The sequence below is a fragment of the Lactuca virosa genome, chromosome 8 (genome assembly GCF_052849685.1).
Source record: "Lactuca virosa cultivar CGN04683 chromosome 8, Lactuca_virosa_CGN04683_v6, whole genome shotgun sequence".
Lineage (NCBI taxonomy): Eukaryota > Viridiplantae > Streptophyta > Magnoliopsida > Asterales > Asteraceae > Lactuca > Lactuca virosa.
Genome location: NC_136433.1, coordinates 302735924 through 302808012, shown reverse-complemented (window position 1 = coordinate 302808012; position 72089 = coordinate 302735924).

The window sequence follows — 72089 nt, the reverse complement described above, 5'->3', positions numbered from 1 at the left end:
GACAGCAAAAATTCGACTTTTTTCACTATTTTGCATCAAGTATCAAACAAACAAGCCTAGGCTCTGACACCACTGTTGGGTTTTGAGCATTCTAACACTTCCTAAGTGTACATGCAACCCTATTAAACCTTGGATCTATGTTTGTCTAAGATACATGCAAAATATTATTTTCCAAGGTTTATAACCTATCTAGCATGGCATGGGGTACTTTTAACCATAAAAGAACTAGATGAATTACATACCTTTTGTTGATTGTTGATTCCTTGGAGTTTGAGAGCCAAGCACCAATAATGTGAATGCCTCAAATGGAAATCACAAATCACCACAAACTTGGAAAATGTATGAGAGAGTATACTAACTCTTGATTTTGGCCACCACACTTACACACACATTAGGGTCTTTTTCATGCAACATAAGCTTGTTTATATAGTGTACATGGTTAGGGTGAAACCCTAATAACCCATGTCTTTTCCTCTTCCAAGGATCCATGGGTAAAAGCTCCATGGATCATCCATGGACTTCCATATAAGCTTAGCCCATTCCCAAATGAGTGTTAGCCCACACCATATAAATATAATAGCCCATGATTTAATTAGTCTTCCTTTTAATCACTAAATTAATTCATAATTAATTCAAGATTAAAACTAATTAGGTAACATGACTTTATATTAATATATTATAACTTATAATATATTAATAAATCGTAAGTATACAACTCTCAAAAAATTATCCATAACTAGTTTGGGTGAAGTGCAACCCAAATGGACCATGCCGGGTCGGGTCAAGTATATACCAAATAAGTTATGGACTTAGACATCTTATCCAACATACGCAAGGGTGGTATATAATTAAGATTCAATAGACTTAGGATGTGTGATTCCGCCCTATCTCCTGTTCCTTGTCTGGTTATGGACTTGGGGCAGAGCCACCCATCCGACCGTCTTTTCAATCTTAATTATATACGACTTGTATACACAAGGTGATGATAGATGAACCAGGTATGATTCCTACCATGAACTTCAGGACAAAACTGCCCTAGACTACAAGTGGGCATAATATTATTCAAATAAACGTAGGCAAGTAAACCAAACCCACATCTTTTCTCTAGTTCATGAGTAACCTTAGGATTCGAATTTCGGGACAAAATTCCCTCTAACGGGGGGATGATGTCACAACTCAAAATTTATGACCCAGCAAAAAGCCTAAACCCTAACCTAGTACAAGTGAAACCACATTACAATCCTTGATGCATTGTATCCTCTATCAGCTTATGGGCATGTTTATAATCTAGTAACTAAGTATAGTTTCAAACCTAACCTTATTTAAGCTAGTATAAATTAACATAAGTTAAATGCCTAAGGTTTAAACCATAAATAAACACTCCATATATGTGTTCACGGACTAGGATTTAAACATCAAGGAGTTTACAGCCAAACAAACAAGTTCAAAAGTGGTTCACGGTTGGAATTAAAAGATCAAATGGTGTTCACGGCCTTGGAATTAATTAGCATATAGTTCACGGCCAAACAATCTAAGCCTAGTGTGTTCACGGTTTGGAAATTTATGAGCAATAGAGTTCACGGCCAAGATATGACCGTGAACACAACCCAAATACCAATTGGAGTGTAAACCCAATGGTATAGAACCGTAAACCCTTCATAGATGGGAGTAAACTCATTTATTTGGGCGTAAACACTTGCAAGTGGACAGTAAACCTCTTAAATATTTTCATATCTTATCTGTAGTTCGCTGCCCAATGTGATTAGATCCGTAAACCTAACATTAGCCGCCTCATGAGTTCCTTCATACTTAAGTTACTTCATATATAAGCCTCATATAAGATCATTCTTTCATTCTACACATCCAGTAAACGAAAAAACTCACCTTTCTCTCTCAAACGTCAACCATATTCCTTTCATCCTTAAAACATCTCCTGGAGTTTTACTTCAAGTCATTTCCATTTGGAAATCATTGTAAGTCTTTATAGTCTAATGATATACAAACATGTTTATGATCCGCTCATATTATTCACACACTATTGTGTGTTTAAAATCATTAGGTTCACGACATCTCTCCCGTATTTTAGTCTGAAGATCACCGCTTTCATCTCGATATCTAGTCAAAATCGCACATAAGGTGAGTTCATACCCCCATATTTTTCCAAGCTTTTTCAATGTTTAAGGGGGGGGGGGGGGATACAAGTAAAACACAAGAAATCTTGTGTTTAAAAATATAATTTACTTATTATGTTTTCTTACCGTTAATATGTATTTAAACGTGAAATTTGTTAAAACATGGAAATAAACTTATAATCTATAATAGGTATAGTTTATGGATCATATGAACTATTTTTACAAACTTATAAACTATAATAAGTATAGTTTAGGGAACAAAGGAATTATTTTACAAAGTTACATGTTATTTACTAAAATGTTTTTCACTTTATGTAAACTAGTTAATACATGATTGTGAACCGCTTGACATACCAAATATGGTACCCATTAAAATCCTAATTATAACCAGAGTCTCCTGGAGGGAGAATGTGAGTTTGTGTATAGATCTATACGAGAGTGACAATCCCGCGCCCTGACTGTTAGCTACAATTGGAACGGAAGTTCATGGGTGACAAATGTCATTACCTTTATGACGCCTAAAGAACGTCGTGTAGGCCATTAGTCATATTAGTATGGTTATAATGAACATTCACAATAAGTATTAACTAATTATTTACGTAAAGATATACTTTTACACAGTATTAAGGGTAAATAACTCTATGATTAATTAGCACATACATCAAGGTTATATAAAATTAATGTCCGGTAGACAGTGGACTGTGTGATTTCCGCCTCATTTCCTGTTCCTTGTTTGGTTGTGGGCTTAGGGCAGATTCACCCAATCGACTGTCTATTCGATCTCGATTTTATATAACTCGTATGTACTAAGTAATTATAGGAGGGTATTAACTTCATATCTAGTTACAGTGCAAACATGTCTTCAGTTAGTTTTACTTATGAATAAAACTACATATCATTAAATTAAGTATGGCAATAATACTTGTACTTTTTGGTCTTGGAAAGTTTAAGACTACAATTCGGTTTATGGAAAATATATGATTTTCCAAGATAAACAGCATTATTTTACAAAATAACACTTTACAGTAGAACGGGTGGAACTAGGAACATATTTACAAAAGGTTCAACACTTATTTAGAAACTAGTATAACATAAAGGACCTATAATAGTTAATTCTATGATTTCCTTAGCTTATACATCAGGGCTATATATAATTAAGATCTGATTGGCAGTGGAATTTGTGATTTCCGCCTTACTTCCTGTTCCTTGTTTGGCTGTGGGCTTTGGGCAGATTCACACATTCAACTGTCCGTTCGATATTAGATTATATATAGTTAGTATAAACTAAGTGATCGTAGAACGAAATATTGTGTTCACCATTTTACTAAGAAAATATAGGATTTTCTAAAGAAAACATATTTATCATATGTAAAAGGATCATTATTGGTAATTCTATAATTCCTTAGTTTATACATCAGAGTTATATATAAATAATATCCGATAGGCGGTGGAATGTGTGGTTTCCGACTTACTTCCTGTTCCTTGTTTGGTTGTGGGCTTAGGGCAGATCTACACATTCAACTGTCCATTCGATATTAGTTTATATATTGTTGGGTCAAAGATATGGTTTATACTTTACGGCCGTGAATTGGTTCACGGCCCATGTTCCATATAAATAGATGTAAGGGTGAGGAGTGCATGTGTGAGTCTGTAAGGCTAGAAAGGAGCTTAAGTGTGTGTAATTCAAGGTGTGATAGAGAAAGAAAGTAGAGAGAAAAATAGAGTGTGTGTGAATCAAGTGTTGGATTATCATTCATATCATATAAACATCATAGATTCATCTTATTCTTCTTCTTCTCCTTCTTCTCTATTTTGATCCAATTGATTGGGATTCCGCACCATCAATTGGATCTGATTGATACATCAAGCAAATTTGGGACTTACAGTAGGTATCAGAGCTTGGATTGTATGAATCATTTTGGCCAGATCTGGAGCGTTTTTGATCTTATTTTTGAATGATTTTTGCGTTTTTGGATAGTCCTTGAAAAAATAGTCGGGGTTTGTTCTTTGCGTTTTTCATAAAAACGAGTTTCTGATCGAGTTTTGGAGCAAAAAGAGGTGAAAAATGCTTTTTTTTTTCGCGATCCGAAGAAGCTTTCACGGCCGGGAAGAAGGGTTCACGGTCCTCAGAGCTTTTACGGACCTCGGAGCTTTCACGGTCCTCGGTGGGTTCACGGTCCGTGGTTCGTATACGAGCGAGAAGCATTCACGGCTCAGCATTCTCGCATGTTCACGGTCTTCGCACGTTCACGGTCCTCGCCTCGTTCACGGCTCAGCTTCGTTTGCGGTCTTCGTTCTCGGCCAGCATCCTCGCACGCGCGCACACATTGTCCTCGCATCAGTGTTTATTCAAAAAAATGTTTGAGGGTGCCACGAATCGAACCCGGGTCCCTTGCCTCTTCAACCCTCCGCCTTACCAGTTGGACTAGCAAGCATCTTGTTTCAAGCCTTCGCATATTAACTCAAATATTAATCTTTCGCACCCAATTTCGCAATATTGACATATTTTGCCCAAAAAAAATCAATTTTTTAAAACTTAAAATTTCACTTTCAACCAAAGTTTTTTACTTTTATTTTTGACTTTTGACTTTAAAAAAATTGACTTTGACTTTTCAAGTTTGACTTTTTAAGCTTGTCTTTTAAGGTTGACGTTTGAGGTTTTAAGTCAAAGGGCAATTTTTTTTGAACAATGAGTTCCTCAAACATTCCGATCAATGAAGTTTCATGCTCTCAATCTTGTAAAACTACTACTAAATTTCTCCGAGATCAAATCGATTTATTAAAAATACAAAATGAGGACCTTAAATATGAAGGATATACCCTTAGAAAAGGCAAAAGACCTCTAAAAGAAAAATTAGAGATCAAGACTCAGGACTTTAGGAAACTTCAAGAGGAATACAACAATAAATGTGAAAATTATAATTATGTCAAGAAACAACTAGCTAAGTTGACTGCTGAACTTGACATATTGAAAAATAAGTTTGAAAATGCAAATTTTAATTTCAAAAAATTTGATGTGTCAAGTGAGGTAGTTGCGTCCATGATAGAACATAGTTTGAAATTTAAAGATAACCAGCAAAAGGGTCTAGGGTATGATAAAGATCCTCCTTCTTTTAATCACACTTATCCGTTTAACCCTTTGACCAAAGAAGAAATGGACAGAGAAGCACATCTTGAGTATGGCAAACCTGCCGTGGTTGTGCCAGAAAGTGTTGAGCTGAACGATTCTGATGCTTCTACTTCTTGTGCAGGTAAAGTAGTAGAGGATGAGGACAAGCAGAACAGAACTAATTCTAGTTCTGCAAATTCTGATGATGGTCAAACCAATGGCTGCTTGAACTCAGAATCTGTTACTTCTAACTCAGTTGCTACTAATCAACCTGCTGTTGGTAAATACTAGCCACCAAAATAAGCAAATCAGAGTGCCTGCTGCAAGTCTGCTTGTGGGAACAATAAGAGACAAGGCAAGGGCGTGCTACCAGGGACAGACAGAAACAACTTCCAAGTGAAGAAACAAACTTGCTTCCACTATGGAACGCTTGGACACATTGCCAGAAATTGTCCAAATCGCGCATATGTTCCTTACTATGCACAAGGATGGCAAAATGCGCCAAGAGGGAGATTCTCCAAAGGAAATAATTCGATATCACAATCTCGAAATGGCGAATGGAGCCCAGAAGGCCAAGAATCAAAATCCCAAGGTCAAGAAAGGAATGCCAACCAAGAAGTCCAATCCAAGAGATGCTCCAGTGAAATCAAGATCAGTCAGATCAAAGTCATCTCGAAGATCGGCTTCAAGTTCAAAATCAAGTGTCGTGGCACCTATCGGATCGAACAAGAAATGGGTTAAACCCAACTACAAATGGGTACCAGAGGTTCAATCTCCCAAATCTGCTAATGCTTCTAAAGCTTCTTCATCTTCTGTTTGTGATAAGAAGGATATGTCATTGGAGAGAGTTCCTTGCACAGATGAAAAAGGTCAACCCAGTTTCAAAATGGACTGGGTTCCAAAGACCAACTAATCCCGCTCTGTGTCGGAGCAGCTATGGAGGCATATCATTAGACTTCTGTTTGTTGATAGTGGTTGTTCCACGCACATGATAGGAGGCATCTCTCAAGTATACAACACTCATAACTTCGTTTGAGAGTATGTGTCCTTTGCGGGAAAGGAAGAAAGGAGAGGATCACACATGGGGTTTTGTGCTTAACGATGTGAAGAATTTTCGGATCTGTTATGACATTATGCATGCTGTTCTCAGACCTTCTGGATGCAAATTCAATCGGTGACTTACGGTTTGTGTTTTCTTCTCGATACTCCTGAGTTTATCTTAAACTGATTCATTTTGAAGACAATTTTTTTTATTTTCTTATAGTTTTTTGTTAGTAGGTATTATTGGGAAGTGGTATCAAGAAAGTGATAACGGCCAGTCTAAACATGTGTAAGGAACTGAATCTGAATTGTCTAGACTCTGTGTTCAATATGCTGGTAGGCACGAAGGATTTAATAGTGTGGATTTAGATAGGATTGTTTGGACTGACCATATGACGCTCGGGTAGATTGAGCAGTGAGATAAACATGAGAACCTACGAGATACATTAAATTAATATGCATCTAGAACAGTGGTTCGACTTTTCCTTGATGTACGAACTTATGTCCTTAATTCTGGTTTTGATAGGGCGACTGGGGGGTTATGATAAAGTAGGTCTGTAGGAAATTATTTTCTTGTTTTCTATCTTTCAGTCATATGTTTCTTCCTCTGCTTGATTGGAAGAGATCCGACCTGGAATGCAACATATGCAACTCTATTTCTATGCATCTTCTTTATCTGTGCAATTCTTCCTATGTGTGAGCCATATGCTGTCTCCTCTGCGTGATTGAAATGATCCGACCTGGAACACATCATATGCAACATTCTACCTCTCAATCCCTATATCCTACTTAGCCATATGTTTTCCCCTCTGCGTGATTGAAAGAGATCCGACCTGGGACACAACATATGCATCTATCTCTAAATCTGTCTTCCTCCTTAATAATTGTCTATTCACCTAAAGTAAGGAGTTCTTTGGAAGTTCTTGATAACCAGGGTATATCGGGAAGTGGGGAACATGTTCTAGTGCAACAAATATAAACCATTTAAGAGGTTGTCTGTAGATCTCGCTGCTTAATTTAAGTGGACAACAATACCCGTGGTCGTTGTCAGCTAAATGGTTTATTTAGAAAAGTTTGTTAATATTCTTCGTGTTTAAGTGGACCACAATATCGGCAATTGACTAGATCTATTCATGAAGGTGAAGGTACCGATAAACAAAGTTAAGACTGTCTCAAAACTTTGATCCCAAAATGCTTTAAATCTAGTTATTATTATTTTTTTTGTTAAATTTGTTCATAGTTTTCCTCTATGCACAAATTTAAGGTGGAGAATTAAAAAAATTCTAAAAATCAGAAAATTTAAAAATCAAACAAAAATCAGAAAATTAAAAAAAAAATCCAAAAATAGTGTTGTTTCTGTTTTAATGTTCAAAAAAATCAAAAATTAAAAAAAATTTGTGTGCTAAGTTTTCTTTTAGTTTTGTTTTGTCTTGAAAAGTGAATTCAGATGTAGATGAGACTCATAGAGACTGTATTGAGATTTTCTGAGCCAAGGCTTCATCCGTGATTATCGAAGAATTCTCATTCGAAGAAACAAGAAATGAGGACTATTCTTTCAACATTCAATCTTTCAACCCCAGAAGCAAGGTGAAGCTGCACTTCAAGATTATGTGACAGATTGCATTGAATCCTCCTCAATAAATTTGTTGCTATCTATGTACCTGCTGAAGTGATCCAAAAGTTCGTTCTCTGTTCTCTCTGAAGATTCTCAAGCTGAAAGTGTTGATTTTCAAGAATCTCTACATGAAGCCTCCAAACCTAACGTTCGTTCAAAGCTAAATTCTGAAGAAATGCCCATCCGTTCAAGATGAAGTCATTCATCTAGAAGATTTAGTTGTTCATCTTGAAGTTGTGAAGAAATTGAAGATAAACGCTGAAGCCAAGCTCCCAATGAAGATTGACAAAGAAAAGCCAGCTACATTTTTAGGGGCAATTTGTTGGTTCAATTAGAAAAGAAAGCTATAAACCAAGGGGGAGATTGTTGGGTCAAAAATATGGTTTATACTTTACTTTTCTAGGCAATTGTATTTTCGGTCATATAATATGTGTGTTCACGGCCCAAGTGGGTGTTTACGGCCGTGAACTGGTTCACGGCCCATGTTCCACATAAATAGATGTAAGGGTGAGGAGTGCATGTGTGAGTTTGTAAGGCTAGAAAGGAGCTTAAGTGTGTGTAATTCAAGGTGTGATAGAGAGAGAAAGTAGAGAGAAGAATAGAGTGTGTGTGAATCTAGTGTTGGATTATCATTCATATCATATAAACATCATAGATTCATCTTATTCTTCTTCTCCTTCTTCTCTATTTTGATCCAATTGATTGGGATTCCGCACCATCAATTCGATCTGATTGATATGTCAAGCAAATTTGGTACTTACATATATAACTAGTATAAATTAAGTAATCATAGAAGGAACTTGTATGGACACATTCTTACAAAGAAAATATAGGATTTTCTGGAGGAACAAGCGAACTTTTCCAAAGAACAAAGAATACTTATGAAGTCACCAACTTTAATGTTGACACTTTTTCAAACCACTTGTATTCTCAGGGACGTTAGTAGACAGGTACCCTCTTAGGTGTTGCGAAGACGGAGCTTTACGTCTTAACTTTTGCTATACTTTTAATGTAAATCATGCAATGTTTTGAAAACAATGTAAACTTTATATTATTAATACGATGGTTATTGTTGCCTTGATTACTATTATTCAACTGTTGTGATACTGTAGATGGCGTCCTCCACCCCCGAACGTTTCCGCCGTTCTGGTTTTGGGGGTGTGACAAATACTATTAATAGGAAACAAAGTTTTAATTTGCAAAGTTGCAGAGTTTGAAAAGTTTTTATGTTATAGAAAGAGGTTATTTGTGATTTATTAATATATTATAAGTATAATATATTAATTATGGCCTTAGACACCTAATCCAACAGTCTCCCACTTGGATAAGTCTAATAACTATTATTGCATGTACGACTTGAGGATCTAATTAGCAATCGTAGCTCTCAAAAACCGTTGTTGAACTCTGATCTTATTAGTAATGCGTCCTTTAAATAAGGGATCAAATATTCCTCCGTGATACAAGATATCCTATAGACATGAGACATGGATTATAAGCATTCTCTCTGTCCAAGTTCTGTTTCCCGATTTCTGATTTATGATGACTGACTAATTGAACAAATCAAATCAGTCCAGGCTTGGCCAAGCACCTAGGTTGTCATCACTAAATCATCGAGGGGCCCACATATATCGCTTCTATCCCATTAAGGGTAAAAGGAATGGATAAACTTCAACTCATATGCTTATACTATTTACTCATCAAATCACACATAACAATACGTTTTATAACACCAAGTTACTGGTGCGTTTATGCATTATCAATGTGCAACCGACTCGTAAACGACAACTCATATCTCTCTGTTTCAAGAATATAAGATATTATCGTCTCACAATCACTCGTGAAAAAATCCATGATGTGATTCACGTGATCGTGGGTTTAATCCAATACTCAAATTCCTATTTCAGGAGTACTCATGAACACTGCAGGAAACATTTGCTATGTCTAAGCTTCTAGACAATCCACAGACGGATTCATGACAGTCTTTCCTCATTACTTACTTCCAAAGTATAACTAGGTTATTCAAACATCCACAGTCGATCATACTTTGGAAGTAAGTAATGAGGAAAGATTGTCATGAATCCGTCTGTGGATTGTCTAGAAGCTTAGAGATAGCAAATGTTTCCTGCAGTGTTTATGAGTACTCCTGAAATAGGAATTTGAGTATTGGATTAAACCCACGATCACGTGAATCACATCATGGATTTTTTCACGAGTGATTGTGAGACGATAATATCTTATATTCTTGAAACAGAGAGATATGAGTTGTCGTTTACGAGTCGGTTGCACATTGATAATGCGTAAACGCACCAGTAACTTGGTGTTATAAAACGTATTGTTATGTGTGATTTGATGAGTAAATAGTATAAGCATATGAGTTGAAGTTTATCCGTTCCTTTTACCCTTAATGGGATAGAAGCGATATATGTGGGCCCCTCGATGATTTAGTGATGACAACCTAGGTGCTTGGCCAAGCCTGGACTGATTTGATTTGTTCAATTAGTCAGTCATCATAAATTAGAAATCGGGAAACAGAACTTGGACAGAGAGAATGCTTATAATCCATGTCTCATGTGTATAGGATATCTTGTATCACGGAGGAATATTTTATCCCTTATTTAAAGGACGCATTACTAATAAGATCAGAGTTCAACAACGGTTTTTGAGAGCTACGATTGCTAATTAGATCCTGAAGTCGTACATGCAATAATAGTTATTAGACTTATCCAAGTGGGAGACTGTTGGATTAGGTGTCTAAGGCCATAACTATAATTGGTATGGTCCTTTTGGGTTGCCTTCACCGGTGTAATTTGATAGGATGAATATTTGAGAAAGAGGTTATTTGTGATTTATTAATATATTATAAGTATAATATATTAATTGAGAAATCATATTATTTAATTGGTATTGATCAATAATTAATTTGGAATTAATTTAGTGATCAAAAGAGACTAATTAAAATAACGGGGACTGATTATGTAAATCAGTGATACATATAGTTTGGCCTATGATCCATGATTGATTAGTAATGGACTAAGCTTATGTGAGAGTCCATGAAGTGTTAGTTCAGAAGTGTTATTGGATTAAAAGCCTAAGTGAATGAATTAGGGTTTACAAGTGACCCTTGGAATTCTACACTATAAATGTAACCCCTAAGCTCCCCAAAACCAACCAACTCTTCCTAGAAGCAAACCCTAGCCGATTTTGGTTCCTCCAAGATCTCTCTCATTTTACTCCATTGTAATTGGTGTTTTTGACTTATTTGAGGCATCACATTTGAGGTGCTAAGCTCTTGTAACGCCTAATTCATTCACTTAGGCTAGTTAGGCTTCATGCTTTAGAGGTAATCATCTTACTTGTTTTTATGTTTCTATTATCAATGTTGTATGCTAGTTAGGCTTCATGCTTTAGAAAAATGAAAATTGCATGTAGAACTTGAGAAAAATTAGATCCAAAACATTAGGGTTGTATGTGGAGCACAGGGAAGTTATAGTGCTCAAAACTCATCATGCCGACCCATGGTTCATATGTTAGGATGCTAGATGTCTGTGTGACTCTTGCATGTGTTATGTGATGGTATGCTGACCGGGAAAGGCTCGATGCCAGGCATAACCTGATGAGTATACTGTGTGCTAGTTCTCAGTATTTGTTCTATGCTTACCGCGCAAGGCTCGATGTCGGGCGAGGCCCCATGACTGTATCGTATGTTATTGTTTTATGACCATTGTATGTGTTAGTATGATTATGTGGTAAATATCTATGTGTATATTGGGCGGGGCTTGATATCAGGGTGGGCCTAAGAATAACAGATCTGTATACTGAGCGGGGATCGATGCCGGGCGGGGTCCGAGGCCGAGTGGGACTCGATACTGGGCGGGGCCCGATGGAGGGTGGGGGCCTAATATGTGATTTATGTATGTATGGTATGTGGTATCTTGGGGAATTCACTAAGCTTTGTGCTAACAGTTTTCAATTTATGTGCCAGGTACTTCAGTTTTCAAATAGAAGAGCTTGGGATGATTGCATCGCACACACCACCTCGTTCTGCATTTTCTTAACTTACTCTGATATGATGTGATGATTGACACATTTGTTTTATCTGGATTTTTATGATGATGATTCTGTAATACTGGTTTTATTAATTTAAAAATGAAACTTTTGGGTCTTATTCATGGGATGTTACAAGTTGGTATTAGAGCCTTGGTTTGAGGGATTCAAAAATACTCTCTAGTGTGTCTGAACTCAAACTGAGGATTTGGTAATGTTTTTTAAAAAGAAATGTATTTTTAAGAAAAGAGTTTTATAAGACAAGAAACGGTGTGGTGCATGCAATTAGCCGAGCTCAAGTAAGTTTGTAGCAAAATACCCATACATGATATTTGACATGATCTGAGTTATGAATCTACAAATCGCATGCTAGTTAGGGCTAACGATCTACTCAGTGTTTGCATGTTAGAATGGTAGGAGAGATGCCTTGTATGCCTATTGTGTAAGCTTGTAGACTTGCATGATAGTTCTGATTAGTCAGTGATAGATTGGCCTGATATGTGTTGCCTTGTAGCCTAGGAAGCATGGGATGCTAGTTTGGGTATAATTTGTATGTATAAGGCAGGCGGCAGTAAGAGAGAAGGTTCCTAGCATGAGTTATGGTATATGAGTTTGAATGTTTGTTGGTTATTCAATGGATTGGAGTGCTACTGCACGAATGCTACTTGCTTTGTGCTTTGTGGGACTCTTAAGTGATGTGAGTTAGCTGTTAAGTGAATATGTTAAGTCACATGTAATAAAGGTTGACTAATCTCAGAGTGATGGATTTGACCCTATTGTGCAGCTCTTGTCTGAGTCTAACCTTTGTAGGGATAAGTCTTTTACTCGAAGGATTATATGAGCTTTGTTGCATGTGATTGTGTTCACGAAGTAGCTAACTGGAATTATGAGGAGTTCTTCAGTAACTGATGACATCACGGTTAGTGAGTGCTTTGAGTATTAGTTTGAGAGGGCGACTCGATGGATTCGGGATTATTCTTGAGGAAGGTATTGATAGGTGTGGAAGGTAGTATTGGGCCCGTACTACAGAAAGCACATGATCAATATTCGAATCAGGGAGAGTCTTGGAGAATCTAGAAAGCCTGTGAGATGAGGATTATTGGATATGTTCTGATCTTTTGCATGTTATTTTCGGTATGGTGTTGAGCACTCAGGAATGGGGTTCAAGTTCTAGTTCCGGCTCAGGTACAGGTACTGAGCCGATCGATGCGTGGATGCGGGAGTTCATCTTGTCGGAGATTACCCACAATATTTTGGAGCAGGCCCATATGATATTTGGTTCAGTCAAGGAACGGATTTTGGAGCTCTTGGGTGTCGGGGCCTTTCAGGGCGAGATTGTAGCGGGGCAGTTGGGGGCTCATCTGGAGCCCAAAGCTTGTGGATCCCTAGAATCCTTCGGGAAGGAGGATCCTACTGTTAGTTCTTTCAATTTCGGATCGGAGGTGGGTTATGCACGATGTCCTCAGGAGGGCCGACTCCATGATTAGATTTCCATGGAGGTTTCGAGAGCCTTACACGAGGAGTTACCCGACATATTTAGGCGCGTCATTGATAGATTGGTCGCCTGGTTCGAGGTTCGAACCTCGACTATTCAGACGGTTAATAGGATGGTCAAGGTAACCCATGAGGAGGAGGTCAGGATTCTAGTAGGTGCTTTTGCCGGTATGTTATATTTTGTTTTTTTATTGGTTATTATCAGGATTGCCTTAGAATCTTGCTTTGATTAGGGTAAGAATTATCCCTGGTTTGGTTCTTTGCTATTCTCTGAATTGTGTCGTCAAGGGTTGTCATATGCCATTTTTCATGCCAAGAATCGCTAGTAGGTCGTCTTTTGATGAGCGGGATTCAGTTGATTGGGGGAGTTGTTCCGGTTCTTTGTTGGGTTTAGTTCAGGGGTTTTGATGGAGAGATCTTTAGTCGAGTCATCAGGATTAGTTCTTCAGTGAAGTCAGAGTTTAATTGTGGTAGCATTTGTTCTAGTATGATCGACAGTTGTCCATGAACGAACCTTTGGGCTCAATCACTACCGTTGCTAGGGAAGAAACGGTAGCAAATAGATGTGGATAGAAGTCACATGAGTTTGTTTGGTCATTGGAATTGCCAGGGGATCTTTATAATCATAAGGGTGGCAGATGTTTAGAATTCAGAGACTCTTTTAAGGATGGGAGTTAGGGTGAAGATTCCCCAGTTCCGAGCAAGAGGTATGGTCTTTTGTTAACGGCATAAAGGACTTCAGGGTTTGGTGTTGTACCATGGGAATCGTTTGGGCCTATCGCGGTTGCCGGGATCTCAGGGAATATCTATTAGGATTTAAGGAGTTGGGCAATCATCGAGATTGGCTAGCAATGGAACACTAGTATTGGTAAGAGTAGGTCATAGTCAGTTCATGTTATATGAAGATACAATGAGTTGGGAATCCATCAAATTTTGTGAGATGGGAGAGTTCAACTAATCCAAGTGGGGGAGAATCGATTAGAAACTTCGGGAGTTGGATCGTGTATGGAACCAGGGTAAGTTTCACGTCCCAGCTAGGAAGAGAGACGAACCAAGTGGCCATATGGATTGAAGTTGTGTAGGTTGGGAGTTCAGGAAACTTCCAACATCTGGTCGGCATATTCTTTGTTATGCATAGTAGTCTTGTGGATGAATCTAAGTTGAGGGTTGTGGTAAAGCCTCGCTACATGTTTCTGTATGTTGAAGGCTTTGGGGTTCGAAGCATGACCCGAACACCTGATTAGATGCAGTTGGATGCGAGTTTCGACTCAGGATGAGTGGGGTTGTGATGGTTTGGGTATGGTGAGACCATGGGTGGCTAGAAGTGTTGTAAGACTGTGATGGGATCATATCATTCACTATTGGAGGTGGACAATCGTTTGAGGTGGTAATTAGTATAAAAGGAGGGAATCAGTTCGTGCCTTGGGCACGACAGACAAGATTGTTGGAGATCATTTCTCTGTTTCAGGTTGAGGACCATTGGGGTCCGAGGTGGATTCGGGCCTGGGTAGATTTAGATGGGTGGGTACAGTCGGTAAGGCCCGCTCCGTGGTATAGTTTGGGTGGGACCCGTGGGCGAGGCCCATGTGTCACAACCGTCAAATTCAAGTCAAAGTCAAAGTCAAAGTCAACAAGTTAAACCGGTCAAACTTAACTAGTACTTGTATGTTAGAAGTTATTCCTAGTAAAAATGTGCATTTGTATGTCAAAAATTCAAGTGTCTTGAAGAATCTAAGTGTTAACAATGTAAAAACCATAAAAAGGGAGTTAAATGCATCAAAACACGACTAAGGACCCTTTCGGGGACTTAAAACGGTCAGTAACGAAGCATAACGGGGTTCTCAAACCTTGCATTATGAGATTATACGATAATAATGGCTAAGGTTAAATCTCTCCCAAATCTCTCCAAGTATGTGAAATCTCTCCCAAAACTCTCCAAGTATGTGAAATCTCTCCAAGTATGTGAGATCTCTCCCAAATCTCTCCAAGTATGTGAAATCTCTCCCAAAACTCTCCAAGTATGTGAAATCTCTCCAAGTATGTGAAATCTCTCCAAGTATGTGAGATCTCTCCCAAATCTCTCCAAGTATGTGAAATCTCTCCCAAAACTCTCCAAGTATGTGAAATCTCTCCAAGTATGTGAGATCTCTCCCAAATCTCTCCAACTATGTGAAATCTCTCCCAAATCTCTCCAAGTATGTGAGATCTCTCCCAAATCTCTCCAAGTATGTGAAATTTCTCCCAAATCTCTCCAAGTACGTGAAATCTCTCCCAGTATGTGAAATCTCTCCCAAATCTCTCCCAAAATCTCCCTCAAACTTTTTATGGTCAACCGGGTCATCCCGACCCTTAACTTGGTCAAAAATCACGCAAAACGGAAAGATTTCTCGAAAAACAGCCATATAGAGCCGAAACTCCTCTTAGGAACCGAAAGTCCTCTTAGGAGCCGAAAGTGTCAGAACTGAACTTGTCAGAGGCCACCTCGGACCGAAGCCAGCAGCGAGGACCGAACCTCGGCCCCCCATGCGAGACCTCGGACCTTCGGCCTCCCCCTTCGGACCTTCGGATCTTCCCTCCTACTCTCGGTTCCCTCTCGGTTCCTAGCTCCTTAGAGCCGAACCTCGCAGGTTCGGTTCCTAAAGCTGATTTTTGACTACTTTCACCTCCTAAACCCGTTTTTGATGGGATTTTTTCACCAAATTCATATTTTTATCATTTTTAACCTCCAAAACTCATATTTTATTTATTTCTCAAAGATTTATATATTAAAAATAATTATTTTATATTAAGAGGATATTTACCCCACAAGTGTGTCAAGTGTGCCCACTTGCCTTCCATGTGTCACCCTCCCACTTGCCACCTTATCCACATCACACAAACCAATGCACACATCACTTCAAACTCACAAGTTGCTCCAGCAACCTTCCATATAAGGAAATCCCTAGAGGATTTCTTGAGTTACTTGCTCATTTCAAACATACACACACTTCTCATATCACCTCAAGAAAGTTTCTTTCTCTCTACTTTCCACCTCCCTTGTGCAAGTGTTCTTGAGTTGCTACTGCACTTTTTGGTAAGTATTCCATTTAAACTCAAGTGTCATTCCATAATTTCACAACACTCTTGGATCATTGACTCATATCTTAACACCAAAAATCGTTCTTAGGATCATCCAAACTCTCACGTGTTCATCAAGTGTTCTTGACTTGATACTCCTCGTCTTCGACCTTCCACTCTTCCAAGAATCACTAAAGGTGAGTTCATACCCCTACATTTTCTAGTTTTCTTCAGTTTTCAGGGGGGTAATACAAGTTAAAACACCAAAACATATTCAAAACTTAACTTGACAGCTTACAACAGAAAAGTTGTGACCTGTTCACGAACTGTTTTACCCAACTTAAACTTAATATTTTTCAAAACGGTATAATATGAAAGTAGATCAGGTTTGTACCTTTAAAATGACTACTTGCACATCTCCATACGATTTTTCTACAATTTATGGTGATTTTTACAAAACTGCCTATCACTGCAGCAACGAAATCAGACTAGGTTGTGAAAATGAACATTTTCACACGAGTTTGCGACCACCAAAAATTATGGAAAAATTTATGAACACAGTAGACACGTTTTCCAAATACTCAGAGTTTGCGGATTCAGTTTTCGACTTACGATGATTTTTCTATAAATACTCAAAAACAGTGACAGTTAAGGGTAAAACTGTCAAATATATATTTAAGAGTTATTCACACTTTGTAACATGTTGAGCAAGGTGTGTAAGATTTACACTTAGTATTTCCAATGCCCTTTATTTGAAATACATATACATGCGTAACCAGGTTTTAATACCATCATACAACACTTTTGATAAACTATAATAGGTATAGTTTTGAACACTTCATCTAACAAAGAAAACAATAACATTATCGATTTACAAAATGAACTTTCACTACACACTACGTGAACTCGTTAATGAATATTTGTGAGACATTCTCCTTCGGGGTACTCCAAGTACCACAGAAAAGTCCTTTAGTTATAATCAGAATCTCTTGGAATGAGAACGTGATAGTTGTGTATAGATCTATACTGGGTCCGACAAACCCGCACCTGAGCTGCTTGCAACAGCTAGACCGGCAGGTCTGTGGTGACAAGTGTCATAACTTTCCGACGCCTGAAGAACGTTGCATTCAAGGCCATCTAGTCTTTAGTATGATTATAACATCTCGCATGGAATATTAACACAGCATAAAATTCACGGAAATTCTAAGGCTTTATACAAAGGAGTTTTATTTAAATATAAAACACACACATAAGTATGACGATTTACTTACACATACTAGGCCTTGTTTCAATTCAGTTTACAACAAATCTTTTAGAAAATATTGGATTTTCTGGAAACAAACTTATAACAAACGTTAAGGAAACAACATTTATTTTTATAAAATACTTGTGAACTCACCAGCTTTATGCTGACACTCTCTTTTCAAAACAACTTGTATTCTCAGGTAATCAGTAATACAGGTAACCGCAAGATTTCTGAAGTCAAGACGCTAAGGCGTAGATTATTTTGCTACATTTTATCATCATATGTAATTTAATTGAAAACATGTATTTTTGGAACATGTATTTTGGGAACAATGTAATCTTTTAAATTATATCTATGATGGTTGTGTGTTACTTTCTTCACTATGGTTATGATACTGAGCATGACGTCATCCGCCCCCGAACGTTTCTGCCGTTCTGGTTTGGGGGTGTGACAGATTGGTATCAGTGCTTTGTTTATAGTGAACTAAGTATATCGAACCACGTAAGATATACAAACTATAAATACAACGGGACCAAATTTCTCTGACGTAACTTTTCAAAAATGCTTTAAAATAAAATTTTATATTTTTATAAAAGTATTCGCACAATCGCACATACTAATTCAGTATCATAATGGCAATAACATAAAAGTATCAAGACCAGTTGAACACCATGATTCAGCTTCGGGGTATGTAGTCAGATCTTGAATGAATATAGCCTGATCAACTATATTCAGCCAAGGTAGGACCAATGTATGCCGAAGAAGGATCATAGTGAGCAACAAGTCTGCAGCTTACCAAAAATTTCAAGAATCAAAATTAAAAATACTATAGGAGTATTTTAACACAAAAAGCCGTAGTCACAACTTCGACAACTAACTTCTTGTTCCCAAAGTTTTTCTCGCGACATTCCTTTTTATCCCCATTCTCGTACAGGTACGATGGCAGGATTCCACTTACCAGGTGATCCCTACTTTCCCAACCAAGGGAATGCCGGTTGGATTGTGGAAGACCCAGAGGAAGATCCCGAAGAAGAACCCATGGAAGATGAGGAGCCCATGGAAGAAGAAGAATCAGTAGACGGTGAAGAAGAAGAAGAAGAAGAAGACTCAGATGGAACCAACTCCGAACCCGAAGTTTACAATCCACACCCTGCCCCCATTCCTCCACAACACTACCAGGGCTCGACGTCCCAATGGGCCGAAACTATACATCGATGGAGCCGAGAGCAAGGTCAACGACCTACCTATGGCATGCAACGAGGTTTCTACGATCTCAGCAGAGGAGGGTCAGCCGGCCGAGCCCTCCCTTTCATAGTTCACCGTGTCACACGCCACGAAGAGCAAACAAGAGTTAACACCCGACATCTCATGGAGGTTGGTGCCACCAGCCAAGTCAATTCCGTTCGCATTCGCCGGCTGGATGATGAACACGATCGGAATCGAGACCGCACCGAGCTTCTTCGACGGGAGATGACTGCGACCCGAGCTGAAGTGCAAGAACTCCGAGAACACCGAGCCACTTTTGAAGGACGCCTGGCTGAAGCAGAGCGCCAAGTGGCGGAATCCCGAGCTGAAATGAGGAACTTCATGTCTACACTTCGTGTTCCTCAGAACTTTAAACACCGCAAGTAGTATTGCACTGCCCGCTCCAGTTTAATCTAGTTTGCGGATAAATATTACTATTATTTTCTAGTATTCTAGGTCCGATCTCGCGATTTAAGTGTTTACACTTCCGGGATCTGTTAGGCGGTCAAATTTTCCGTACATTGATGTAGCATGGACCCCTAGTAGGGTTAATCTTTTTCAAAGTACTGTATACCAAGTTATATCAATGATATTGACACGCCATTTGTTTTATTGAGAACACTACATCAGACTCATAACATAAACTATTTTCAGATAAAAATTTACTGGTGCTCAACCTATGATCACCTAAGGTATAAACCAAAGTTATATATAATTGAGACCATGTCGACCTAGAAATGGTGGTTCCGCCTTGGATCCTGTTCCTTTTTTGGTTGTGGGCCCAGGGCAGAACCATTAGATTCAAAAGTTTATTTAATCTTAATTACATGTAAATATTATACATCAAGTGATTATTGGTTGGACCCGGTATGGATACTATTGCAGACATTTCATGAGAATCAATACTATCGAAATTCATAAAGTCTATATTTCATTGTTTATCGACTTCTAGTATGAATGAATTCTTACAACTTTTTTACAAGTCGGTATCATGATGTATATAAAGAACTAAAAATGTTTAGTTTAACACTCGACTTGTATCAAAGACTTATTGTCTTTTCATTCTTGTAAAATGGCAGAAAATGCCACCTCATAGAAATCCTAGACGCGGCAAAGTAGCTGGGACTGCACCACCCCCACCACCACCTCCTCAGTTCGCCCCAACCATGTTCTAGGTTGCGATAGCGGCCGCAGTGGCAGCCGTGATAGCCCAAATCAACCCCAGTAATTCGGGAGGTGCAGGCAGTGGTGCCTCGAATTCTAATAACGGGGACGGCCAGGGACGCTCGAGAGAGTGTACCTACAAAGACTTTACTAACGCCAAGCCCAAAACCTTCAACGGAAGCGGATGTGTCATAGCGTTGCTACAATGGTTCGAGAAAACCGAGACCATCTTCGAAATATACGCATGCCCTGAAGCAAGCAAGGTCAAATTTGCTTCATGCACATTCTCCGAAAGAGCCCTCACCTGGTGGAAGGGCCACGTCAAGGCACTGACGCTTCTGGTGGCTAATGCGATAACATGGGAAGATCTGAAAACCATGTTAATGAAGGAGTACTGCCCCAGGGGTGAGATACAGAAGCTGGAGGAAGAATTTTGGGGCTTAAAATGAAAGGCTCTGACATCCTGTCGTACACCTCGAGGTTCAGCGATCTAGCCATGCTGTGTCCCGGGATGGTTCCTACTGAAAGCAAGAAGGTGGAAAGATATGTGTGGGGATTATCTCAACAACTTCAAGGACACGTATTGGCCTCAAAGCCAACTACCTTCGACAGTGCCAAGGAACTGGCACAAAAACTCATCGACCATAACGCCAGCCATGGCACTGTAACGACCACCTCTGAGCAAGCAAAAGGGGGAAACAACAAAAGAAAATTCTGGAACAAGAAAAAGGACCAGTCTACTCAAGACCCTGCCAAGAAACAACAATTGGTTGCAGTGCACGCCGCCACAACCACTGCCAACCCCACTCCGATAAGGCAATACGCCGGGAACCTACCTAAGTGCAACAAATGCAGCTACCACCATAATGGTGCATGTCGTGAAATGCATTGCACCAACTGTAACAAAAAGAGGCACACCGCCCGATTCTGTAGAACTCCAGCCCAACCGAACGCACAAGCTGCCAACGCCGGAGCAAGCCGAACCTGCTATGGATATGGAGAAGCAGGACACCTCAAACGTAACTGCCCGAAGGCAAGGAACCCCAACCCCGGCGAAGTGGGCAGAGTTCTGGCGATAGGTCATGAGGAAGCCGTCGCAGACCCAACTGTGGTTACCGGTACGTTTCCCCTCAACAATACCTACGCATGCATTCTTTTCGATAGTGGCGCGGAGAAAAGCTTCGTGAGCCACCAATTTAAACGCTTGCTTAATCAAACACCACAAACACTAAAAGACACATTCACTGTAGAAATGGCTAACGGAAACACAGAGAACACTAACAATATTTACACCGGGTGTACCCTCACCTTAAATAACCACTCTTTCCAAATCGACCTTATGCCGGTCACCATAAAAAGTTTTGACGTTATCATTGGCATGGATTGGTTATGCCCTCACCATGCGGAAATCCTATGTCACGAAAAGGCCGTTTGCCTTAATCTGCCGAGTGGCGAAGCCCTCGTCGTTTATGGCGACAAGCCTAGCACAAACTTTCAGATCATCTCTTGTATCATGGCTCAAAAGTATATCCGCAAGGAGTACCACGCCTTCCTAACCCACGTCGTAGATAAGGGTCAAGGAATGAAAGACATCAAGGACATTCCGGAGGTATACAATTTCCCCGATGTATTCCCGGAAGACCTTCCAGGAGTGCCCCCTGCTCGACAAGTCGAATTCCGAATCGACTTAATTCCCGGAGCTACCCCCGTAGCCAAATCGCCATACCGTCTAGCTCCAGCCGAGATGCAGGAACTGTCCAGTCAACTGAATGAACTACTGAGCAAAGGCTTCATTAGACCAAGCTTCTCGCCTTGGGGAGCACCAGTTTTGTTCGTTAAGAAGAAGGACGGATCGTTCCGTATGTGCATTGACTGCCGCGAATTAAACAAACTCACCATCAAAAACCGATACCCTTTGCCTCGAATCGATGACCTCTTCGACCAACTACAAGGAGCGAGTTTCTTCTCGAAGATTGACCTTAGATCTGGATACCATCAACTACAAGTTCAAGAGGAGGATATTCCCAAGACAGCGTTCAGAACGCGCTATGGTCACTACGAATTTGTAGTGATGCCTTTTGGTTTAACAAATACACCCGCAGCGTTTATGGACCTGATGAATCGGGTGTGTCGACCTTACTTAGACAAGTTCGTAATTGTTTTCATCGATGATATACTAGTCTACTCCCGAAGTAAGGGAGAACACAGCCAGCATTTACGTCGAGTCCTGGAGACGCTGAGGGCAGAGAAATTGTACGCCATGTTTTCAAAGTGTGAGTTCTGGTTTCGAGAGGTGAATTTCCTCGGGCACGTAGTCAGCAAGGAAGGAATCCACGTGGACCCATCAAAGATCAAGGCGATTGAAAGTTGGGCAGCACCAAGAACACCCACGGAGATCCGACAATTTTTAGGACTCGCCGGCTACTACCGAAGGTTCATCCAAAACTTCTCCAAAATCGCAAAACCACTCACCACCCTAACTCAAGAAGGGGTGACATTCGTCTGGGGAGATAAGCAAGTGACTGCATTCCAAACACTAAAACGAACTCTATGCAGTGCTCCGATCTTGTCCCTACCAGATGGAACCGAAGACTTTGTGGTTTACTGCGATGCATCAAACCAAGGTCTGGGGTGTGTGTTAATGAAACGAGGAAAATTCATTGCCTACGCCTCAAGACAACTGAAGACGCATGAGGTAAACTATACGACGCACGACCTTGAATTAGGAGCCGTAGTTTTCGCCCTAAAAATCTGGAGGCATTACCTTTACGGCACCAAGTGCACCATCTTCATCGATCACAAAAGCCTCCAGCATATCCTCAATCAGAAGGAACTCAACATGAGACAAAGGCGATGGGTGGAATTACTAAACGATTATGAATGCGAGATTCGTTATCACCCCGGAAAGGCCAACGTGGTTGCAGACGCTTTAAGCAGAAAGGAGTACTCGGGCCGCCGAGTAAAGGCATTAACCATGACCATCCACTCACACCTGTCCGCACAAATCAAGGAAGCTCAGGAAGAAGCCTTGAAGCCAGAGAACGTGACAGGTGAAGCATTGAGAGGAATGGACAAAAATCTTGAAGTCAGGGATGACGGAGTTCGTTGTCTCATGAACCGAATCTGGACACCAAAATTTGGTGGATTCAGGGACGTTGTCATGGACGAAGCTCATAAAACTCGCTACTCCGTGCATCCGGCTCAGACAAGATGTACTTAGACCTCAAGAAGATGTATTGGTGGCCGAACATGAAAGCTGAAATGGCTACCTTTGTGGGCAAGTGCCTGACTTGCGCCAAAGATAAGGTAGAATATCAAAAGCCCTCGGGACTACTTCAACAACCAGAGGTACCCGAGTGGAAGTGGGAGTGGATTACGATGGATATCGTTACCAAGTTACCTAAGACCGCGGGGGGACTTGACACCATTTAGGTAATCGTCGACAGATTGACCAAATCCGCACACTTCCTACCAATAAAGGAAACAGCCAAAATGGAAAAGCTGACAAGGATCTACATTAGAGAAATAGTGCGCCTTCACGGAGTACCGATATCCATTATCTCCGACAGAGATAGTAGGTTCACGTCACGATTCTGGCACTCACTACAAAAAGCTATGGGAACTAGGCTGGACATGAGTACAGCCTACCACCCACAGACTGACGGTCAGAGTGAAAGAACCATTCAGACGTTAGAGGACATGCTAAGGGCTTGTGTGATAGAATTTGGTAAATCTTGGGATACTTATTTACCTCTTATTGAGTTTTCCTACCATAATAGTTATCACACTAGCATCAAAGTTGCTCCGTTCGAAGCCCTCTACGGCCGTAAGTGCAGATCACCCCTGTGTTGGGCCGAGGTGGGCGATACGCAACTAGCAAAAGGGAAGTCCCTAACAGCGCACTCACTGGACCGGAGATCATAAGGGAAACAACCGAGAAGATCGTTCAAATTCGAGAGCGAATGAAGGCTTCCCAAGACCGACAAAAAAGCTACGCGGATAAGAGACAAAAACCTTTGGAGTTCCAAGTGGGAGATCGAGTACTTCTGAAGGTATCACCTTGGAAGGGATTAATACGTTTTGGGAAACGTGGTAAATTAAATCCAAGGTATATCGGGCCATTCGAAATCCTCGCCGGGATTGGCCCGGTGGCATACAAGCTACGATTACCACAGGAACTCAACCACGTCCATCCTACCTTTCATGTGTCAAACCTGAAGAAATGTTTGTCTGATGAGACCCTCGTCATTCCGTTGGAAGAAATTGAGATCAACGAGAACCTCCACTTCGTAGAGGAACCAGTTGAAATCATGGACCGAGAGGTCAAATCGACGAAACAAAGCCGCATTCCCATCGTAAAGGTTCGGTGGAACGCCAAGCGAGGACCCGAGTTTACTTGGGAAAGTGAGGACCAAATGAAGCAAAAATACCCACATCTATTCCCCGACCCTTGAAGTCCCACTCAAAATGCAAATTTCGGGACGAAATTCCTTCTAACAGGGGGATAATGTGACAACCGTCAAATTCAAGTCAAAGTCAAAGTCAAAGTCAACAAGTCAAACCGGTCAAACTTAACTAGTACTTGTATGTTAGAAGTTATTCCTTGTAAAAATGTGCATTTGTATGTCAAAAATTCAAGTGTCTTGAAGAATCTAAGTGTTAACAATGTAAAAACCATAAAAAGGGAGTTAAACGCATCAAAACACGACTAAGGACCCTATTGGGGACTTAAAACGGTCATTAACGAAGCATAACGGGGTTCACTAACCTTGCATTACGAGATTATACGATAATAATGGCTAAGGTTAAATCTCTCCCAAATCTCTCCAAGCATGTGAAATCTCTCCCAAAACTCTCCAAGTATGTGAAATCTCTCCAAGTATGTGAGATCTCTCCCAAATCTCTCCAAGTATGTGAAATCTCTCCCAAAACTCTCCAAGTATGTGAAATCTCTCCAAGTATGTGAGATCTCTCCCAAATCTCTCAAAGTATGTGAAATCTCTCCCAAAACTCTCCAAGTATGTGAAATCTCTCCAAGTATGTGAGATCTCTCCCAAATCTCTCCAAGTATGTGAAATCTCTCCCAAATCTCTCCAAGTATGTGAGATCTCTCCCAAATCTGTCCAAGTATGTGAAATTTCTCCCAAATCTCTCCAAGTATGTGAAATCTCTCTCAGTATGTGAAATCTCTCCCAAATCTCTCCCAAAATCTCTCTCAAACTTTTTATGGTCAACCGGGTCATCCCGAACCTTAACTTGGTCAAAAATCACGCAAAACGGAAAGATTTCTCGAAAAACAGCCATATAGAGCCGAAACTCTTCTTAGGAACCGAAAGTCCTCTTAGGAGCCGGAAGTGTCAGAACTGAACTTGTCAGAGGCCACCTCGGACCGAAGGCAGCAGCGAGGACCGAACCTCGGCCCCCCATGCGAGACCTCGGACCTTCGGCCTCCCCCTTCGGACCTTCGGATCTTCCCTCCTACTCTCGGTTCCCTCTCGGTTCCTAGCTCCTTAGAGCCGAACCTCGCAGGTTCGGTTCCTAAAGCTGATTTTTGACTACTTTCGCCTCCTAAACCCGTTTTTGATGGGATTTTTTCACCAAATTCATATTTTTACCATTTTTAACCCCCAAAACTCGTATTTTATTTATTTCTCAAGGATTTATTTATTAAAAATTATTATTTTATATTAAGAGGATATTTACCCCACAAGTGTGTCAAGTGTGCCCACTTGCCTTCCATGTGTCACCCTCCCACTTGCCACCTTATCCACATCACACAAACCAATGCACACATCACTTCAAACTCACAAGTTGCTCCAGCAACCTTCCATATAAGGAAATCCCTAGAGGATTTCTTGAGTTACTTGCTCATTTCAAACATACACACACTTCTCATATCACCTCAAGAAAGTTTCTTTCTCTCTACTTTCCACCTCCCTTGTGCAAGTGTTCTTGAGTTGCTACTGCACTTTTTGGTAAGTATTCCATTTAAACTCAAGTGTCATTCCATAATTTCACAACACTCTTGGATCATTGACTCATATCTTAACACCAAAAATCGTTCTTAGGATCATCCAAACTCTCACGTGTTCATCAAGTGTTCTTGACTTGATACTCCTCGTCTTCGACCTTCCACTCTTCCAAGAATCACTAAAGGTGAGTTCATACCCCTACATTTTCTAGTTTTCTTCAGTTTTCAGGGGGGGAATACAAGTTAAAACACCAAAACATATTCAAAACTTAACTTGACAGCTTACAACAGAAAAGTTGTGACCTGTTCACGAACTGTTTTACCCAACTTAAACTTAATATTTTTCAAAACGGTATAATATGAAAGTAGATCAGGTTTGTACCTTTAAAATGACTACTTGCACATCTCCATACGATTTTTCTACAATTTATGGTGATTTTTACAAAACTGCCTATCACTGCAGCAACGAAATCAGACTAGGTTGTGAAAATGAACATTTTCACACGAGTTTGCGACCACCAAAAATTATGGAAAAATTTATGAACACAGTAGACACGTTTTCCAAATACTCAGAGTTTGCGGATTCAGTTTTCGACTTACGATGATTTTTCTATAAATACTCAAAAACAGTGACAGTTAAGGGTAAAACTGTCAAATATATATTTAAGAGTTATTCACACTTTGTAACATGTTGAGCAAGGTGTTTAAGATTTACACTTAGTATTTCCAATGCCTTTTATTTGAAATACATATACATGCGTAACCAGGTTTTAATACCATCATACAACACTTTTGATAAACTATAATAGGTATAGTTTTGAACACTTCATCTAACAAAGAAAACAATAACATTATCGATTTACAAAATGAACTTTCACTACACACTACGTGAACTCGTTAATGAATATTTGTGAGACATTCTCCTTCGGGGTACTCCAAGTACCACAGAAAAGTCCTTTAGTTATAATCAGAATCTCTTGGAATGAGAACGTGATAGTTGTGTATAGATTTATACTGGGTCCGACAAACCCGCACCTGAGCTGCTTGCAACAGCTAGACCGGCAGGTCTGTGGTGACAAGTGTCATAACTTTCCGACGCCTGAAGAACGTTGCATTCAAGGCCATCTAGTCTTTAGTATGATTATAACATCTCGCATGGAATATTAACACAGCATAAAATTCACGGAAATTCTAAGGCTTTATACAAAGGAGTTTTATTTAAATATAAAACACACACATAAGTATGACGATTTACTTACACATACTAGGCCTTGTTTCAATTCAGTTTACAACAAATCTTTTAGAAAATATTGGATTTTCTGGAAACAAACTTATAACAAACGTTAAGGAAACAACATTTATTTTTATAAAATACTTGTGAACTCACCAGCTTTATGCTGACACTCTCTTTTCAAAACAACTTGTATTCTCAGGTAATCAGTAATACAGGTAACCGCAAGATTTCTGAAGTCAAGACGCTAAGGCGTAGATTATTTTGCTACATTTTATCATCATATGTAATTTAATTGAAAACATGTATTTTTGGAACATGTATTTTGGGAACAATGTAATCTTTTAAATTATATCTATGATGGTTGTGTGTTACTTTCTTCACTATGGTTATGATACTGAGCATGACGTCATCCGCCCCCGAACGTTTCCGCCGTTCTGGTTTGGGGGTGTGACGCCGTGTGTATATGGAAATACAGGTGGGACCTGGTAGAGACCGTTGGGTCAAGGTACTGGATCTTGGGTTACAGGATTGAGTGTGTGGTCAATGAGTGGTGCAGAGGGATGTTTAGGCTGGGTAGCCTTGTCATTAGAACTCTTGGGAACGTGGTGGCTGGACCAGGTGCGAGACTGGTAGTCTCGGATTATGAGTTACGTACCAAGTTGGTTATTGGTGGGAACTCGCATTGGGAATCACGGGTGCTCTGTGTGAGGTCTTCATTTCAGTAGGATTTGAATTAAGGAATATGTATTCCAAGGGTATTAGTTGAAGGGTTTAGGGTTAAAGGATGATTTCAGTTTTGATGGCAGATCAGATTCTTGTGATTGTGTTTTGGTTTGGTTATATCTGTGTGGAGGGTCAGGCAAGTATGGGGTTTCGAAATTTCAGCAGCGGTATGTTGGTTCATATTTAAAGGAAGCAGTGTCTTGTTCAACATTAGAAGGTTTATCTCCCAGTCTGTCTCGCGTTGTTCATTATATTCATGGAAATTGTTATCATCAGGAGGAGCCTTCCCTCTAAGGAATATTTGTCCCTTTTTGGTCAAATGGAAGATTGTCGGCAGCAACGTATGGTATATAATTATGTCTTCTAGTGGTAACCTTAGTTTATCAGAAGTTGAGTAGTCAGTTTGGGGGATAAGTGGAATGGAATTACCAATGGTTCAGTATGGGTGGTCTGTCAGGGAGTCCGATCAAATTGAGAATTCGGATTTCAGGTTGAGTAGATGTGATTATTCTGTGTGGGATTCTTTTAGGATGAGAAGGGATTCGTTCATCTTCGGGTTGGGATAACTCTACTTGGGTTGGTTTTGTCGTCTTAGGGAAGGTTATGGTATGATCGGGGTTGTGTCCATGTGGCTCAAGATGTGTGGCGTGCCTGGGATAGTAAGGAATGATTTCTAGGACGAAATCTAATTTAAGTGGGGGAGAGTTGTAACGACATGTTCTAAATTGTTTCCTGTTTCAGGGTAGTGATCAAAGATCGGGTATTAACAGGCTTAGGGCCTTTGAGGAATTGAGATCTGGACTCATTTGGAGGTGAGTGATGTAATTTTGATGATCCGGGTGTTCGATTTGTGTTATGGAACCAAAGGGTATTTTGGTAAAGTGTCAGCTCGAGTTTTTATGGAAATTGGACTTTTTGTTCAGGAAATTGTAAGGCAAGTATGAGTTGATAAAATCATAGAGCTCCTCGTTACCTTTTCATGGATATAAGGATCGTCGAAATCGGATTTATAAAGAGGAAGTTATGGCCTTCAGAGTATATTAGGGTTTAAGGGTAACTCTAGTACGCAGGGCGTACCTTGGGAGTACGCATAGCATACTGGTGCGAGGGTTGGTGAGCGAGGCATACACTGGTGTACGCTTAGCGTACTAGGAGGGGGTGATCGTGGATGCGAGACCTTGTACGCTGGGTGTACTAGGGTTACGCGGGGCGTACGATGAGTTAATGGAAACCCTATTTTAGGGTGTTGCACCCTATATAAAGACCTTAAGTCCCTATTAATGGCCTCTTTACCATCCTCCAAACCACCTAAACCCTAAATCTCGAACCTTAGCCTCCATGGTTGTGTTTTTGAACCCGTGAGAGGAAGTTGGTGCTCATTTTGCTCATTTTGAAGGAATTGAAGAAAAGTGAAGTTGCATTGCTTGGTGTGAAGTTCTTAGATCTAGAATCACCCCTCATTTTGCAAGCCTCTTGAGGTATCAAGTTCATACCTTGGCTTTTGAATGCTTAGATCTCTTTATGTATTGGTTTTTATGCTTTTGGTCCCTTTTGGGTTGGTTTGATGAGTTAAGATGTTTGTGGGGCTTGTCCTTTTAGATCTGAGCATGTTTTGAGGTTCTTAAGCATAAAGATACAAGTTTATGGGGTTTATGGTCGCATTCATGCACTAAGTCATCTATTTAGTCCTTTTGAGCTTTAAGAGCTTCATTAATTCATGCATTCACGTAAAGTTAGCAACTTTACATGAAAAATCAGTCCAAGGAAGTCAGATATAGGTTTTGGAGTAAAGTCTTAATGTAATAAGAGTTGAATATGGAACATGGCTGAATACGAGGGTACGCTGGGTGTACAAGAAGGTTTGCTTAGCGTACAAGCCCTAAGGAAAGTATGTTGCGTGTACGTGCTGAGTACGCCCCGCGTACTCAACAGAGTGGGCCTCAAATCTTTTAGTCTTCGAGTTGGGGCATGATTTGGGCTTAGGTGTTTAGGGATTTGTTGGGGCATCTGAATTCTGGTGTTTTGGGCTGGGAATATTATTGGGCCTTGAGTTAAGGCCATGGAAGGGATTTGGGCCGAATTTGGAAAATGGGCCATGTTTGGGTCGTAGATGATTTTTTTGTCTTTGGGCCTTTTGGATTGTAGGTTTGGACCTTAGTCTTGGACCAAACTAGGTAAGCGGTAAAATGGCCTTTTTACCCTAGCTTTGGACTAATGGTTATGGATTGGAATTCAATTATTAATTGGATGTAATTTGATATTGATAGCTCACGGATTTGTGGGACCAACAGCCAAGGATTTATCAGTGTGATTCAGCAGTTCGAGCTGAGTCTCCTCACTGAGTTTAGAGGGCTGAAGGCACCAATGCCGACCCAAGGTTCATATGTTTGGATGCTAGATGTTTGCATGACTTATGCATGTGTTATGTGATGGTATGCTTACTGTGCAAGGCTCGATGCCAGGCGGGGCCTGATCAGTATATTGTGTGCTAGTTATTAGTATGTGTTCTATGCTTACCGGGCAAGGCCCGATGCCAGGCGAGGCCCGATTAGTATATTGTGTGCTAGTTATCAGTATGTGTTCTATACTTACCAGGCAAGGCCCGATGCCAGGTGAGGCCCAATGACTGTATTGTATGCTATTGTTTTATAACCATTATATGTGTTAGTATGATTATGTGGTATATATCTATGTGCATAGTGGACGGGGACCGATGTCAGGCGGGGCCTAAGAATAACAGATTTGTATACCGAGCGGGGCTCGATGCCGGGTGGGGCCCGATGCAGGGCGGGGGCCCTTTATGTGATTTATGTATGTATGGAATATGGTAGCTTTGGGAACTCACTAGGCTTTGTGCTTACGGTTTTCATTTTATGTTTTAGGTACTTCCGTTTTCAAATAAAAGAGCTCGGGATGATTGCAGAGCTTGCACCACCGCGTTCCGGATTTTCTTAACTTACTCTGATATGATGTGATGATTGACACATTTGTTTTATCTGGATTTTTATGATGATGATTCTGGAATACTGGTTTTATTAATTTAAAAATGAAACTTTTGGGTCTTATTCATGGGATGTTACACTCATGCTGATTTATTTCTGGTAGAAGATGTGTTGAAGGCTATTGTGATCTATGAAGATAGAACACTTTGTACCGTAGAGGTAGTGTATCCAAATCTTCAAGGAAAAAACTATAGCTCCCAGTTCCAGATCATGGGTAGTGTAGTTGTGCTTATGCGCCTTGAGTTATCGAGAGACATAAGCAATATCCTTGTCCCTTTGCATCAATAAACAACCTGATCATTGATGTGACACGTCACAGTATACAATGAAGTCATTTGTTCCTTCTGGAAGGGATAGGATTGGTGCGCTATATAATATTTTTTTCAGCTTTTGGAACACAACCTCTTTTTTGTCTTCCCAATTGAACTTTATGTCTCTTTGTGTTAATATTTTGAGGGGTTTGGCTATCTTAGACAAGTTCTCAATGAATTTCCGATAATAGCCTGCAAGGCCTAAGAATTAGCGCACTTATATTAGTGTCTTTGGTGCTCCTAATTCTTGATTGCTTTTATCTTTTCTTTGTCGATGTGAATCCCTTTGTTGCTGACCAAATGCCCTAGAAAGTTACTTCTCTATTCTAGAACTCACATTTAGAGAATTTGGCAGACAACTCTTCTTACCTTAGCAATTCCAGGATTAGTTGTAGGTGTTGACCGTGTTCTTCTTTGGATCGTGAGTATATCAATATGTCATCGGTGAATACGATCACAAATGTGTCTAAGTAGGGTTTGCTAACACATTTCATCAGATCCATGAAGACTGTATGGGCATTGGTTAGTCCGAATGGCATAACCAGGAACTCGTAATGACAGTAGCGAGTTCTGAATTCCGTATTCAGAATGTATTCCTCTTGGTCTCGAAGTTGATGACACCCTGATATCAGGTTGATCTTCAAGTAGTAGCTGGATCTTTGTAGGTGGTCGAATAAATCATCGATTTTTTGGAGTGGGTATCGGTTCTTGATGGTCAGCTTGTTTAGCTCCTAATAATCGATGCACATCCGGAAGGATCCATCATTCTTCTTGACGAACAACACAAGTACTCACAAGGTGAGAAGCTTGGTATAATAAAACCCTCATCAAAAGGTTCTTGTAGTTGGCTAGATAGTTCCTGCATTTCGAACAGTGCCAACCTGTAAGGGGATTTGGCTACTGTTGCTCTTGGGATCAAGTCGATTCGAAACTCGACTTGTCTGACTGAAGGTAATTCAGGTTGGTCTTCTGGAAATATTTCCATAGATTTGCACACTTGTGGTATGTCTTTGATCATCTGTTCCTTGCCCTTTTTATCTACAAGAAGAATCAAGACAGCACAGTGCTTCTTGTGTAGATATTTCTAAGCCTTTGTGCAAGAGATGATTTTGAGGTTTTTCCATGATTTGTCTCTATAATGATTAGGGCTTTTTGGTTGGGTAAGGGTAGTCGTATAGACTTTTCATAGCACATGGTTTCAGCTTGATGAAGGGATAGCCAATCCATGCCGATTATAATGTTGAAGCTTCTGATAGTAATTGGCATAAGATTTACATGGAAGGCGTGATTTATTAAAGTTAGTACACAATTTTCTAATACTTCTTGGGTGCTTCCAGACTGATCGTTAGCCAATTCTACCACATAATTTTAGATTAATGACTTAGTAGCTGCCTAAACTTAGGGGTAATAAATCTTCTATCAGCACCTTAATCAAATAGTATAGTTGCATACAAGTTGTAAACAAGGAACCTACCAATAACCACTGACGGATCCTGGATCGTGTCCCTTGCCCCAATCATGAATGACCTACCCTTGGCGTTCCTTCCTTATTGATTTAGCTTTGGGAAATCTCTCCTGAGGTGCCTAGCTTCACCACATTCAAAACAAGCTTGAATTCCAGTCGTAACTGTTCCTGGGTTCACCAAGGGTGCTGTTGTAGGTGTCGGGCTACTGCAGAACTTTGCAGTGTGGCCTTTCTTTTAAAGGTCATGCAGACACCTAGATGATGTTAGTTTCACCTATTTCAATTTGGGTGCTTCCCAACATATGATTTCGGTTGAGTGGGCGTTGTTGTTGTAGTTGATGTTTTTGTTGTAGTTGCATACGTCCGTACAGTCTCTTATTTCTTCCCATGAGATTTCCTCAATTTTCCCCGAAGCTCACCACCATAATTTCATTTATTGTTTCCAGACTTAGGGCCAGCCTTCAGAACTATGATTCCTTGACGGATCCCTTGGTTGGTTAATTGGAAGGCTATGCATTTGGCACTGTCGTAGGTTGTAGGCCTTGAAGCATCGACCATTCCTTTTATTTGTGAGACCAAACCCCATATGTACCATTCGGCCTTCATGTATTATGGGGTCACCATTCCTAGACATAGGGTGGCAAGGTCATTGAACTGAGTGGTGTATGTTAATATTTCAAAATGCTTCATGGTGAGGTTCCAAAGTTCCTACTCCAGCTTTTGTATTTCATCCCTAGGGTAGTACTCCTCAATCAGCATCAACTTCATCTCCTCCATGTTAGGGCTGTGTCTCCAAATGTGCAAGCGACGAACAAGACCTTGCAATCCTACATACATAAACTTATTTGGAAGACGGATTCCATTTTGTCGATCCATCTAGATAGACCGACCACCTTGTTTATGTAGAAGGATTTGGGTTTGCAATTCATAAACTCCTTGTAGGTACAGGTTTTGGAGTTTCCTCAATTGTCTCCTTGAGAACTGCTTCTACCTCCTCCTCTATTGCCACCTTGTATGGATCCAATGTTTCTATTAGATTCATAGTTTGAGAGTGCATCTGCAACGTGTTGTATAACCAACAATTCAATTGTTGTTGAATCCATTGGTGGTGGATCTAGTATAGGTGTCGATGTCATTCCAGGGTTACGTCGGATAACTCGTCTTGGAGGCATGTTTCGGTCCTATTATAGTTAGTGTAAGGAGAGTGTAATTGGTTTGTACAATCATGTTAGTCAAAACTATGTATATGTGTTTGATTGTATATGTCGAAATGTTAACTTAAATATCCCCTAAATCCCTAAGGATTCCCACTTTGTAATGTTTGAATATTCAAATGCACAATATTCAAATAACACGTTCTTTTAGTAGTATTAAACAAATGATTCATTTATATATTTCTTTTTACAATTACATCATTTCAAAAAGTTTACATCCATGTCCAAAACAACAAAAGATCTAGAGGGGTTAGGGCTATAGACGTTAAATATGTTGTTACCCCAAAGACTAAGCTCAAAAAAGATAGCAAGGATCTATACACTTGCATATATTGACTTTTCCCTATAACCCTAAGCCAATCCTTAGGGCGCATTCCGCCCTGGTTGGTATACCATAAACAAAAAATAGAACCTAGTATAGTAACCAGGTTCGTGAGTTGTTGTTGTGTGGAGTGAGCCCTGTGCTCAGCTGCATCCTCCGTAGCCACTGTAATGGTTTCTCGATGGCTCGCTACCTAGGCTAAGATCTCTAGTATTGTAATCTTAGCCTCAAGCGTCATAGTATGCATCTATACGACATCCAGACGGTGGAATGTTGTCTAGATCTCTTCCTCGTCAAGGTTATGATCCTCTTCCAAACTATACACCATGTTAGTTAGGTAAATGGTGTTTCCCTCGATGATGTGCAGTTTGTCACTAACAAACCAAATATTATGTCCCAGACATGTAGTGCGGTTTACCAGAACTGGCATCGAGTTGTCGGTAGGTTTCTCGGTAGTAGGGATAGGCGGTGGAGCATGTAAAATCTCACAGACCTTGAACCGGGATGGTATGTCATCATATTCACGCCATTCTGGATTTGTGTCATCCAAGATGGAGTGAGTTGTGGCTTGTATGGAGCCACAAGAGATGCTGGTGGGGGAGTCCTTTGCTTTAGGCTGCGAAGAGCAACAGTCTTCTGTGGAGTGTGCATCATGAGTGGTCCTCTTAGGACAAGGCATAAAAGTCCTTCTGATGGTGGAGGCAGTGGAGTCTCATCCTCGGTAATGGGATCTGACTCCTCCTCTTCTAGCTCCTCCTCAGAATAATTATCGACCTCCTCTTCAGATTAATCAATCCCCTGTTCAGTATGGTCGGTCTCAACCTCTGTATGCTCGATCTCCTCCTCTACAGGATAACCCTCCACTGATGAATCTGATGGATCCTCAGATGGTTTCTATGATGACTCGGAGGTTTCCTTAGATGGCTCTAAGGACTCTTCATCCCATGATGGATCCTTATAGGAGTTCAGAGGGGAGAGTGTTATTAGAACCTCGAGTGAGTGGGGATCTTCCTTCTCCGGTGAGTGAGGCATTATTAGATGCATTTTATATGCATCTTTTATCATGGTTTTATCAGTGTTTTCTTATAATTTGCTAACATTCTCCCTTGTATTGTTATAAAATGCGATGCTGTCATTATATTCTTAGGATGCCCCGTACTGCTCACTTTTTTATGATTTTCATGGTAACATAGAGCGAAATGAGAATACCACACTTTGAGGATGCGTTCGATGAGGCATTAGAGCTTAACTGGAGCTGAAAATTGATGATTGATGATAAGGACTGATCGGAAACCTCTTTAATCAGAGAATAACGTTTAGTCTGCGTGAAATTAAGAAAATACGATTCTGTTTTCTCCAAAAGCATGATTGTGTAAGTTCTTTGATGTTTTATTTAGACATTTTATGCAATCTGAAGATTTGAGGAAAACACGATTGTGGAATTCCCAAAAGCACGATCGTGTGAATGCAAAAAAGCCCATAAATAGAAACGTACTTCATTAAACTGGCTTTGGACGTGCGTTGAAGAAAAACACGATCGTGTTTCCCAAAAACACGATTGTAGAATTGCCCGATTTCTGATTGCACATATAAATAGCACTTGATTACCTTTCTATCGCCCTAACTTGGTTCCATACGACTTTTTGGCGAGTTTTTGAGGGTTTCTAGTGAACAACGAAGATTTGAAGAACGCAATTCATTATATTACTTCTGTTTAGTAACATTTATATTTTGTTACTTCTATCATTTGTAATCCTTTTTAGCCATGTCTGGCTAAAACGCCTAGATTTCAGTTTCGCATCGACTCGACTTTTTGTGCAAGTAATCATTAGGCTTGATTTTTGGTTGTGATTTATATCTAGTTTGATCAGTTTCGTGTTTAGATGAATGTATGATTTTAATTCAGTTTTTTTGGCCAATTGAATTGATATTAATTCATTCTAGTTAACTGGTTGTTAGAATCCGTAATTGTTTTAACTAACTGGTGTTAAGTAACCAAGATTAGATTGGTTATGTGCTAGGATTTAACTCTAATATAAACTGGTTGAACAAGTTTTTATGCTTCCGTGCCTATGAGAAGTATTGGACTTTGTTGGGAATTTTTAAAATGAGTAATTTTACTTTTCTAAATTAAGAAAATACGATTATGTTTTCTCCAAAAGCATGATTGTGTAAGTTCTTTGATGTTTTATTTAGACATTTTATGCAATCTGAAGATTTAAGGAAAACACGATTGTGGAATTCCCAAAAGCACGATCGTGTGAATGCGAAAAAACCCATAAATAGAAACGTACTTCATTAAACTGGCTTTGGACGTTCGTTGAAGAAAAACACGATCGTGTTTCCCAAAAACACGATTGTAGAATTGCCCGATTTCTGATTGCACATATAAATAGCACTTGATTACCTTTCTGTCGCCCTAACTTGGTTCCATACGACTTTTTGGCGAGTTTTTGAGGGTTTCTAGTGAACAATGAAGATCTGAAGAACGCAATTCATTCTATTACTTCTGTTTAGTGACATTTATATTTTGTTACTTCTATCATTTGTAATCCTTTTTTGCCATGTCTGGCTAAAACCCCTAGATTTCAGTTTCGCATCGACTCGACTTTTTGTGCAAGTAATCATTAGGCTTGATTTTTGGTTGTGATTTATATCTGGTTTGATCAGTTTCGTGTTTAGATGAATGTATGATTTTAATTCAGTTTTTTTGCCCAATTGAATTGATATTAATTCATTCTAGTTAACTGGTTGTTAGAATCCGTAATTGTTAACTAACTGGTGTTAAGTAACCAAGATTAGATTGGTTATGTGCTAGGATTTAACTCTAATATAAACTGGTTGAACAAGTTTTTATGCTTCCGTGCCTATGAGAAGTATTGGACTTTGTTGGGAATTTTTAAACTGAGTAATTTTACTTTTCTAAATTAATTCAGATCCTGTTTGATTAACTTAGTAAAAAGTAAGGTTTAATTCAAAGAACGTATTTTGGTTAAAAAAATGGTTAAAGAAGATTTTTAGAGCTTGTTAATGACTTTTAGTACCAATTTAGATAGTGCATAATTCAAACAATCAAGTTGAAGGTCATTTGAATGATTACGAGACTCATCACGGAAATGAAATTGCTTTTAATTATCTGAATTTTCATAAGTTACTAGTTGCATTTTTATATGTTTTTATTTAATATTAGTTTTAATCGTCACCCCCACCCCCCAATTTAATTTACTATCAGAGTAGTGCATTCCCCTTAGGGAAACCAAGTAGTATTTTTATACTTATTTATTATTTGTTTATGCGCTTATTACATGCTTTAACAAATTGGCGCTGTTATCGGGGACACGACAATACTAATTAATTTATGCCAAGATCTTTACGTATATTTGATTAGTCTTTGACCCAGAAATTTAGAAGACTGCGAGATAGCTAAAGAAGCACACAAAGCTTTAGAAGGAACAAGCGGGTCTCTCAATTCCATCATCTTCTTTACCATTAGAAATCACCACAACATAAGGCAGTCCCTTCTGGAACAAACCCAAAACTACATATTCATCGTTCCTTAAAGCATGACCATCTTCCCCTAACCATAATGCCAAGAAACCATATCCTCCACCATCCGAAAAATCTAATGACATTGAACCTCCTGACTCATAACTAGAAATGATATTAGGAGAGACAAGTATAATTTATTAGATTATTATATGATTAATAAACTAATTGGAAATTATGGAAAAATGATTTGTTAATATCTTATGTGATTAATATATTAATTGGAAATAGACAGTTTATTTGCTGATTTATTATGTGATTAAAAAATTAATATGAGATCAATTGTTAAATAATTGATTTTTAAATTTATATAATTAATAAATTAATGTGAAATCAATTGGAATTGAGTAATTATTAATCAGAATTAATCTGGAATTAATTCGAGATTAATTGGAATTAGTTAAAGGTGCAAGGGGGGAATTGTAATTGTTCAATAGTTGAACAAAAGAGGCAATTGTAGAAGCATCCATCTCATGGACGATTTTGTGGAGTTCCTTAGGGTCTCTAGAAGCATCCTGGTTGCATAAAAGGAAAGGATTTGAAATAGGGTTAAATCTATTATTTAATTAATTCAGATCTTGTTTTGTCTGCAAGTTACCTAAACTATAAATAGGACCGCTTGGCTTGCAATTTTGGTTGACCACATTACCTAGAGTGTAATATCCATAAAAATCAAGCCAATTTAAAACTTTTTCAACCATTCAAAAACCATTAATCATTACAAAGTGTCTTCAAAATAGTTTAAACATCAGAGTATCCCAGAAATCAAAATCATATAATATGAGGAGGTGCACGATCACGCCTTCGCCTACCCGCGATCATCTGAAGTACCTGAAACAAAATCAACAACTGTAAGCCCGAAGCTTAGTGAGTTCCCCCAAAATACCAACACCATACAAACCATAACAATATCATTCAAACAACATGCATATATAGAGTCTACAGTACGACTGGTACGCCTACACCGTGCCATCAGTCTACCTGGTACACTCTCAGAGTCTACAGTATGACTGGAATGCCCTCACCGGTCCATCAGTCTATATGGCCTACTCTCAGAACCTTCAGCATGTCTGGTCCACCCTTCCGGGCCTTCAGCCTGTCTAGACCGTTCTCCGGGCCTTCGGCCTGACTAGTACGCCCTACCGGGTCTGCAGTCTATCCGGGCCGCCCTTCCGGGCCTTCATCCTGTATGGACCGTTCTCCGGGCCTTCGTCCTGACTAGTACGCCATACCGGGTCTGCATTCTATCTGGGCCGCCCTACGTATGTTGGCCTAGAGCACAAAGCAGGACCGCCTCAACCCAACCCCCAATCACACAATCAACACATAAATATCATACGCTAGCTAGCATGTACAGCTAGTCATACATATCCAACAGATCACTAATCATAGCATCATCCTATATACCAGGATACCGATCTAACAGATCACTAGCATTGCAACATCCTATAACCAGGATACAGATCTAATAGATCACTAACATAGTATAATCCTATAACCATGATACAAACCATAAGGAGTCGGCCTTGGTGTCGTAGACCCTGTTGATATAGTGAGAAGAACACACCTTACAAGTACTGCAGAACTGGACTGAAAGTCTCCGATCGCTGTCTCACCAAAAATCCTGAACTATCCAAAATAATGAATACTAAGTCAACAATTGGTATATCAATCTTGACCAAGGGTCCCATAAGGGTAATTGTCAATTATTGCCTTTTCTCTAATTTGGGACAAGGCCCAATACCAAATCCATGATCTAAAAGTCCACAGATACAAGGCCCATCATTGGCCTAATTTTTTCCAATTGGGCCTAACTCCCTAATTGGGCCTCATTTTAAGATCCATTACCAAAACTGGACCAAAAAACATTTATTCAGAAAGTCCAGCAAGGCCCATGACAAACTGGCCCAAAAGTAGCCCAACCTTGAAGCCCAAATCGCTAAAAGCCCAACAGAGGGCGTACGTGGGGCGTACTCCTCTGGTACGCTGGGCGTACTCCGCCTTGCTTTTACCACCATCGGGGTGGTTGATCCAGTATGCTGGGCGTACAGAATTTACACGGGGCATACGCAAACTTTACCAAAACTCTAATAAGTGCTTAATGGCTTAAGCACTTAAGCCCAAATTCCAGATCCATCGACCAAATGTGTCTTAGAACCATAAAGTCTAAAACTTTAAGACTTTGGACGTCCATAAAGTTCTTAATACCTAGTCTTAACCCATTAAGACCTTTCTACTACATGCGTGGGCAACTTTTAGCCATTCAGACGTTGTTTTTATCACTTAGGACCCCTTCTAGCGTCTGAAAGGACATCTTATTGCGTTCAAAACATAGCATGCACCAACGTGGGACTTTTGGGACAAGAAATGGTTTCATAAAGTTACTATGACTAGATCTACATCATACAAGAATAAAGGTTGGAGCTTCTGGAGCACAAAGTAACCTCAGATCTACAAGCTTGACTTCCTTCTCCAACTTCTTGATACAATACCTTCTTCTCGAACTACTCAAAACACACAGTTTTAGCTAACACACTCAAGAGAGAGGTTAGGGTTTGGGGAAAATGGCTCAAAGCTATGGAGGTTGAGGGGATGGAGGGTTTTGAGCTCATCAGGACATTTATATAGCACCGAAACCCTAAATATTAAGGTTTCCATCTGTCGTGAGTATGCCCAGCGTACACAAGTGTACAGCCAGCGTACTAGGGCGCGCCTAGTACGCTCAGCGTACCTTATGTACGCTTAGCATACTCTCTTGATCCCAAAGTTGCAACTTTGGCCCTTAGGCTTCTAATGGATTCACTCTTCCAACCCCATGGACTACAAATGAGAAAATAATAATAAAAGAGAGGATTTAGAAATACCTGTAAATCTCGGGCTGCGACAACTCTCCCCCACTTGACCTAGACTTCGTCTGAGTATGCTGCGGTGAACAACTCCGGATAGTGCTCCCGCATCTCGGCCTCCGGCTCCCAAGTCCACTCAGATTGTTTCCTATGCTGCCACTATACCTTTACCAAAGGTATTTCCTTGTTCCTCAAAACCTTCACGTTACTCTCCAATATAGCTATGGGTCTCTCGACATAGTTCAGGCACTCGTCCACATGAATGTCATCCAACGACATGACCGCATCCTTATCTAATATGCACTTTCGCAACTGTGAAACGTGGATAATGCTGTGAATCTGAATGAGCTCCTCCGAAAGATCCAGTCTATATGCCACCTTGCCAACCCTAACAATAATCCTGAATGACCCGATGTATTAGGGACCCAACTTCCCCATCTTCCTGAAGCGAATCACACCCTTCCAGGGTGAGACTTTCAGTAGTACCATGTCACCAACATGAAACTCCAATTCAGATCGGCGCCGGTCGGCGTAACTCTTCTACCGACTCTGAGCAGTCTGTAGTTGCTGCATAATCTGTTGTATCATCTCGGTAGTCTGCAAGACTACCTCGGTCCGACCCATCACCCTGTGACCATACAACAGCTCATAAGGTGGAGCACTAATGTTGGAGTGATAGTTGTTGTTGTAGTAGAACTCTGTAAGGGCTAGGTAGGAGTCCCAACTCCCACTAAAGTCAATAACATATGCCTTCAACATATCCTCGAGGGTATGAATGGTCCGCTTGCTCTGGCCGTCTGTCTGCGGATGGTATGCGGTACTGAAATGCAGCCGCATGCCCAGTTCCTCGTGGAACTTCTGTCAGAAACGGGAGGTGAAACGCACATCACGGGATGATACAATAGAGTCCGGCACCCCATGGCGAGCAACGATCTCGCGGATATATACATCGGCCAACTTCTCGGCCGAGGAATTCCCACGAATGGCCAGGAAATAGGCGTTCTTGGTCCGTCAATCCAAGATGACCCATATAACATCATATCCCTTCACCGTCCTTGGCAACTTGGTGATAAAGTCCATCGTGATCTGCTCCCATTTCCACATGGGAACCTCGAGAGGCTGCAACTTGCCATGCAGCCTCTGGTGCTCGGCCTTCACCATCCTGCAGGTCAAGCACCTCTCGATGTACCAAGCGATCTATCGCATCATGCACGGCCACCAGTAAGTCAAAATCAGATCCTGGTACATTTTGGTGGCCTCCAGGTGAATAGAGAAGCGAGACTTGTGAGCCTCCTCCAGTACAATCTGTCTGAACCCACCAGACATTAGAACCCAGACCCGACCACAACGGGTCAACAATCCCCAACTATCCTGCACGAATCTGGTGTCTCGCCCATAATCTTGTCAAGCTTCTAGTTCTCCTGTCGTACACCCTCAACCTGAGCTTCCCTAATCAAGCTCACAAATGGAGTATCCATTGATATCCTCATACATGTCGTTGGAATAGAAGATCCAGCCGACTTGCGGATCAGAGCGTCCGCCACAACGTTCGCTTTACCCGGATGGTAACGGATCTCGCAGTCATAATTCTTGACTACGTTCAGCCACCTGCGCTGCCTCATCTTTAGGTTCGCCTGATCCATGATATGTCTCAAACTCTTATGGTCCGTGTATATGGTACATCGGACCCCGTAGAGATAATGTCTCCAAATCATGAGAGCGAATGCCACCGCTCCCAACTCCAAATCGTGCATGGGGTATCTCGTCTCATGCGGCTTCAACTGTAGCGACGCGTAGGCTATCACTCGTCCTTTTTGCATGAGGACCGCTCCCAGTCCTGTGATGGATGCATCACAGAACACTAAAAAATCCTCAACTCCCTCCGGGAGAGTCAAGACTGGAGCCTCGCAAAGTCACTGTCTGAGGGTCTCAAATGCCCTCTGCTGCTCAGGGCCCCACCAGAAATCCACCCCCTTCCTCGTCAGACGAGTGAGGGGTACTGCACTCTTGGAGAAATCCTGTATGAATCTTCGGTAGTACCCTGCCAATCCCAAGAAGCTCCTGATATCCGAGGGAGATTTTGGAACCTCCCACTGCATAACCGACTTGATCTTGGCCGGATCAACCAAAATCCCCTCCTGGTTAACGAGATGTCCAAGGAATTAAACCTCTCGTAACCAAAACTCGCACTTCGAGAACTTGGCGTAAAGCCGTTCTCGCCTCAAGACTCCATATAGTTCCCGAAGATGCTCCTCATGCTACTCTCTGGTCTTGGAATACACCAAGATGTCATCTATAAACACAATGACTGAGCGGTCGAGCATCGGTCTGCATACATGATTCATGAGGTCCATATATATAGATGGCGCATTGGTGAGCCCAAGCGGCATCACCACAAACTTGTAATGTCCATAACGAGTCCGGAACGCGGTCTTCTCCACGTCCTCCTCCCTCACTCTGACCTGATGGTACCCGGATCTCAAATATTTCTTGGAGAGCCAAGATGCTCCCTGTAGCTGATCAAAGAGATCATCGATCTATGGTAGTGGATAACGGTTCTTCACTGTCAACTTGTTCAACTCCTGTTTGTCAATGCATATCCGGTGTGAACCATCATTCTTCTTCACGAAGAGAATCGGCGCTCCCCACGGAAAACTGCTCGGACGAATGAACTGTTTGTCTAGCAGCTCCGGTAGCTGAGATGACTGCTCCTGCATCTCAGGTGGTGCAAAATGGTACGGCGCCTTGAAGATAGGGGCCGCACCTGGCACAAAGTCGATCCTGAACTCAACATGCCTCGTCGGAGGCACTCCAGGTAACTCTTCCAGAAACACGTCAGCGAACTCCCTGACGACTGGAATCTCTGAAACCGAGACCTGATCCCTAACCCGCGTATCTACCACATACGCTAAATAACCTGCACACTCATGCTGAATATACTTCCAAGCCCTGGATGCTTAACAAAATCCTGAACCCAACCTGGTGCCCTCGCCGTAGATAACCAGTTCTCCCCCACTTGGGGTTCGAACTACCACACGCAGACCCTCACAGTCGATCATGGCACTGAATCGACTCAGCCAGTCCATACCCACTATTATACAAACATCCCCATGGGAATCGAAATGAAATTAATCGGGAAGGACACCCCGAAGATCTCCAGAACGCTACCCCGTTAAAATGAAGAAGCAGAAGTCCCATGTTCGTTGGACACTCTAGCTCTCCTAAAGGCAAACACTCTAGCTCTCCTAAAGGCAAACCTTACTCCGTACTAAAAGATTGTGAGAAAAAAGACCGACTCGCCCGTGAGTCAAACAATACGAAAGCAGGTAAGGAGTTCACTAAGAACGTACCTAACATAGGTACAACACATATAAGCAAAAAATAAATATAATCAACAAGATGAGAGATAGAAAACATACCAGCAACCACATCTGGTGCTGCTCAAGCTTCCTTGGTTGTAAGCTGGAAGGTGCGTCCTTGAGCCCTCTGGGGCCTTGCTCTACCCTGACTCCCGTCAGTAATCCTCAGTGTAGCCGGTGCGGGAGTCTTCACATGACCAACCTGATTGCAGTGGTAGAAAATCCTCATATCCTGAACCGGGGCTAACTGGTGGCAATCCCTCGCAAAGTGCCCCTCCTCGCCACACTTGCGGCACCCACTACCCGATCGACAAACCCCCGAATGACCCTTCCCGCACTTCCCACAAGTGCGGCCACGCTGGCCTCCAGAACTAGAATCAGCGGTCTTAGACCGCTTTGGTGCCAGCTGTGACTGCACCGGGGCCTGCCGCTGCTCTCTAAACTGTAGCTTAATCTCAATCTCACGCCGCCTACCGGCATCCTGTAACTCCAAAAGTGTAGCACAACGCTGGGTAGCAACAAACTGTCAGATGTCAGCCTTGAGCATGCTCAGATAACGTGTCATATGAGCCTGCTCGGAAGCAAACTCCGGGCAAAACATCACCCTCTCAGTGAACATACGGGTGATCTCCGTCACCGACTTCGCATCTTGTCTCAACTCCAAAAACTCATGAGCCAACCGCTCTCGCTCGACCCGAAAAATGTAGCAGGAGCGGAACATCTCCATGAACTGATCCCATGTCACTGCAGCTCTCTACTCATCAGTATACGACCCTGCCATCAACCTCTAGCAGTCCTTTGCCCCGGACCTCAGCAGGTTCATGGCACATCTGACATTTTGGTCAGTAGGACATGAGCATGTGAAGAAACATCCCTCCACGTTAGATAGCCACCTCATGGCTATGATCGGGTCCTGAATCGCATCAAAAGTCAGGGGCTATGTGTTATCAAAAGTCAGGGGACATCAAAAGCCCGACTGGCCCTACTGCCTGCAGCTGCAACGGATGCGGAAGCTGCAACGGCAGCTGTCTCGGAAATGGCTACATAGCGCTCATCAAATTACTCCACCATGGCGGTCTTGATAGACCCAAAATATCCAGCAACTGAGCCCGGAACAACGTAGCAACCTCATCATGCAGGATCTCCCGAATCCTAGCGTCCAACTCATCTGGCCTCACCTGGCTGATAGTCTCGGGCACTCCTGGTGCACCCTGACTGCCCTGTCCTGATCCCGATCTGGATTCGATCATGAATCTCCTCGTAACCACCTTACTAAAAATATACCAGGAAGATATCAGATACTCCATATAACAATCCGGGAACCAACTCCTAATAAAGCCCTAGGGGTTGTGACCTCCTTGCTACGAGTATGGGTCCTGTGCTTTTAGTAGTACGGGCCCATACTACCTTCCACACCTACACATATTTGTCGCAAGTATCATCACAATGCCCTAACAATACACTTAATCATAGGCAAGTGCTCAATCCTTACTTCCTAGAGGAATGATAAATATCTCATAACTGGCCGACTGACCCCGCATAACTTATCCATGAAACTTCCACCAACCCTGCAACACTCGTGTATGCTAGCCATACATAACGTTGGACCCTATAGACATTCGAATACCTGATCCTACCCTAAACCCTTCATCAAACAAGAACAGGAAATAAGGCCACACCAAACATTCTCAGGCTATAAGATCTTTGTTATATATGACCGTGATGCATACACTAAGTAACTACAGTAATGATGTCAATTTCATATAAGGAAAAACCCTAGGCATCATATAATCAGGCAATTCTATCATGCAATTCCTGAAGATCCCTAGCCTAGTACTAGCATGCTGTTCTAACATATCACAAAATTAAATAATCCGTAAGGTATTTTGGGGTCTACTTACTGGCTCCGACTGATCGTACACTTGCATCCTCCTTTAGTATTTTGAAAACCATTTGAAAATCAGTTTGAAAGTCTTGTCCTTATTTTGATACTGGATTCATACGAGCGTTCCTCCACTTCACTCAAACCAAGGCTCTGATACCAACTTGTAACATCCATAAAAATCAAGTCAATTTAAAACTTTTTCAACAATTCAAAACCATTAATCATTACAAAGTGTTTTCAAAATAGTTTAATCATCAGAGTATCCCAAAAATCAAAATCATATAAAATGAGGAGGTGCACGATCACGCCTTCGCCTTCCCGCGATCATCTGAAGTACCTGAAACAAAATCAACAATTGTAAGCTTGAATCTTAGTGAGTTCCCCCAGAATACCAACGCCATACAAACCATAACAATATCATACAAACAACATGCATATATAGAGTCTACAGTACGACTGGTCTTCCCATACCGGGCCATCAGTCTACCTGGTCCACTCTCAGAGTCTATAGTATGACTGGACCGCCCTCACCGGGCTATCAGTCTATCTGGACCACTCTCAGAACCTTCAGCATGTCTGGTCCGCCCTTCCGGGCCTTCAGCCTGTCTGGACCGTTCTCCGGGCCTTCGGCCTGACTAGTACTCCTTACCAGGTCTGCAATCTATCTGGGTCGCCCTGGGTATGTTGGCCTAGAGCACAAAGCAGGACTGCCTCAACCCGACCCCCAATCACACAATCAACACATCAATATCATACACTAGCTAGCATGTACAAATAGTCATACAGATCCAACATATCACTAATCTTAGCATCATCCTATATACCAGGATACCAATCTAACAGATCAGTAACATAGCATCATCCTATAACCAGTATACAGATCTGACAGATCACTAAAATAACATAATCCTATAAAAAGGATACAAACCATAAAGGGTCGGCCTTGGTGTCGTATACCCTGTTGATATAGTGAGAAGAACTCACCTCACAAGTAGTGCATAACTGGACTAAAAGTCTCCGACTGTTGTCTCACCAAAAATCCCGAACTATCAAAAATAACGAATACTAGGTCAACAATTGGTATATCAATCTTGACCAAGGGTCCCACAAGGGTAATTGTCCATTATTTCCTTTTCTCTAATTTGGGCGAAGGCCCAATACCAAATCCATGATCTAAAAGTCCACATATACAAGGCCCATCATTGGCCCAATTTTTCCCAATTGTGCCTAACTCCCTAATTGGGCCTCATTTTAAGATTCATTACCAAAACAGGCCCAAAACACATTTATTCAAAAAGTCCAGCTAGGCCCATGACAAACTAGCCCAAAAGTTGCCCACCCTGAAGCTCAAATCACTAAAAGCCCAACAAAGGGCATACGCGGAGCGTACTCCTCTGGTACGCTGGGCGTACTCCGCCTTACGTTGACCACCATCGGGGTGGTTGTCCCAGTATGCTGGGCGTACAAAATTTACATGGGGCGTACGCAAACTTTACCAAAACTCTAATAAGTGCTTAATGGCTTAAGCACTCAAGCCCAAATTCCAGATCCATCGACCAAATGTGTCTTAGAACCATAAAGTCTCAAACTTTAAGACTTTGATGATGATCGGAAACTTCATGATAATAAGAAAAGGGCTGATCTTAAATCGAACAAACAGGTTTTCTCTAAACCAGCCACAGGTACTTTGCCGAAATTGACTGTGGCTGAGCCAAGGTCAATTTCGTCAAAGGGTGCGTCTGGATCTTCGACTAATTGTAGCCGAAAATCTAAACGCTCTAACAAAAGGAAAAATGTTTCTAATACACCTGTGAATACTTTAAAACCTAACTACCAATGGGTGCCCAAATCTAAAATTGTCCAATTATCTTCATCCTCTGAAAGTGTTTCTGATATTAATGCAAATTTGAAAAATCAAAAAGATAAATCTGTCAAAGTCAAGAGTACACCCAGGGCTGTAATAACATGGGTTCCCAAATCTAAATAATCCCGCTCATTGTGCAGGAACAGCTTCAGAGGAATGTCGCCAGACCATGGTATGTCGACATCGGTTGTTCCAGGCACATGACAGGAGACATCTCCCAACTACACAATATTCAGAATTTTAATGGGGGATACGTTTCCTTTGCAGGAGGAGATGGCAGAAAAATCACTCAAAAAGGAACAGTTTCCAATGGAGTGCTGACCTTCGAGAATGTTAACTACGCGCCCAAGTTAAAGCACAGTTTGTTGAGCGTCTCTCAGATTTGTGACAAGGGCTATTCAACACATTTCACAGATAAAGAATGTCTAATTTTGAAGCCAGGCATTGTCATTCCAGAAGAATGGATTCTTGTGAAATCAAAACGGGATGGCAATGCATATATCATTGACATGAACAACAATCTTCCTGAACAAATCACTTGCCTTTTCTCAAAGGTTTTCGAGCACAATGCTATGCTGTGGCATCGAAGACTCGGACATGCTAATGCAAAGAACTTGAATTGACTTGGTAAGAATGAAATAGTGCGCAGGCTTCCTGTCAAGGATTTCATAACGTTTGAAAAGTGTGTGGCATGCACCCAAGGAAAACATCACAGAAAACCACATCTACCTAAATAGGTCAATTCAATAAACTAGGTGCTATAATTGTTACATATGGACTTATTTGGTCCGGTCAACGTCCTCAGCATCAACAGAAATTGATATTGTCTGGTTATGATCGATGATTTCTCGCAGTTCACATGGGTTTTCTTCTTGTCCAACAAGGCTGGGGTTGCTGACTTGATTAAGAAGTTTATTGTGATGATAGAGAACCAGACCAACGACCGGGTGAAGGCGCTCAGAACTGACAACGAGACAGAATTCAAGAATGTTGTTCTCGATCATTTTTGTGCGGAAAAGGGGATAGTGCATCAATACAATGCCGCTCGCACTCCTCAACAAAATGGTGTTGCTGAGCGGCGGAACCGAACATTACAAGACACCGCAAGGACGATGTTATGTGACTCCAAACTTCCAGTTTTCTTTTGAGCCGAGGCGATCAACACGACATGTTATGTTCAAAATCCTGTTCTGATCAACAAAGCTCAGATGAAGACTCCATACGAAATTATCTACGATCACAAACCATCTGTTAGTCACTTCCGTATTTTTGGTTGTCCATGCACCCTCCTTCATCTGGAATCCAATCCCAAATTCAATGCCAAAGCCGATGATTGTTACTTTGTGGGGTATATTGCTCGTACCGCGTACAGGGTCTACAATAAGAAGACAAAGCAAATCGTAGAATCCTTCGACGTGCGCTGGTTGGAGGAGAACGAAACGGATGCCAGAGTCGGTCCAGATTGGTTGTTTGATTATACATCTTTTATCAAGTCATTCAATGTGTTTTCAAACGATTTGTCTGGTTCCATATCTGGTTCGAAGGCTGTGATTGAAGATGAAGATGAAGAAGTTGTTTACAGACCGCCGGTGGTATCCTCTACGACTCCTACAGTGGATGCATCTGTTCCAAGCGATTCGTCAGAGTCTCCGTCTCAACCAAACAATCCAGATGCTGATGCTACTCCTCTTACTCCTGATAAAAGAGAGTTCATGTCCAAAGATGCTTCCGCTGTTACTCAAACATTCATGGAACTTCTCTTTCTCGAAGCAATTGCTAATGAGTTTGTGGCAGGCCCCTCTCACGATTCCACACCGTCTGAGATGGATCATTCAGCAGATGATGGATTTGTCAATATTCACAACCTTCACGTAATGCTCAATGACATCAGCCAGGAGCTACCTTCCAGAATTCAACGCGATCACCCGATCGAAAACGTCATTGGTCAGATGGGCGACGGTGTTCAAACGCGGAGTCAGAGTGGAGATGTAAATACATGTCTCTATTCTTGCTTCATATCTCAAATAGAGCCAAAGAATGTTGAAATGGCTTTGAATGAGCCCAGCTGGGTGGATGCTATGCATGAGGAGTTGAATCAGTTTGAAAAGCTTGGGGTTTGGAAACTGGTTGAATTACCTAAGGGAAAGATGTCACTCGACAAGCGTTGGGTTTATAGAGACAAGCAAGATGATTCAGGGGTTAGTGTGCGGAATAAGGCCCGATTGGTTGTACGTGGATTTCTCCAAATTGAGGGTCTTGACTACACCGAAGTTTATGCTCTAGTGGCTCGCTTGGAGGCTATTCGCATTTTCCTCGCGTACTCTTCTTACATGAACTTCACGGTTTACTAGATGGATGTCAAGACTGCCTTCCTATACGACCCTGTGAAGGAAGAAATATATGTTGATCAACCTCCTGGGTTTGTCAATTCGAAGTTTCCGAATCACGTGTACAAGTTGGACAAGGCTTTATACGGGTTACATCAAGCTCCAAGGGCGTGGTATGCAACTTGTACGAAGCACTTGCTCGAGCATGGCTATTCACAAGGAACAATTGATCAAACCTTGTTCATTACACATGTTGGTGCCGATTAGATTCTTGTTCAAATCTACGTCGATGACATCATTTTCGGGTCAACATGTCCACAGCTATGCAAGGAGTTCGAATGCGTGATGAAGAAGAGGTTGGAGATGAGTTCTCTGGGGGAGATGACCATGTTTTTGGGACTTCAGGTCAAACAAGAATCAACCGGAATCCTGCTACATCAAGCCAAGTATTTTGAAGATATGCTAGAGAAGTTCGGGTTTCGAGACGCCAAACCTGCACTGACGCCAATGGCCGAGAGACCCCTGTTGACTGCAGATATTGAAGACGAATCTGTAGATCAAACTGACTACAGATCGATGATCGGATCGTTGATGTATCTAACCGCAAGCAGGCCAGACATCATGTTCACGGTTTGTCAATGCGGACGATATCAGGCTAATCCTAAACTTTCACATCTTATTGTTGTCAAAAGAATTTTTCGGTATCTCAAAGGCAGCCTAAAATTAGGTTTTTGGTATCCGAAAAATTCTGAATTTGATTTATATGCTTTTGCTGGCAGTAATTATGGAGGCTGTGAGCTTGACAGGAATACAATGTATGGCGGATGTCAATTTCTTGGAGATCGGATGGTGTCATGGCAGTGCAAGAAATAGCATATAGTCTCAACCTCGACAACAGAGGCGGTATACGTAGCTGCTTCTGCCTGTTGTTCTCAAGTTATCTGGATACAACATCGATTACTGGACTACGGTTTGAATTTTCTAGAAACCCTTATTTTTTGTGATAATGAAGCTGCAATTCAAATTGCTAAAAATCCAGTCCAACACTCGAAAACCAAGCACATCGATATCAAAGTGCATTTTATCAAAGATTCTTATGAGCGTTTGCTCATTCGGTTGGAACATGTTCCCACTACTAATAATATGGCAGACTTGTTCACAAAACCATTTAAAAAAGCTCGATTCGATGTGCTTGTGGTATTTTTAAAAATGATTCACTTTGAGGACTAATTTTTGTTTTAGGTTAGTTTAAATTTGCGCATTTAATTTTCATTCTCACCCATGCAAAAATTTAATGGGAGAAATTAAAAAAAAACCAAACAACAATTAGAAAAGTAAAAAAAAATCGAAAAACAGTTGCTTTTCTGTAAGTGTTGTGACGGGAAGTGATATATTCATGTGATAACACGCAATTTGAATCTGTGTAATGTACAAAAGTTGAATTGTCTAGGCTCTGTGTTCGACGCACTGGTAGACACGAAGGATTTTAATGGACTTGACTAGGTGTAAATGAACTTAAGGAATCTAGAGATTTGACAAATCTTAACTTAGATAGTTCCATTTAGCGTGACAATATGACGCTTGGGTAGATTGAGCAGGGAGATATACATGAGAATCCACCGGTCACACTAAAGTAATCTGTATCTAGAACCGTGGTTTAACTCTTCCTCGATGTACGGATTATGTCCTTAATTCTAGTATTGACGGGGCGACTGGGGAATTCCGATAAAGTAGGTCTGTAGAAAATTATTTTCTTGATTTCTTTCTATTAGTCATATGTTGCCTCCTCTGCGTGATTGAAATACATCCGACCTGGATTGTAACATATGCAATTCTATTTCTCTGCATCTTCTATCTATGAAATTCTTCCTATCTGTTAGCCATATGTTGTCTCCTTTGCCTGATTGAAATACATCTGACCTGGTACCCAACATATGCACCATTCTACTTCTCAATCCCTCCAAATCTGGTTAGTCATATGTTTCATCCTCTGCGAGATTGGAAGAGATCCGACCTGGGTGTACAACATATAAATTCTAAATCTGACTTCTCCCATAATAATTGTCTGCTCACCTAAAGTAAGGAGTACTTTGGAAGTCCCTGATTATTGGGGTATGTCAGGAAGCAGGAAACATGTTCTAATACATTTAAAATTGAACAATCACGAGGTTGTCTGTAGATCTCGCTGCTCAATTTAGGTGGAGAACAATATCCTTGGTCGTCGTCAGATGAATGGTCCTTAGGAATTTTATCTAGAAACGTAAGGTTATAATGCCTTGTCATTTATAGTATGTCAAAAATTTGCCGCGATCTTTTGTGTTTAAGTGGACCACAATACTGGCAATCGACTAGATCTAGACATGAAGGTAGAGGTACCGATAAACGGATTTGGACTGTCTAAAAAAACTTTGATCCCAATCTCATAAAAATACCATTAGCGTTAGTTGAGGTGAAATTAGTGTTAATTCATTTTAATTTCAAATTTTATTTTTATGTTTATTTTTATTTTTTTCTTGATAAAAATCAAAAATTAAAAAAATTAGAAATTTGTTTAGTTTAATTTTTAGAATTTGTTTAATTTTATTTTTATTTTATTATTATTTTTTTAGTCCTCAAAATGCATTATTTTTTAATTGTTTTTGGGTATTGGGCTTAATTTTTGAAGCTTTTTGGGTTGTAGTCCATGGGTTTTGGACCGGGTCTTGGGTCCGGGTATAAAAGGTGTTGAGTCCGGCTGTACACTCCTTTACTCTCATTTTTCTTTCTACGGCCGTAAACTCCCTTAAATCCTCTCAAAGGCTGTTCATCGATCCATCTATATTTGTGTTTATAACTTGAAACTGATTGTTTACGTTTGTAGGTATGCCCATTGAAGGGCTTACGGTCGTACACCCGTTTACGGCCGTACACCCGTTTATGGCCGTAAACTCCCTATCTGACCGTAAACTCAATTTTTTCGACATTAAAATCTGTTTTTAACACTTAATCACCATTAAAGCCTAATTAAATTGTTACATGAGTAAAACCTTAGTCTTAAATGATTAAATAAGTTGTTTTCTCACTTGGCTTGGTTAAGTGCTGTCACACCCCCAAACCAAGGATGGCGGAAACGTCCGGGGGTGGAGGACTTCATGTATAGTATCATAACAACAATTGTAATAGTAATTGAAGCAAACACAATCAACATATATATAATTGAAAAAGTGACATCATTGTATGAATTACATGTTTACGAATCAATTACAATATGTTGACAAAATATGAAATAGTAGACGCCTTAGCGCCCCATCCTCAAAAGCACTTGGTTACCTGTTTAATGATTTCCTGAGAATACAAGTTGTTTGAAAAAGTGTCAACACAAAGGTTGGTGAGTTCATAAGCTTTTGTTTGGTATTATTAAAAGCCTTTCGTTTGTAAAAGTAGTATTTGTGTTACAAAATCCAATATTTTCCTTAATGTGTAAATGTAGTCTTAAAACCCAAAGACCGAAATGTACAAGTAATTTGTCATATTCATAGTAAAACAATGCAAGTTTAAATCGACATAAACTCGTTAAATTTTAATGAAGTTCCCGTAAATTCCAATGTTTATTAATACTTTATGTGAGTTTATTATAACCATACTATGACCAAGGTTGCCTAAAACGACGTTCTTCAGGCGTTGGAAATGTTATGACATTTGTCACCGCAGACCTATCGGTCTAACTGTTGCATGCAGTTTAGGTGTGGGTTTGTCAAACCCAATATAGATCTATACAAAAGTATCACGCTCTCCCTCGAGGAGACTCTGGTTATAATACAGGACTTAATGGTAATTTGAAGTAAATGTCTCACAAAGTCATTAACGGAATTACGTGTTATGAAAACTTGGTACCGTATGGCCGTACCTTGCTTAATGAAAATATCATTTGTATAAATGTACCCTTTTTAAATGTATGTGTTATGTAATTTATCATAAACTATACCTATTATAGTTTATCAACCAAGGGTAGTACGTAGTAATGTATGCAAACTATATTCAAAATAGTTTATTAAATGTTTGAATGTATCGGTTGTACTTTGATTATAATCACTTGTTATTCTTTATATTTTATATGTCCAAATCCATTTGTAAACTGATGTGTGTCTAAATATTAAGATAAAATGTCATATATTGCAATAACATATAATCACATAAAGATATACACCTTGCTCAACATGTTACAAGGTGAAATGAAATTGACAGCAACTTTTTGTTGAATACAGTTTCTGTTACTGTTCTTAGAAAATTTATAGAAAAATCATCCAAGCTCTAAATCCAAATCCGAAAATTCTGAGAGTTTGGAATATGAGTCTAGTTTGTTTGTAAATTTTATCATGATTTTTAGTGATCTCTAACAGAGGTGAAAATGTTCATAATCACAGACTGGTCCGGGTTTGCCTCTGAAATGACAGGCAGTTTTGTAAAAATCACCATAAATTGTAGAAAAATCATATGGAGATGTGCAAGTAGCCATTTTAAAGCTAAGAGTTTGAACTACTTGCACCTGGAACAGTTTTGAAAACTAAAATATTTAAGTTGACCAAAACAGTCCGTGATCGAAGTTCATCTTTTCTGATGTAATCTGATAGAAAAAGTTTAATTGTGTTCTTGATGATTTTACTTGTATTCCCCCCTTAAAACTTAAGAAAAACATGTAAATGTAGGGGTATGAACTCACCTTATGTGGTTTCAGTAGATGAAAGTGAGAGAGAGGAAGTATTCAACCCAAGAACACTAAGAAGATGTCTTGATGATTCGAGAATCTAACACCGAATAAGATGGAATTTGTGTAAGATATCAATGATTTGAGTAGAATGGAGTGTAATAATTATATGAATGATGAAGATACTTACTAATTGAAGAAAGAAATCCCTGAAGAAAGCCTTGAAGTTCTTGAAGTTGAGAGAAAAGATGAGAGAATTTTGGAGAGTGTCCTTTTAGAATGAAAGAACTTTATGGAGAATGAGGATAGAGGATCAATCCTCCAGCTCTTAGAACATGGGAAGAGCTGGAGATTGGGTGTAAAGGTCCACTAAGGAGACAAGGGGTAGTGGGAAAGAGTGGCTGATCATAGAGTGAGGTGGTGGTGGTTTGCTTTTGCCATAAATTAAGGAAAAGCAAATATTCCCTCAATAATTAGTTCAACCACTAATTCTTTTAATATATTTTTATAAAAACCCTGGAGATTTATATATTTTGGGGCCTTAGTTTATAAAATAAAGTTTTGGGTGAAAATCCCACGTTAAAATAATGAAAAACGGAGTTAAAACGAAGTCGTAGTCGAAAAACCGGTAAAAAGGGGCCGTCTGCGAGACCCCTCGCATGGAGGCCGGATTCGGACCCTCGCATGCGAGGCTGCTGTCTGATGGCTTCGGATTCGGTCTCCTGAGAGGCTTCAGCTTCGGTCCTGATGAGAGGCTTCGGATCCGAGGCCTCGGATGAGAGGCTTCGGTCCTGAAGCTTCAGTTCCAGGTCCTTAAGGCTATTTTACCCGTTTCAAGCGATTTTTGACCCGGTGAAGGGTCGATATGACCCAAATGATTACAAAAAGTTAAAGTAACTTTTGAGAGAGATTTGGGAGAGATTTCAAATAGAAAGAGATAGAGTGAAAACGATTTAGAGAGGTTTCGTTTGTGATTAATTTGAGTGTCCGGCTTCACAACGCAAGGTTCGTAAACCCCGTTAAACCGTGTTTTAGTGTCGTACACAATCCCGATGATTGTGCAATAGTGTTTTATCGCTTTGGTTCGTTGTTTAGCACTGTTAAGGCTAAGGAAAATCAAACACATGAACTTTCCAAATGATGATTTCTCATTAAAATAGCGAATTGTATAGTGATTACATAACGTAAACCCTAACATACAAGGGTTATTGGAGTTGACCGGTTTAACTTGTTGACTTTGTTTGACTTTGACTTGACCGAAATTTGACGGTTGTCACATCATCCCCCCGTTAGAAGGAATTTCGTCCCGAAATTTTCATTTTGACTGGGATTTCAAGAGTTTGGGAAGAGATGTGGATACTTTTGTTTCATCTGATCCTCGCGTTCCCAGGTGAATTCGGGTCCTCGTTTAGCGTTCCAACGGACCTTCACGATGGGAATACGACTTTGTTTCGTTCGTTTGATTTCCCGATCCATGATTTCGACTGGTTCCTCCACGAAGTGGAGATTTTCGTTAACTTCGATTTCGTCGAGTGGTATTACGAGTGTCTCATCCGACAAACACTTCTTTAGGTTCGACACGTGAAATGTGGGATGTACTTTGTCGAGTTCCTGAGGTAATCGAAGTTTGTATGCTACTGGCCCAATCCTAGCAAGGATTTCGAATGGCCCGATGTACCTTGGATTTAGTTTCCCGCGTTTGCCGAATCGTATCATTCCTTTCCAAGGGGAAACTTTTAGTAGTACACGATCACCCACCTGGAATTCCAAGGGTTTGCGTCGTTTGTCTGCGTAACTCTTTTGCCGATCGCGAGACGCTTTCAGTCTTTCTCGAATTTGAACGATCTTTTCTGTGGTTTCCCTTATGATTTCAGGGCCAGTGAGGGTGCTATTAGAGACTTGCCCTCTAGCTAGCTGTGTATCCCCCACCTCAGCCCAACACAGGGGTGATCTGCATTTACGACCGTAAAGAGCTTCGAATGGAGCGACTTTGATGCTAGTATGATAGCTGTTATTATAGGAGAATTCGATAAGCGGTAGATGGGTATCCCATGCTTTACCGAAGTCTATCACACAAGCTCTTAACATGTCTTCCAACGTTTGAATGGTTCGTTCGCTCTGTCCGTCGGTTTGTGGGTGGTAGGCCGTACTCATGTCAAGCCTAGTTCCCAAAGATTTTTGTAGAGACTGCCAAAACCGTGAGGTAAATCTACTATCTCTATCGGAGATAATGGATATCGGCACACCATGGAGTCGTACAATCTCTCTGATGTACGTTCTAGTCAGCTTCTCCATCTTGTCGGTTTCTTTTATCGGTAGGAAGTGTGCTGATTTGGTCAATCTGTCTACGATTACCCATATGGTGTCAAGCCCGCCCGATGTCTTAGGCAGCTTGGTTATGAAGTCCATGGTTATTCGTTCCCACTTCCACTCAGGTATATCCGGCTGTTGTAATAGCCCAGATGGTTTTTGGTATTCGATTTTGACCTTGGCGCAAGTCAGACACTTGCTCACATAGGTAGCAATCTCAGCTTTCATGTTCGGCCACCAGTATAATTTCTTGAGGTCCAGATACATCTTATCTGACCTGGGATGGATGGAATATCGAGTCTTGTGTGCTTCATTCATGATGACGTCTCGGAGTCCACCGAACTTCGGTGTCCAGATTCGATTCATGAGATAACGTACTCCATCATCCTTGACTTCTAAGTTTTTATCCATTCCCCTTAATGTCTCTCCTGCCACCTTTTCTGGTTTCAAAGCTTCTAGTTGAGCTTCCTTGATTTGTATGGTCGTGTGGGAATGGATCCTTATTGTTAAGGATTTTACTCGGCGGCCCGAGTACTCCTTCCTGCTTAGAGCATCAGCCACTACATTGGCCTTGCCCGGATGATAACGAATTTCGCACTCGTAGTCATTCAGCAACTCTACCCATCTCCTTTGTCGCATGTTGAGCTCTTTCTGATTGAGGATATGCTGAAGACTTTTGTGATCAGTGAAGATAGTGCATTTCGTGTCGTAGAGGTAGTGTCTCCAGATCTTCAAAGCGAATACCACTGCTCCTAATTCCAGGTCGTGCGTAGTATAATTAACCTCGTGCGTCTTAAGCTGTCTTGATGCATACGCGATAACCTTCCCTCTCTGCATGAGCACACATCCGAGGCCTTGATTCGAAGCATCACAGTACACTACGAAGTCCTCGGTTCCCTCTGGGAGAGACAAGATCGGTGCGCTGCATAGGGCTTTTTTTAACGTTTGGAAAGCAGTTTCTTGTTTATTTTCCCACTTGAATATCACACCTTTCTGCGTCAAGGTGGTGAGTGGTTTCGCAATCTTGGAGAAGTTTTGTATAAATCTTCGGTAGTAGCCAGCAAGCCCAAGGAATTGTCGAATTTCGGTTGGCGTCTTGGGTGCTGACCAATTCTCGATTGCCTTGATCTTGGAGGGATCCACATGTATGCCTTTCTCACTTACCACATGGCCAAGGAAATCCACTTCTCTAATCCAGAATTCACACTTAGAGAACTTAGCATAAAGCTTCTCCGCTCTTAGTGTCTCTAGCACTTGGCGTAGATGTAGGCGATGCTCTTCTTCGCTTCGCGAGTAGATCAAGATATCGTCGATGAATACGATTACAAACTTGTCTAGGTAGGGTCGACACACTCTATTCTTTAGGTCCATGAATACCGCAGGTGCGTTTGTTAAACCGAAGGATATCACCACAAACTCGTAGTGCCCATAGCGAGTTCTGAATGCAGTTTTGGGAATATCTTCTTCTTGAACTCGTAGCTGATGGTAACCTGACCTTAGGTCGATCTTTGAGAAGAAATTTTCTCCTTGGAGTTGGTCGAAAAGGTCGTCGATTCGGGGTAGAGGATATCGGTTCTTGATGGTGAGTTTGTTTAGTTCCCGATAGTCGATGCACATGCGAAAGGATCCGTCCTTCTTCTTTACAAAAAGGACTGGTGCTCCCCAATGTGAGAAGCTTGGTCTGATGAACCCTTTGCTCAAAAGCTAGTTCAACTGACTGGACAACTCTTGCATTTCTATTGGTGCGAGGCGGTATGGAGCTCTGGCTACGGGGGTAGCTCCGGGTATTAAGTCAATTCTGAAATCGACTTGTCGTGCGAGTGGTACACCAGGAAGATCTTCTGGGAACACATCCGGGAAGTTACACACTTCGGGGATGTCTTTGATGTCTTTCACGTCTTGTTTCTTGTCTACTACGTGGGCCAAGAAGGCGTGGTACTCCTTCCGGAGATACTTTTGGGCTTTGATGCATGAGATGATTTGTAAATTGGCACTAGGTTTGTCACCATAGATGAGAAGGGTTTCGTTATTTGGTAGATTGAGGCGAACGGCCCTTTCGTAACATAGAATGTCGGCACGGTGAGGAACTAACCAATCCATCCCGATGATTACGTCGAAGCTTTTTATGGTGACCGGCATCAGGTCAATTTTAAATGTATGGTTGTCTAGAGTGAGAGTACACTCTGAGTATATATCGCTAGTGCGTTCTACTTTCCCATTTGCCATTTCTACTACATAAGTATCCTTTAGTGATTGGGGATTTTGTTCAAGTAATTGTTTATATTGGTGGCTCACGAAACTCCTCTCCGCTCCACTATCGAATAGTACGCATGCATAAGAGTTATTGAGGAGAAACGTACTGGTAACCACCGCGGGATCCTCAACTGCTTCCCCATGTCCTATTGCCAGGATTCTTCCTACTCCACCAGCATTAGGGGCTTGTTCTTTGGGGCAGTTTCTTTTGAAGTGACCTGCGTCTCCACAGTTGTAGCAGGTTCGGGTTGCCCCCGTACTGGCGACTTGGTTGATTGGTCGAGCCGGCGCTTTACAGAAACGAGCAGTGTGCCCCTTCCTGTCGCAGTTGTTACAGTGCATCTCCCTACAAGCACCATTGTGGTGAAAGTTGCACTTGTTGCACTTGGGTAGGGTTCCAGCATATGGCTTCGGTGGTGCAGTAGTGGCAGCATTAGTGGCAGCATGGACAGCAACAGTTTGTTGGTTCTTAGCGGGGTCCTGTGCTGGTTGGCTCTTCTTTTGGTTCCAGAACTTCCTTTTGTTGTTTCCCCCTTTTGATTGATTAGTTGTGGTGGTTGTAGTATTATGACCGACTCGGTGGTCAACAAGTTGTTGTGCCAGCTCCCTGGCACTGTCAAAAGTAGTTGGCCTTGAAGCCAGGACACTACTTTGCACTTGGGGAGACAGTCCCCAAAGGTATCGCTCCACCTTTTTCTCCTCCAGAGTAACCATTGTTGGGCAGAGGAGAGCCAATTCATTGAATCGGGTGGTGTAGGTTTCAAGGTCGGAGCCTGTCATCCTGAGGTTCCAAAGTTCTTGTTCCAGCTTTTGAATTTCACCTCTCGGGCAGTACTCCTTCATCATCAAGGTTTTTAGTTCTGCCCAGGATATGGAGCTAGCCACTTCGAGAGTAAGTGAATTAATCCGACAGTTCCACCAAGTAAGGGCCCGGCCGATGAAAGTGAAGGCTGCGAACTTAACTTTGCTCGCTTCGGGGCAAGAGCACACTTGAAAGACTACTTCAGTCTTTTCAAACCATTGCATTAAAGTGATGACTCCCCCGCTCCCATTGAAGTTGTCGGGTTTGCCATTGGTGAAGTCTTTGTAGGAACACTCTCTTGTACGCCACGTACTGTCTCTGTGGTTAGAGTTTGTAGCACCCGATCCAGAACCACCAGCTCCGTTTGTCCCTATCTGCGATATTGCGGCCGCTACGGCTGCTGTTACTGCAGCCTGGAACATCGCAGGATCAAACTGTGGAAGCAGCGGCGGAGGAGGTGTTGCTGTGTTGCCGGAAGGTATTGGTCTTCTCCTTGGCGGCATGGTTCTGTCATAAGTCGTAAACCAATGTACTTTTAGTAAAAGTATATTTATAGGAAGAGAAATCTTTTATACATAAAGTATATTATTACGTTGTTTTCCGGTATGTTTACGATACATACGATTTTATACTTTTAATTGACCCAATACATTGGGTTATGAGGTAAAATGAAAGTATAAAATATTTTATTTGAGTTTCCTTGTTTCCAAGTATATGACTGTTTGTAAAAGTTTCACATATACTAATTTAGTCGGGACATAATTAATATATTATATTTTAAAATGATCGTTATTGGTTACTTAATTAGTTGCAAAGTGCATACCAGTCATATGTAATTAAGATATAATAGTCCTTCGAATAGATGACCCTAACTCCAAGACCACAACTAAACAAGGACAGGAAGTGAAACAAAGATACATAAATTCTAAGTCTATAGCATCTTAGTTACATATGACCTTAGCTCATCCACTTAGCAGCTATTGATCTATAAATAAAGACCTATTTAATTCTCAGATAATTTATTATAGTAACACAAAATACTCCTATAGTATTTGTAAATGTTTAGTTTTGAGTTCTTAAAGTATCCTTTGTAGTGTGTTATTAGGTTTGTGAGATTTGTTGCCCATCCTGACCATCCCCCGGTATATGCAAGTCAATTCCCGGACAGATATAGCTGATCAGGCTATATCCTTCCCAGATTTAATCCACATATACTAAGGCATACTCAAAATGTTCAACTCTTCTTCTTTTGCTTTATGTTTTCGGTAGTTATGATACCATGCGAGCATGTAATGTATGTATGTATACTTTAATCAAGAAAATCATTTATTTTCTAAGAGTATATTTATTTGAAAAATGCACAAATCAGAGACTATTAGTCCCAATGGTGTTTATTGTTTGTATATCTTATGTGGTTTGATATACTTAATTCACTATAAACTGTGCTCTGATACCAATCTGTCACACCCCCAAACCAAGGATGGCGGAAACGTCCGGGGGTGGAGGACTTCATGTATAGTATCATAACAACAATTGTAATAGTAATTGAAGCAAACACAACCAACATATATATAATTGAAAAAGTGACATCATTGTATGAATTACATGTTTACGAATCAATTACAATATGTTGACAAAATATGAAATAGTAGACGCCTTAGCGCCCCATCCTCAAAAGCACTTGGTTACCTGTTTAATGATTTCCTGAGAATACAAGTTGTTTGAAAAAGTGTCAACACAAAGGTTGGTGAGTTCATAAGCTTTTGTTTGGTATTATTAAAAGCCTTTTGTTTGTAAAAGTAGTATTTGTGTTAGAAAATCCAATATTTTCCTTAATGTGTAAATGTAGTCTTAAAACCCAAAGACCGAAATGTACAAGTAATTTGTCATATTTATAGTAAAACAATGCAAGTTTAAATCGACATAAACTCGTTAAATTTTAATGAAGTTCCCGTAAATTCCAATGTTTATTAATACTTTATGTGAGTTTATTATAACCATACTATGACCAAGGTTGCCTAAAACGACGTTTTTCAGGCGTCGGAAATGTTATGACATTTGTCACCGCAGACCTATCGGTCTAACTGTTGCATGCAGTTTAGGTGTGGGTTTGTCAAACCTAATATAGATCTATACACAAGTATCACGCTCTCCCTCGAGGAGACTCTGGTTATAATACAGGACTTAATGGTAATTTGAAGTAAATGTCTCACAAAGTCATTAACGGAATTACGTGTTATGAAAACTTGGTACCGTATGGCCGTACCTTGCTTAATGAAAATATCCTTTGTATAAATGTACCCTTTTTAAATGTATGTGTTATGTAATTTATCATAAACTATACCTATTATAGTTTATCAACCAAGGGTAGTACGTAGTAATGTATGCAAACTATATTCAAAATAGTTTATTAAATGTTTGAATGTATCGGTTGTACTTTGATTATAATCACTTGTTATTCTTTATATTTTATATGTCCAAATCCATTTGTAAACTGATGTGTGTCTAAATATTAAGATAAAATGTCATATATTGCAATAACATATAATCACATAAAGATATACACCTTGCTCAACATGTTACAATGTGAAATGAAATTGACAGCAACTTTTCGTTGAATACAGTTTCTGTTACTGTTCTTAGAAAATTTATAGAAAAATCATCCAAGCTCTAAATCCAAATCCGAAAATTCTGAGAGTTTGGAATATGAGTCTAGTTTGTTTGTAAATTTTATCATGATTTTTAGTGATCTCTAACAGAGGTGAAAATGTTCATAATCACAGACTGGTCCGGGTTTGCCTCTGAAATGACAGGCAGTTTTGTAAAAATCACCATAAATTGTAGAAACATCATTTGGAGATGTGCAAGTAGCCATTTTAAAGCTAAGAGTTTGAGCTACTTGTACCTGGAACAGTTTTGAAAACTAAAATATTTAAGTTGACCAAAACAGTCCGTGATCGAAGTTCATCTTTTCTGATGTAATCTGATAGAAAAAGTTTAATTGTGTTCCTGATGATTTTACTTGTATTCCCCCCTTAAAACTTAAGAAAAACATGTAAATGTGGGGGTATGAACTCACCTTATGTTGTTTCAGTAGATGAAAGTGAGAGAGAGGAAGTATTCAACCCAAGAACACTAAGAAGATGTCTTGATGATTCGAGAATCTAACACCGAATAAGATGGAATTTGTGTAAGATATCAATGATTTGAGTAGAATGGAGTGTAATAATTATATGAATGATGAAGATACTTACTAATTGAAGAAAGAAATCCCTGAAGAAAGCCTTGAAGTTCTTGAAGTTGAGAGAAAAGATGAGAGAATTTTGGAGAGTGTCCTTTGGTTGCTAAGTGTAGAATGAAAGAACTTTATGGAGAATGAGGAGAGAGGATCAATCCTCCAGCTCTTAGAACGTGGGAAGAGCTGGAGATTGGGTGTAAAGGTCCACTAAGGAGACAAGGGGTAGTGGGAAAGAGTGGCTGATCATAGAGTGAGGTGGTGGTGGTTTGCTTTTGCCATAAATTAAGGAAAAGCAAATATTCCCTCAATAATTAGTTCAACCACTAATTCTTTTAACATATTTTTATAAAAACCCTGGAGATTTATATATTTTGGGGCCTTAGTTTATAAAATAAAGTTTTGGGTGAAAATCCCACGTTAAAATAATGAAAAACGGAGTTAAAACGAAGTCGTAGTCGAAAAACCGGTAAAAGGGGGCCGTCTGCGAGACCCCTCGCATGGAGGCCGAATTCGGACCCTCGCATGCGAGGCTGCTGTCTGATGACTTTGGATTCGGTCTCCTGAGAGGCTTCAGCTTCGGTCCTGATTAGAGGCTTCGGATCCGAGGCCTCGGATGAGAGGCTTCGGTCCTGAAGCTTCAGTTCCAGGTCCTTAAGGCTATTTTACCCGTTTTTACCCCGTTTCAAGCGATTTTTGACCCGGTTAAGGGTCGATATGACCCAAATGATTACAAAAAGTTAAAGTAACTTTTGAGAGAGATTTGGGAGAGATTTCAAATAGAAAGAGATAGAGTGAAAACGATTTAGAGAGGTTTCGTTTGTGATTAATTTGAGTGTCCGGCTTCACAACGCAAGGTTCGTAAACCCCGTTAAACCGTGTTTTAGTGTCGTACATAATCCCGATGATTGTGCAATAGTGTTTTATCGCTTTGGTTCGTTGTTTAGCACTGTTAAGGCTAAGGAAAATCAAACACATGAACTTTCCAAATGATGATTTCTCATTAAAATAGCGAATTGTATAGTGATTACATAACGTAAACCCTAACATACAAGGGTTATTGGAGTTGACCGGTTTGACTTGTTGACTTTGTTTGACTTTGACTTGACCGAAATTTGATGGTTGTCACAAGTACAGATCAAAATGGATGGACTCAAGTTTGCTGATAGTCACAATTTGGCGATCTTTTTGGTTGACCCTCCTGCAGCTTATGGTGAATTCAAGTCCATGATCCATGGTTTGAAGAAATGTTGCTTAGCTACTGCTCTGACTCTAAATCCAACAATATACCAAAGCCTGATTAAAGAGTTCTGGAATACTGCAGTAGTGAAAAAGGGGAATGATGGCTCAATGTCTGTTGAAGCTATTGTTAAAGGAAGCAAGGTGATTGCAACAGAGCAGATCATCCGGGATGTTCTGAAAATTGAAGACCAACCAAGTTTCCTGACCGAGATTGAAATGGATCAAGCTCAAGAACTCCTCGGTAAAATAGGATATGAAGGAGAATTTCATCCAACCCTAAAGAAGCTGTTACCACCATACTGGAGGTTTCTAGCTCATGTCTTTGTGAACTGCATCTCGGGAAGGAAATCTGGAGCAGATGAAATCTCTTTATGGAACACAGGTGCAATCGCCGCTCTTGCTGCGGGACATGATTTCAACTTCTACAAGTTTATCTTGGACGAACTTATCGAGAATATTAAAGAAAGACAAGAGATAAATTTCTGATGTACCCAAGGTTCATTCAGCTGCTCATCAACAACCAATTCCCGGAGATTGAAAAGGAAGGAGAAACTTTAGACATGAAATCCCTTGGATCAAACACCATTGGGTTAATTAAACAGAACCGTAAGGGTAAATTTATGTTTCAAGGAAAATACCCTTTGGTGAAGTTTGGGGCGTTTGCTGAATTGAATGATGCATCTGAGTCTAGTGATTCCTCTAACCACTTGGAATTTGAAGACGTTGTCATTACCGTCTCAGATCATGAAGAAGAAAGAGTTCCTCCTGTTGCAATTGTAGCAGAGAAACATGACACCATGGTCAATGTGGAGGTACAGAGTGACATCAACAAGAGTCAAGACACGGGTGGTGATGGCAATGATGAGCGTTTCAGTGATGATGACTCAATTTTTGGTGGTAACCTGGCTAGACATGATGATGTGGAAATGAATTTTGACTTTGCGGATAACTATTGCCCCACAAATGAGAACCTTGACTCCTTCTTTGACGGTGTCTATGAAGTTGCTCAACCGACAACAGAGACACGGGAAGTGGATAATGTTCAAGAAGTTACGCCTCTTATCTCTGAACAGATGGCCAGTATCCCAATTGATATGGATGCAACATCAAGGATTCCTCCCCTTAATGTTGATGTTCAAATTCCTACGCCATCTGTGAGTGATCCGATTCTGAACATACCTCCCAGCCTCCATTGAAGAGAAGAATACATGATCCGAGGCCGGGGGTACTAATTCGGGAACAGACCTCACCGATTCAGCCTACATTCACAACACAAGACTCTACGCCAATCATTCAGACTCAAGAAGGACCTAGCAATGTTTTTGAAACCGGCAGTTATTCAGCTCCTGGAGGTTCCTCCCTCCCAAGGCCTGATCATGACATCGCTTCTTGTAACATCCTGATTTCCAAGTATCATAATTGAGTATTTATTTTGAGTCAAGGAGAGGGACTCGACGAGTTGACGTCTAGACTCGTCGAGTAGGATCGCGACTGCTGACTAGGATTAATGACTGGACTCGACGAGTCGGAGGGTCGACTCGATGAGTCCGCGCTGTGGACAGAAACCCTAAACCTTTGGGTTTGTTCCCTATTTAAGGGTCCTTACGACCTTCATTTGCGGCCACCCTTTCAGAGAAAAGAACCCTAGCATATTTGAGCGTGTGTAGTGAGAGAGAGAGAGAGAGAGAGAGAGAGAGCCATCTTGAACCATTTGTTGTGATTTTGATAAGGAGGAGAAGTGATCCAGCAAGAAGGACCAAAGGAGGTTGTTGTTCTGAGACTTTCAAGCAAGGAGGCTTCACTTTGAGGTAGCAATTCGGCCCTTTTTTCTTCTTTATTGTGTAGGCTTCTTGAATCAAGGGTTTCTTTACCCTTTCTTGATTTGGAATAAGAGCATGAGAGGTCCTAATGTGAAATAGACCTTAGATCTGGACCTTGAGAGGTCCAGAGAGCTCCAAGCATCCAGCTTTATGCAGTCCCTTTGTGGGTTTTGGATCATGGTTGTCATTTTAGGGCTAATTCATCAAATAGAGCCATATGAGTGTTGCATGAGCATAAAGTTTGGACCTTTACGTAACATTTGAGTGTTAGAAGGCCAGATCTATAGGTTAGAGAAACATATCTGACCTCAGAAGGTCGTTTGAGCATTCTCATGGAAGAAACTCGCCGAGTCCATGAGCGGACTCGACGAGTCGGATCGTGTTGCACCACGATTCGTGATCAGTGGTAACCCGTCGATAGAAAGGTTAACTCAACGAGTCGAATGGGGCCTTAGGAGGATTCAGAGGACACGCATGGACTCGCCGAGTCACCCGAGTGCACTCGACGAGTCTGGTCAAAGTTGGACCATTGATTGGGGTTGACTTTTAGGGTTTGGTCAACATTTTGACATTGGACCATTGGAGGGGTAAAATGGTTTTTTCCCCCTTCTGAGAGAATATATGGAGGGACTAGTCTAGCCTTTGAGAGTCGTATTAATTAGAGATAATTACTTTATGTGATTAGGCGGAGGCTAGATCAGATAATCGAGATTCGAGACTTTCCGAGATTTACCCGAGGTGAGTCTTCTCACTATACATTACCTAGAGTGGTAACTATGTGCGGACCGGAGGGTCTTATGTGTTATGTGTATGTTGAGTTTATGTGTATTGTGATATATGTATGCTATGTGTTATATAGACCGGACCGGAGGGTCCAACGATTTAGACCGGAACAGAGGGTCCAACGAGCTAGACCGGACTGGAGGGTCTAACGAGCTACGGGACTGGAGGGTCCCACTGAGACACATTGACCGGAGGGTCATACCGAGTTATAGACTCGAGTGGCTTATGTGTTGTATGTGGTATTTTAGGGAACTCACTAAGCCTTTATGCTTACCGTGTTATGTGATATGTGTTTCAGGTACCAGTGAGGATCGCGGGAAGGCGCCGGCATGATTTGTACACACTGGCAGAGGATTATGTTTGAGATTCTGGGATATGTTTTATTATGATGACATTTGATACATGAGATTTTTAGAATATTATATGAGTTTTATTATGTTGAAAAATGAAAAATTGTTTTTTAAAATTTACGTCGTTACAAGTTGGTATCATAGCCTTGGTTTGAGGGATTCGGATGCACCATCAGCCGTATCTGAAGTCAAATTGAGGATTTGAGAAATTTTTTCATAAAAGAAACAATTTTTCTAAAAAGAGAAAAATATTTTTAAGAAACGCAGAAAGGAGCAGTGTGTACGATCAGCCAACGCCCGAACGGTGATTTCCCAAAATACCCTTACATTATGTGTTATGAGATATTATGTGATATGTTATGCATGCTAGAGTAGGCTAGGTATTCATAGTTAGGACTAGAGTGGGCCTGATTTGTGATGCCTTAGCCTAGGAGTTACTGCTACTATGAGGTACTTCGAGAGTGAGTAGGTAGCAGCGAGGAGCTTATGAGTGGTCTACTGGAGGGTAGCCTAAATTTAGTGGGATATAGAGTACTTGTGATCTGGGATCCTGGGAAGAGGACTTGGGGTGAATACCGATGTGTTGTGGAAGGTAGTATAGGGCCCGTACTACTGGAAACACCGGATCGGTGAGCAATCCAAGTAAAACTGCTTAGGGTACTAAAGAACAAGTACGGTTGAGTATCGAGTGCAAGTATACTCGAGCGAGTCTCTGACTTCTTTTGTGTTGTATTTTAGAGACATCATGGTTGGTACGCACCACCACCCAGGAGGCAGTGGTACCAGTTGTACCAGTGATGAGGAGATCCGTAGGTTGATTCACGCGGAGGTGGCCGCAGCCATACGAGCGGAGACTCCTGAGATGTTTGGGTCTATCAAGACCACTTTTATTGAGACGTTTGACGAGCGGTATGCTTCTCTTACCAAGGTTGTTGTTGCTGCAGCCACCGTAGCCGCCAGGCCACAGGGGGTGACTCGTTGCTGTACCGAGAGTTTAGCAACACGAAGCCACCAGAGTTTGATAGGACTCAGGATCCGATAGTCGCGATGAGGTGGATCTATGACATTGAGGGATGCTTCTACACCTGTTCTTGTCCGAATCATCTGAGAGTACGATTCGCGCTGAACCAGCTTCGCTTGGGAGCGAAGGACTGGTGGAAGTTTGTTACGGCAGATTTCACTCCTGCAGAGATTACAGCGGTGACCTGGGAAAGGTTCACCACCATGTTCCGAGATGAATATGTTCCCCCGGTGGAGAGGGAACGATTGGCGCAGGAGTTCTTATCCCTCAAGCAGGGGACAGAGTCCGTGACTATGATTACACGGATGTTTCATGAGAGGGCGTTGTTTTGCCCTGAGCACGTGTCTACCGACCAGGCACGTATGAGCCGATATCTGAGCATACTGAGGAGGGACATTCGTGAGTTCGTGGCGAACTCGACATACCGGACATTTGCCGAGCTCCAGGAGAATGCCCGGAAGAGGGAGATTGAGCTAGAGACTCAGGCCAGGGAGGAGGCCGAGTCTCAGAGGTGGGATAGGCGGCCGGTACAGTCTCAACCGGCAGCCAAGCGGGCAAAGCCCGCTGATTCGAGATCTGGAGGTCCGAAGAGCTGCACTTGCGGGAAGTGCGGCAAGAGCCATGATGGGGTGTGCAGAGCGGGTGTGTTCTACAAGTGTGGGAAGGAGGGGCATATCGCGAGGGATTGCCCCAAGGGATTTTCGGTTTGCTTTCACTGCAACCAGACAGGCCATCGGAAGGCCGAGTGCCCACCGCTACTTCAGGGATCAGCACATGGATCTGCACCTGCTGCTAGAGCTACTGAGGTCCGGCCAGCGAAGGCCGAGGCACCGAAGGCTCGCGGGAGAGCCTTTCATTTGACAGCGGAGGAGGTCCGCGCAGCGCCCGATGTCGTGGCTGGTATGTATTCTTTTATTTACTTATACTAAGTTTGAGATATTGTGCTTATTCTGTGGTATGCATAGGTACTTTTCTTGTGAGTTCTGTACTTGCTTTGGTGTTATTTGACTCAGGTGCGAGTCGATCTTTCGTGTCATTAGCGTTTAGCCAGCACATCAGTACCCGACGAGAGATGTTGAGTCGACCTCTATGAGTTTCCATAGCTGACGAGCGAGCGGTTTATGCTACTGATGTGATTCGAGGATGTGTGCTCGAGATTTTCGGTGTTGAGTTCCCGATAGATCTGGTACCGATTGCGATGGGTGATGTCTGTGTCATCGTGAGCATGGACTGGTTGAGTCGATTTGGAGCTGTTATAGACTGCGAGCGACAGTTGGTGACCATACGAGACGCTAGTGGGGGAGTGCTGACGGTGTATGGCGAGGGTACCCGATCTGGTTCAGCATTTTGTTCGGCTGCCAGAGTGAGACAGAGTCTACAGCAGGGCTGTAGAGGGTTTGTAGCATATGTGGTGGATACACGAGTTGCCGCAGAGAGGCCGAGTTCTGTCGGTGAGGTACCGATAGTACGAGAGTTTCCGGATGTTTTCCCCAAGGAGTTGCCGGGTGTGCCTCCCGAGAGGCAGGCAGAGTTTCGCATTGATTTGATTCCGGGGGCAGCACCTATTGCCAAGGCACCCTATCGCCTTGTGCCACCGGAGATGCAGGAGTTATCCTTGCAGCTTCAGGAGCTGCTGGGAAGGGATTCATCCGACCGAGTAGCTCGCCGTGGGGAGCGCCGATCCTTTTTGTCAGGAAAAAGGATGGTTCACACCGGATGTGAATTGATTACCGGGAGTCGAATAAATTAACGGTCAAGAACCGTTATCCATTACCGAGGATCGACGATCTGTTCGATCAGTTACAGGGTGCGTCTTGGTTTTCCAAGATAGACTTGAGGTCTGGATATCACCAGATGAGGGTGCGTGATGAGGATATCCAGAAGACAGCATTTAGGACTCGTTGTGAGCATTACGAGTTCGTGGTGATGCCTTTTGGGCTCACCAATGCACCAGCGGCGTTCATGGACCTCATGAACCGAGTATGCAGGCCGATGTTGGATCGATCAATAATCGTGTTCATCGAAGACATTCTAGTGTATTCGAGGACCAGAGAGCAGCATGAGGAGCACCTGAGGGAGGTCCTCGGGGTATTGAGATCGGAGAGGCTTTATGCCAAATTCTCCAAGTGTGATTTCTGGTTACGAGAGGTCCAGTTCTTGGGACATCTCGTTAATCAGAATGGGATATGGTCGATCCGGCCAAGATTGAGGCTGTGATGAGTTGGGAGGTGTCGAGATCCCCCATCGAGATCAGGAGTTTTCTGGGGTTGGCCGGCTACTATCAGAGATTTATCCGGGATTTCTCTAAGATTGTCGTTCCCCTCACCAGATTGACCCGGAAGGGCGTTGCTTTTTCTTGGGTTCCAGAGCAGCAGACCTCGTTTGAGACCCTTCGCCGGAGACTATGCGAAGCCCCAGTGTTAGCCCTTCCGGAGGGAATGGAGGATTTTGTGGTTTACTGTGATGCGTCTATATCAGGGTTGGGTGCGGTGCTTATGCAGAGAGGGCACGTGATAGCATATGCATCGAGGCAGCTGAAGCCTCATGAGACGAGGTATCCCACCCACGATTTGGAGTTGGGGGCAGTGGTGTTCGCCCTCAAGATATGGCGCCATTATTTGAATGGGGTTCGGTGTACCATATACACGGACCACAAGAGTTTGAAGTATCTGATGGATCAGCCCAACCTGAATATGCGCCAGAGGAGATGGTTGGATGTGGTAAAGGATTACGACTGTGAGATCCTGTACCACCCAGGCAAGGCTAATGTGGTAGCCGATGCTCTAAGCCGTAGGGCGGAGAGTGCCCCGATTCGAGACATATGTATGAGGATGACGGTGATGACTCCGGTGTTGGATACTATTCGAGAGGCCCAGGCAGAGGCTGTGAGACCGGAGAACCGCAAAAGGGAGCGGGTGATTGGACAGGTGTCCGAGTTTGTGACGGATAGCCGAGGGCTCATGACCTTTCGTGGTCGGATTTGGGTTCCGTACACGGGCGGGGCACGTAGCACTCAGATGGAGGAGGCGCATAGATCGAGATTTTCGATCCATCATGGGGCCACTAAGATGTATTTGGAACTGAAGAGAGACTACTGGTGGCCCTGTATGAAGAGGGATGTGGCATGGGTAGTAGAGAGGTGCTTGACCTGTCGCCGGGTTAAGGCCGAGCACCAGCGTCCGCATGGCAAGTTGCAGCCATTAGAGATTCCCAGTGGAAGTGGGAACATATTTCTATGGATTTTATCACCAAATTGCCGAGAACTGCGAGGGGTGTTGATGCAATTTGGGTGATTGTGGATCGGCTGACGAAAAGCGTTCACTTCCTTGCTATCAGTGAGAGCTCTTCCGCAGAGAAACTGGCAGAGATGTAT